Consider the following 72,089-nt stretch of genomic DNA (forward strand, 5'->3'; position numbering starts at 1 on the left):
AGCCTTTTGGAGGGGTGTCAAGAGTTCCTGGACCAAGGTTTGAGCACAGGGCACTTCAGCAAGGGGCAATGACAGTGCTGAGGAGCAAAATATGGGCTCTGCCCTTTGCTATTATTGAGTTATTTGGATGGTACAGGTCTTATGGGAACCCAAAATGCATTTCCCTTTTGGGGATCAGTGCAAACCCTTACAGTAGTACTGTAAGGCTGAAGTCCCATATAAGTCCCTAGAATAGAAAGTATATGTAACTCATTGGAATATAACAGGTTGATTCTCTAGAAACCCTTTGTTCATTTGCCTTGGGTGGGGGTTGGGGGTGGGGTGTAGAAGGGAGAGAATTCTAATACTTAGGATAGTATTATAAGGCTGGAAGAGAACTGGATAGGTTCCTGTGGCACATAGTGAGAGTCACCAGAGAAAAGAAAAAATACTTGTATTGTTATGGATCCCTATATTCTTCTAGGGAAATGAAACAAAGGCTGTCCTATAGTTGAGATTAGGAAGTGGGAACCTTTTAACCCACGTCATTGGAGACTTATGAAAAAAGCTAAATCTGAAAGTTCCCAAGGGAATCTGAATGGGATCCAGATGAGCAAGAAGGTAATTTTGAGGGGAGTCTGTGTAAGGCCAGAGCTTGAGGTTTGGGTGATGGGTTACATATATTTTCTCCTACTAAGTGAATAATCTTTTGTGATTTGAATTGAAGTTCCTTGATAAATAATGTTTTTCCTTAACTACTTATAAAATCCCCTCTACTAAGGAAACTGGAATTTGACAAAAATGTATCTGAGGGAATTATATCTTAGCAAATATCTCCTGAAGGGCATCAAGCAAATTTTATTCATCTGTATGTAGTTTACCTTTTTATTTTTACTACTTCTAGGAAATTTCTCCGATGATTTTTCTGGGAGAAAAAGGTATATCTCTTTTTTTGGGTAATCTGATGACTCAGATTATTTTTCTAATTCTGTCATCTCTTCTCATAATGTTTCCCAGGATTTTTGCAGTTGAATTGTTTTCTGTTCTTGTTTTCCTGCATGTTTTACATCTGTGGATTTGTGCTCCAGTCTGAAAATTGCAGAATCAGTTCCAGTAAGAGAGTGGGATTAGATGTGATCAAAAAGCCCAACTCCTCAATCAGCCCCTCAGCTCACACCTTAATGTGTGCGTGATTTTGCCAAGGTGGGTGTTCCCTCCAATAGTAAAGATTTTGTGATGCATCAGTGACTGTTCATCTTGTATAGCTCTTGTCTGTGATTTCCCACAAGCGCACTACAGCAATTTACCTGACATTCTGGGAAGGGACTTCCTCACTTTCTCTTCACATCTGGAGGGAAGCTACACTATCTGACCTAATTACACTACCTAGTCACCAGTATCTTCTGCCATGAATAGATGAAAATGTCCCAAAATAAGAAGGAGAGAAAAGAAAGGGAGCAATTTCAAAGTCCCAAAGGTGATTAAAGGAGGAAGGAAAAGCTACAACACAATGAACAAATACTGTTGATCAACAAGAGCATGAAAAGAAGGTACCAGGAGGGGAAAAATTAGCTTCAACAACACTCCAAAGTTACTAAATCAACAAATATTTATTACATGTTTACTATATGCCAATGGCACTGTGACAGTGCCAGGAACTATGGATACAAAGGCAAAAACAGTCCCTGCCCTCAAGGAGCTCTCATTCAAAAGAGGAGAAGACATGGAAATAACTAGATACATACAAGACATATATGGAGATTATGGAAGATATTCTCCGTAGGGAAGAACCATAAAAAAAATTTCAGACTGATGGGGTGCTTTCAGACTGATGGGAGGTTGGCCCATCCTTTTGCTGGTAAGCCTTAGAGGGACAAGGGGTACCACAGCGCCTATAGTCTACCAATCATCTCAAAGGTGTCCCGATGAGAGAGCAAAGATGCACTGATCCCCATGATGCACCCATTGTCCCTGGGAGATAGTGCCAGAGCCTGTCCAAGGCTCCCCAGCAAGCCTTCCTAGGTGCTTAAGGGGTGGTGAACCTGACCATAGGGCAAGGAGGGGGAAAGGACGTGGGAAGCTTAAGGGAAAGGGGAAGAGAGGGGAACCTTACCTTGACCTGAAGAATGCTTAAGATCTCAGACTGTGGCCCCACATTGGGTGCCAAAATATAATGAGGGCTGGAAAGAGGGTGTGAGACCCCTGCAAAGACTAGCGTGCCGAGGCAGGTCGTGTGGAGAAGAATTCACAAACTCAAGCATTGTTAAAGTCAAGGTAAAGATTTATTATGCTTTTCAGCAGGCAAAAGTTCTTAAGGAAGCTGCAACCTTAAAGGGGTACAGGGAAAGTGTATATAGGATAGTTCATAGTATCACTTGTACAAAATATGCTAGGTAGGTGTTTTGGGGTAGGATTAGGGAGTGGTTAAGGAGTGGTCAATTCTTAAAGGAACAAACACTTTTGGTTATCTACTGGCCAGGTATTTTACCCAGAATTCATCAGGAAATAGCCCAAGGGGAGGCTACCTGGAGTGTAGGCCTGAAACGTCATTAAGACAACTGGCGATCAGGGTTGACCAGGAAAAAAATCAGGCTTCTCTTGTCAATGTCTTGTTAGACAAGATTAATGTAAGAGAGTGTAGGTATGTCTAAGTCTAGGATACATATGATTGGTCAGTGAGTGGTAAATGTCATGACCCAGTACACAGCCAGTTCAGTCAGTATGCAGCTGGCTCTAAGTGATAAATTCTATAGGTGCAGCTGGCTACTGTGGCAGAGAGATAACAGTTCCTGCGGGGGCAGGCTGTCCTTGAGCTGGGGAGAAACTGCCTGGGATAGTGATTTGAGGCTAGGGAGAAATGTGATTGTTAGAATTCGGGCCCAAGTACATGCACGCAAGCACCCCATCAAGGCTACAATATAAATCAAAAGTAAAAAACATGCAGTAAAACAAGGTTAAAAAACCTGTAAAAAAACCAGTAACACATGAGAAAAGATGACAGAATTAAAGCTCAAGAGTTCTAACCCTAACACTAAATTATGCAAACTATTGGCACTACTTTAAAAATGAAAAATAGGACAGTGGGACAGACTAAACAAACAAGAAACAGAAACAATTGAAGTCAATAACCCAGTGTTTGATTAAACACAAGAACATAAGCTCTATAGGGAAGGACTCCCTATTTGATGAGAACTGCTAGGGAAACTGAAAAATTTTTTTAAAAAGTGTGGCAAAAACATAGGTTTAGATGTTGATATTATAGCATATACCACAAAAATTCCAAATCAACATGAAGCTTTTTAAATATAAAAGATCACATACAAAAAAAATTAAAAGAATTACTAGATGGATAGAAATATCTTTTACAACTATGACTGGGGGAAAATTCTTAGCTGACAAGGGATAAAGGATATCAGAAAATATAAAACATATTTGAATTGATGAAATTGAAAAGTTGTGGCATGAACAAAATAAATGTAACTAGATTAGAAGGGGGAGCTTGGTTGAGAAAATATCTTTGTATCAAATGTCATTGATAAGGGCCTGATATCCAAGATCTAGAAAGAACTAACAAAACTTTAGAAGACCATGTGCCATTTCCCATTGTGTAAGTGGTCAAAGAATATGAAAAAGTCCTTAAAAAATTAATTGATAACTATTAACAATAAGACCTCTCTAAATTATAATAATAAAAAGAAATTCAAATCAAAACATCTCTGAAGTTTTATCTCACACCCAACAAATTGGAAAAGACGGAGATAATACTGCAAAAAGAAAACTATTACATTGTTGGTGGAGCTGTGAATTGTTCCAACAGTTTTGAAGAACAATTGAACTTAAATTTTAAAAAAAGTTGCTAAAATGTCCATACCCTTTATCTGATTCTTCCTTCAGTTTAGGCATATTCAGAAGGAAATCAGATGGGAAGAAAGGGTTTCAATGTATCTCGAGAGTCATTGCAATACTTTTTGTTATGCGAAAAAAACTGGAAACAAAGTAGATCTCTATCCATTGGGGAATAGCTAAACAAATTATGGTACTTTAATGTGATAGACTATTACTTTGTTATAAGAAAAATAAATATGAAGAAATCATGGGAAAACTAATATGAAGTGATACAAACAGCAGCAAACAGAACCAAGTAAACATATATATATGTATATATATACATATATATATATACATACACACACACACACACACAAATATCTTTTTTTCAATGCATATGTCATTGCATTTACTGTCAGGTGCTGTCAGTGTGCTGATTCCCTCCCTCTCTGCCCTCCCCACACCCTTTTTAAAATCAACTCTCTAAGATTATATACTACAGAGAATGTGGTGCTGATCTGAGTTGGATGAGTCAGTTTCCTCATTAGGAATTCTCTATGCCAATGAGATTATAGGTTCAATTCCCATTTTTATGAGAAGTCCCTCTGGGTAAAGGAAGGAGAGGAGATATGGTAAGAAATGATTGTGTTGTTACAACAAAAAGGTGCGTATTCTTTTTAAAAAAATAACCAAACAAGGTCATTTACGAGGGTGTTTCCTAACCTCATGTTTAGTAGAATATAATTACTTTTATTAATTTTTTTTTGCAAAATGATTTGAGTGCTGCTTCTATCAGTAGCACTGCCTGCTTTCTGAATTTAAGCTGAAAGCAGGATATTACTGTTAAAGTGAATTAAATGATCTAAACACAGACCTCTATGCATTTTGAAGGTAAAGCATACCCAGGAGATACAAAATTGTATTGTCATCAAATTAATTTGTTTTCCAAGCTCCAAATTTAATTGGAAGCCTGTTTCATTTCATCAATAGATTCAATTGAAAAGGTTTTTTAAAAGAATTCTGTACAGAGAGAAACTGAAAACAGAAATAGCAAATGCCAGAGCAAATAATAATCTTTCCAGCTGATTCACATTCTGTTGCTTATGATGCTTCTTGAAAGTATTTTTCAACAACTCCTCATGGAATTGGCTCTTGAGAGTGTGAACCACACTCTGGTCTCTAGGCTTATACCCCTAGACTTTTCTTTGTCCTTCATGCCCCATAAACTAATCCATTCCCGGACCCTGCTGATTCTTTGACTTTAATGCTTCGCAGTGCTGCCCCTCAGTCACCCCAAGGGACACTACTCTAAGCCTAGATTATTGCTACTCTCTTGTAAATGGTCTTCCTGTCTCCAGTCCATCATATCTTCCTAAGATAATCTTCCTAAAACATTGCTTTCATGTTATTCCGTGGCTTGAAAACTTTCCATTTAGATAAGATCTAAATCATACAGCTAGCTGGGCCCTTGAAATGCTCCCGCTCCCCATATCTTCAGCCAAGTCAATGTACTCACTTTCCTCCGCACTGGACTTAATACATACGTACAATCTTGAAGTCTTTGCTTTAGGGAATACTCTCTGCCAAGCTAAGTCCATCGCCAAAACCTGTACTGGGACTCACTACCTTGAGGAAGCCTTTCCTGATTAGCGAAATGATGACCATTCAGCAAATACACTGCTTCGGAGCTTTTAATTCCATTAAGTGCTGAAAATGTAAATTGTTCAAATCTTATGAGAGAGGAAAAAAAGAAATTGGGCTTTGTATCTTTAAGAAATGACCCCCAAGAGAACCCCAATTCTTTTCCCCCCGTAAGACGTCAAAGCAACAGAGTAAAATGACTTTTTGTGACCTCTAGTGGGCGTTTTGCAATCTTACCAAATTCTAAGTAGGGGGGAATGCTGTCAGGGCCCTGTCCCAAGAGATTGTGAATGCATAACACCCAGTTCAATAAATTATTTGTTTTTCTACTTTTATGTTTTGCTCCTAAAACAGTTTAAGCACTGGGAGATCTTTCAGCCGCTGGTGTCACAGTGAAAAGCTAAGAATGTGGGAGGTAACTCAAAACAAGGGAATCCTGCAATCTTGGGCCCAGTCCAAAGTCCTTTGCAGAATACCTTAAGGACTCCTTACTTCTCTAAAGGCAAGCACCTTCCCTAGGTCTCCGGGTACCACAAGCTGCAATCCATCAATGTATACTCAGGAAACCGGGACATTATGAGGAAGCATAATAATGCAACTGGTTCACTTCAAGGTTTGCAGAGTATTTTCCTCATACACACACAAAAACATGCCAAGTATAATCACCCTATTTTGGAAACGAGTAAATTGAGGCTGAGATTAAGTGACTAGCCTGTGGGTATAGAGCTAGGCAGGGACAGGGGATTTGAAGACAGGTCTCCAGACTTCGAAAGCAGCCTTTTTCTCCCTGCTTGGGGATACAGAAAAAAAGAAAAAGAAAAGAAAAATGATCCTTTCCTTACTACCAAGTCCACGCCCTTTGGAGCTTTTATTGCATTCTAAAAGGGTCGGTAATGAGAAGGTCCTATTGCAGATCAGTGCCAATGTGCTCTCCCATTTTTTTAGGGTTCCGCGGAGGAGTGTGCTTGTGGAGGCGGGAGAACTGGTAGGGGCGGCTTCTCTTTAGGGGAAGGGAGGAAACTGAGGGAAGCAACGCGGGCAGTCGACACTGACGGATGGATGCTTTGATGTGTGCTTTCTCTCTACTGCACACATTACGTGGGTCTCTTCTGAGCGGGGGAGGGAACCGAAGAAAGTCGGCAGGAAAAGCTAAGACTGGGGTTTAGTCACCGAGAAATTTATCGGGGCCATTCCAAAACCAGAGCTTGGCTGAGGAGCACAATTTTCTAGAACAGGCACTTCAATCGCTGTTTGCCATCTCCCTCGGGAAGCCCACTCCCCAATCCCGCGCTGGGGTCTGAGCATCTACAGCTCTTCCCGGGAACCCCTGGCACCGGGAGTCTTTGGCGACTGCAGCGAAGCCAGGTTGTTCTGCTCTCGCGTCCGCTGCTGGAGCTCTGACGTGGGCATAGGGACGGACAGCTTCCCTCGACAGTCTCCAGTGCTCCAGAGGGTCGGGGGCCCCGTCTCATCCTCGGGAGCTCTAGGTTCAGGTCATCATGGCATCTACCTCTCGCTCCCTCACTGACCGGGTCTACCACGTCTCCCATCCCCAATTCTGGCACCAGCTGAAGGATTCCCCCTTCTCTTTCTCCCCGTCAGCAGCAGCCCCACACAATGCTAGTCCACACAGTCTCTTCCCCGCCCCCCAATCTCCTCCTCCACCAGCCGAGAGTTTCCCCGACCGTGTCTTCATACCCAGCAGGAGAGGGGGTCTGCCAGTCCGTGGAAGCCCCGGGACCTGCCTGGCTCAGGGACCTGCCACGGAGGGATGGGCTGACAGCGTGGGGAACCGGGAACCCGGGGAATCCCGGCTAGCAAGGAGGGGCAGGAGTAAGGTGGGGCCCAGAGGAGAGGGAGGGGCCGAGAGGGAAGGGGAGGCTGGGGAAGGGGAGGAGGAAGCCGAGCCGGGGGAAACGAGGGGCCCTGGGGCGGGGAGAGGAGGGAGGGCCGGGAGGGAGGCCCCGCCCCCGCCTCCTCGGTCCTCCCTCGGTGGAGCCGCCTCACCGACTCTGTACCTCTGCCTCTGCCTCAGGACAGCTGTTGGCAGCAACCCTAGGCTGAGGGAACAGCCCTGGGGGCGTCGAAGAGCGTCCCCCGACACCCGGCATTCTTCTGCCCGAGCCCCCTCATCCCCTCTGGGGCAGCAGCAGTGGGGCACGGCGCCGACGGCTCATCGGTCCGGGAGGGCGCAGCTCTGACCACCGAGGCAACATTCTCCTGCCAGTGAGCCGGGAATCACTGACATCGAAGGTGACCGCAGGCTCACCACCCCGGGGAGCTCAAGAACTCAGAAGAGGACATAAGGTTCCCGAGAGGCAGAGAATACTGGGGGAGGGGGGAAACAGCTGAAGACAGAACCTTACAGTCCACTGCCCCTGACTCCAGTGAGGTCAGAGGAGTTCCGACCTCACGCCATCCCTACTCTCCGCCTTGCAGGCTGCACTTTGCTGGGGAATTCCACAGTGAGTGCCCCGACCAGGCGGCCGTGGGTAGCGCTGGGGGTGGTTTCGGGGCGGCCAGACACGCTTTGCAGCCCCTGGGGGGGCCTTTGGGGACATCCAGCAACGCACACTCTTGCCCAGTGGCCGTTGGAAGGCTCAGTTAATCTCTTTGGGGTCCCCGACAGTACGTACGCCCCCTGACAGGCAGTTACACCGCGTACCTTGTTGTGTGCTGAGAGAAGCCAACTGGTGGGGAAGGAGGAGAGCCCTGAGCTGAAGGGCCAGGCCCGGGGCTGCCAGCCATGACCTTGGGCCGAGGAGGGATGGCTTCGGTGGTGCTGAACGTAGGCGGTGCCCGCTACTCTCTGTCCCGGGAACTGTTGAAGGACTTCCCACTGAGTCGGGTGAGCCGGCTCCACGGTTGCCGCTCCGAGCGGGATGTGCTCGAGGTGTGCGACGACTATGACCGTGAGCGCAATGAATATTTCTTCGACAGACACTCGGAGGCCTTCGGTTTCATCTTGCTCTACGTGCGCGGCCACGGCAAGCTGCGCTTCGCGCCGCGGATGTGTGAGCTCTCCTTCTACAACGAGATGGTTTATTGGGGTCTGGAGGGCGCACACCTCGAGTACTGCTGCCAGCGGCGCCTAGACGACCGCATGTCGGACACTTACACCTACTACTCGGCTGACGAGCTGGGTGCGCCAGGTCGCGAGGAGGCGCGGGCTGCCAGGGGGTCCGAGCCAGCAGCTGCCAAGAAGCGCTGGCTGGAACGGATGCGCAGGACCTTCGAGGAGCCCACCTCCTCGCTGGCCGCGCAAATTTTGGCCACCGTATCGGTGGTGTTCGTGATCGTATCCATGGTGGTACTGTGTGCCAGCACCCTGCCAGACTGGCGGGCTGCGGCTGTGGACAACCACAGCTTGGAGGAGCAGAGCAGGTACACCGCCGGCCCTGGGAGGGAGCCATCCGGGTAGGACGCACCGCTTCTTTGCCCCCCCTCCCAATGTCCAGTCCCGTCCAGTTCGTCTGTCCAGTTTTTCTGTTCTGTCTGCTTGCCAGACTTCAGGCCTCTGTTGTTGCCTGAGAGGGTCCAATCTAATGAGCTAAAAGGAAAATAGGGTCTTCTTTCTCCCCTCTTTCATTATTCCTGTACCTCTGGACCTGCCTAGGCTTAATAGAAACATAATAGAGGACAAGCTAGGACAGAATAGGGCTGATGAGTACGGTGAATAAGATTTTAAGAATTCCTTTTCAGTTCAACAGAGGAGTCATCAGTTATTTGGATAAAATTCTCCAAATCATCTTTTTCTGTAATTAAGCTTTTTTTTTTTGTAGGAAGCAACAGGCTAATTGGACTTCTAGACTCCTAGCTTCCTGATTTAACACCTTAGCTTTGAGCTAGGAGGACTTCGGTTTATTTGCCCATTTTAGTCAGTTTGCAAGGTTGCAGGCTTGTTAAGGTGAAATGTGGTGCATTGTTGAACAATCTATATGCTAAGCCTTGGGCTTGTGTGCTGAAATTGAATTTTGATATCATAGAAGAGGCTAACTCACCAATATTCCATAAATAATGTGTATCCTATCCCCCCACCTTAAAAAGTTTTATTGAGGCAATCTTGTTGCACTAGTCAATTCTCCAAGTACCATCCTAAAAAATCTTTTCTTCCCTCAACGTGCAAAGTATTTAGAGAACAAAGCAACTGTCCATACTGTGACATTAAAGGTTGACACTGGCCTTCAGTCACAATTACACAAAGGAAAAACACGACTGCAAAGAAGAACATTTAATCCTATCAAAACCCCCATTAACTGTGATGAAAGATCAACATTTCCATTTTCTCTAAAGCTTACCTTGCCCTTTTTTATGATGATACCATAATCCTGTGTTTAGGCAGTGCCTGAGCAAAGAAAAGCAGGGTATTTATTTCACATGTTTAATACCGGTACCTTAGTGCCAGGAATTAATGTAAAGTGCAGCTGTACCTTCTAGTAAAGAAAATGGATGTATGCATTTATTTATTTAGAATCATAGTTGGAAGTACAGGGACCCAAAAGTGACCTCTAAGACCACAGACTTTAGAAGTAGAAGGCACCTAGGATGCTCATGATGAAGAAACAGGCTTTGAGAGAAGTAGCTTGTCCTAGGTTTCAGAAGTAAGTGACAGCTGAGTTTAAACCTAGGTCTCCTTCACATCAAGTATGTTTTCTTACTTAACCGTAAGGTCTCATTCTAGTTTTACAGTTTTATTTTTACCAAGAGGACTGATACAAGTTCTCAAAAAATATGTTATGCTTAAACATCAAGGTTGTTAAAACTTAAAGGTTTCCCTCATCATCCATTAGTGTTAATCACAGAATTCATAGGACTTATGTAGTCTTTCTCTCATAGAGAAGTGCTGATTTGCCCTATTTTTTTTTTTTGGAGGAAAGGTTCTATATAAGTCTAAAAAATTGTCTGGTGTCAAAGGGATGCCCAAAGGGGTGAAATATAAGATACACACTGTGAGAAGAAATTCATTATTTTCTAATTTAGTTAGTCATCTAGTTGAGTGTTTTAAATATCTTATGTTTTCAATTTACATATAAGAATTATCTAGATAAATAAAAAATTGACTAAAAATTTACTTACTATGTGCTAGGAACACTGCTAATTGTTGAGAATACAAATGCATATAAGAAAACAACACAGTTCTTGTCCTCAAGGAGCTTCCAGCCTGATGGGGGAAGACAGTATATAAAAGGGTGGTGAAAATGGAGGGCAGACGGTATGGAGGTAGAAGAAGGCAAAAGAATGCTCATCTTTGAGAGTCAAAGGACACAGGTGGCAGAGTCCGATATCTATCTACTGCAGTAGACATTTTAACCTGCAGTAAAATTATCATATATATTCAAACATAAAAATTCTTGATTCTTTAAATGGGCAATATGAGAAATAAAGAGGAAACATCATAAGATAATTACTGGCCTGAAAATGATTTGACAGTATCATTAGAATTCCAGGGATATGTTTGGTTGCTCTATACTAGAAAAAATAAACTGGAGAATGGAGAGAGTTGTTGGTACAGATATGGAGAGGTCTAGCTAATGTCAGTATGTGATAAAGAATGATGACCCAAACTAAAAATATTCTTGGCAGGAAGAGAGTTACCTAGAATGTGAAATAGACTTCATTCAGCAGGGTCAGAAGATCTATACTGGAATGCCTTGAGGGCAGGGGGGACAAATGATGTATTGTCATTTGGTCATAAAGGAACAGAAGAGGTCAAGATACCGAGAAAGTAAGAAAAGGATTATAAGGTTAGTGTGTTTTTATAACATTGAGATGAAATTTTTTTTAAACTATCCAGATATTTCAGGCAAAAGTATCTTCTTCTTGATTTACCCTGATAATGGACCCTGTTCTATGATCTGCCTCCTTCTTTGCTTCTTGTATAAAGTACAAACTCCTCAATTTGGCATTTCAAATCCTCATAGTCTGGCTGTAGTCATTCTGCCTTCCAGCTAGTCTGAACTACTTGCTGTTCCCCTGACTCAGACCATCTCCCACCTTTGTAGCTTTGCACCAATGCTGCTGCGTCCCTGGAATGGCATCTCAATGACCTCTTTGTTTCCTCTATGGCTTAGCTCAGATGCCATCTCTAAAGGAGACCTCCTGTTCCTTTCTTGATCCCCCTAGTTTCTAATGTGCGCTCTCTCTCTCTCTCTCTCTCTCTCTCTCTCTCTCTCTCTCTCTCTCTCTCTCTCTCTCTCTCTTCAATTTGTATTTTCAATATATGTAAATATTTTATTTCTTCTAGTAAAATGTAAGCTTCTGGAGGGTATTAACTGTTTATCCTTGTTTTATGCCCATTATACCTACCCAGATAGACTAGCACAGTGCCTAAATGATTTTTATTTGTACAGTTGGGCTCCACTTAAAGACCAGATTTTTAGAGTGATAACTTGGACTGTGGAGGGATTCTTCACTTCATGAAAAAAAAATTCACTAGTTCTTTTAAAAAATATTTTCCTCTACCATTTTTTGTTGCTTTTTGGTCATCTCAGGGGCTACTCTTCATGATTCCTTAATTGGGGCTCCTATGATTTCACTGGCAAGCTGTTGTAATTACCTTCCATACTGACTCCATCTCTCTACTTTATCTCTACAACACTGCTAGATTTATCGTCTTTAAACCGCTTTGATCTTGCCCCTCCGCTGCTCAAATCTTTGCAGTTCCCTAATGTAAACCAGATTAAATAAATTCACATTTATAAAGTACTTTAAGGTTTACAAAACACTTTCCTCAAAATACCTCCTATGAAATAGTATAAGTAATGGGTACGTTAGTAGTGTAAGTAATAGATGAAGAAATTGGGCTTCAGTGAGAGTAAAGGACTTATCCAAGGTCACATTGTTTAGTAAATATTAGAACCAAGCTGTCAATCCAGATTTTACGTGACTCTAGGTCTAGTATTTTTTTCTACTATGCCATTCAGCCTCTCAAATAAATAAGAGAAATAAAATTTACTCCGGCCTTCAAAGTTCACTTCCATAGTGTGATTTCAAACCTCCTTTCTAACCTTTTCTCATTATCTTCAATATTGTGTAGTGGGCACTTTGCTAGATGCTAGAGTATACAGAGAAACAGTTAGTCCCTGCCTTAAAGGTATTTCAATCCGATAAGGGGATAAGTAGAGGATAATTTAAGGGAGGAGGGAACATTAACAATTAGGGGTATAAGGAAAGGCTTTCAAGTAGGAGATAACAGCAGAGTGACCTGGAGGATGTTGAGAGTTCCAAGTCTGGACTAGGGAGCTGTTAGTGGAATGGAAAGGAAAGGGCAGTATATGAGAGGGAGTAATCATTTCATAACAGCCTACTATGTTCAAGGCACCATTTGAGATGCTAGAGATAAAAAGAGAAATATTAACAAAATGACATTTCTTTTTTTTGCAGGGGGGTGGGGGGGGGGTTATAGGCATGCAGCCAATAAACAAATACAAAATAAACCAAAATTCCCATTTGAAATGGGAAAGAGCCTAATGACTTGGGTGGGGGGGGGACTTTAAGTAGGAATTGATGGCTGAGCGGACATATGAAAGAAGTTAGGGATTTGAAGAGGTACAGAAAGAGGATCGAAGGATTGAAGTGGAGGACTTGGGCTCAAGGTCTAATTCTGCTGTTTGTCACTGTTTCAGTTTCCTTGATTTGGTGATCAATATTCTAATTGTAAATCTTTGATAAAGTGACTTGATGGCAGATAGGAAGGAAGGAAGGAAGGAAGGAAGGAAGGAAGGAAGGAAGGAAGGAAGGAAGGAAGGAAGGAAGGAAGGAAGGATTAGTCATCTACTATGTGGCAGGAGCCTTACAAATGTTACTTCATTTGATCTCACAGTCACCCTGGGAAGTAATAACAATGATAGCTAACTTCCATATAGCACCTAAAGCAGACAGGTGGCTCAGTGGATAGAGTGTTGGGCCTGGAGTCAGGAAGACCTGAGTTCAAATTTGACCTCAGATACTTAGTAGCTGTGTGACCCTGGGCAAGTCACTTAACCCTTGTTTGCCTTAATCCAGTGGAATAGGAAATGGCAAACCACTCTAGTATCTTTGCCAAAAACAAAAAACAAAAACCCATGGACAACATTGGTGTACTATGGTCCACAGGATCATGAAGGGTTAGACACGAATGAACAACAACAAACAGTTACTTTGTGCCAATGCAAATATTAAATTCAATCTGATTTGATCATTACAACAACTCTGGGAAATAGGTGCTGTGATTATCCCCATTTTACTATTGAGGAAACTGAGGAAAACAAAGGTTAAGTGACTTGCCCAGGGTCACACAGCTTGTAAGTATCCAAGGCTGGATTTAAATTCAAGGCTTCCTGACTCTGAACCCAGTGCTCCATCCACTATACTACCTTGCTCTCTTAGTGAGTGTTTATTGACTGACTGTTAAAGCACTGGACCTGGAATGAGGAAGACATTGGTTTGAATCCCATTCAGATACTTACTAGTTATATGACTTTGGACAAGTCACCTCTGAATTTCAGTTTTCTCCTCTGTAAAATCATGGGGTTGAACTAGATTGACCTCTAACGTCCCTGTCAACTCTAAATTTATGATCTATGAGGATCCTCTTACATTTCCAACCTTATTACTCCCCTTCATTCACCCTGTTGTCCAGCCAACTGTTATCCAGCCAACTTGTCTTCTTGCTTTTCCTCATATGCAAAAACTTCAGTCTCCAGTCTCTTTGCAATATAAGTCCCCATGCCTAAAATGCACCCTCTCACCTTAATGCCTTAGAATCTCTGGTTTCCTTCAAAGCTCTACTTAAATACCTCCCGGTACCAGTCTTTTCCTAATACATTCCCTCCAAAATGATTTCCTTTGTATGTCTCATATCTTCTTGTATCTTGTATATATGTAAGACAGCTCCTTGAGAGTTTCTCTCTGCTTCATTTCTGCCCTTCTATCCCTAGTGTCTGCCTAGCACAGAATTCTAACTTCTGGAGGATAGGCTAAGTGAACTGTGAAGCAATGATATTTTTCTCCCTTTTGTTTTTTTCCTTCTACTTCCCATACTCTACTAATTTGAACCCCCTTATGGATTTAGTTTATTGTGCTTCTTTAAATTTTTTGCTATTTCCTACCTAATAAATCTTGCTTGTTTTCATTTAATGTTAAGGACATGTTCCTTAGAGCTCCCATATTGAAATTTTGATCTTAAATTTCAATTATATTGTTCTTTGGTTTTTGGCGTAAAGCCATAGCATTTTGTAAATGAAATAAAGTTATAAACCACTTTCGATGTAAAAGCATTATTTAAAATTGGGAATCTGTCATTCGACTTTTTATTTGAAAAAACATATCTCATACATACACATGTAATGTATTTTACACATACACACATGCACACATTTATCTGCCTTGCACAGCAAACTCAGTTCATTCTTTAATACATACATACACACACACACATATTTGTGATTAAAGTATGGCATCAGAGAATTTGCTGTGTTGGCAGCTAAGGTAGATAGATACTTATGTGATATCTTCATCTCATGGCAGTCATTGCAAGTCCACAGTCTGGTCCTCAGGAACTTGATTTTTTTTTCATCTCAGAGATGCTTGGGTCCTTGGTAAACAAGTTACGTTGCTGAAACTTATGTAAGATGGCTTTTATAAACCAGAATGAGCATTTGTTTATTTACATTAAGACATATAATTGCCAAAGCAGTGGGAGGACTTCCATTACCTGGAAGTTAGCATCGATATTCTCATTTTAGGAAAGTCTACTTAGAAAACAAAAGTATTAATAGATAATTGCATAGTGAATACAGAATCTGAGTAAAAGGAGGAAAGTGACCTTAAGGGATGGTTTGTTGTAGTGGATAGAGTGCTAGACCTGGAGCTAGGAAGTCCTGGATTCAAGTCCTGCTCCAAATACTTATCCTCTCTGTGACTATGTACAAATCACTTAACCTCTCTAGGTCTCACTTTTCTTATCTGCAAAATAAAGGTTAGACTCGGTGACCTCTGAGGTCCCTTCTAGTTTTAAATCTATGGTCCTATTTGCTAGCTCCCAAGCTAGTAGTGCCTTCCCTCTCAAATTACTTTGTCTTCAACTAGGATAATTAAGATAACATTTTTATTTTTTAGAATCAATCTCTTAGGTTGATAAGCTAAGTTTTGCTTAGCATTCACCAGATATATCTAGTATTATTTCATTGTGATAGATATGGGTTCATTTCTTGGGATGGAATCAAGGGAGGATATGGACAAAAGTCTCATAGAATAAGAAGCTGTGACTGGATTATGATCCATGCCAATGAGATTGTTGAAGTATGAAAGATAGATAGGCTATAATATAGCCTGTTTTACATTAGTTACATTTTAAGTTGATTCCTTTTTAAGAGAGACACCAAAGAGCTTTGCTAAGATGCAGGAAAGATCCCCACTCATTAGTGGGATGCTTGTAAACCATTTCCCAGGGTGAATTACTTTGGTAGCTGGGTAATCTTATTTGTTTTAAATTAATTCTTTTTGAAAAACTTTATTGCTGAAGCTTAAATACACAATAAGAAAAGAAAAAGAAACATTATAAACTTAAATATTGAAACTTAAATACAAAAAACAAAAGCATGTTACATCCACTACAAAATGTAAGCAAGGATTAAAAATATATAGCAATAAATTTCCATTTCAAGAAAGCCTATATAATAAATACTACACATTGTGTTGGGAGCTGTCCATGTTTGCTTCCTTGCTAGTTTTCTTTCGTTCTCTGGTGTATACTTTGACTTTGTTCTTTTTCTCCCCTTCTTCTCCTCCCTTCTCTATCCACCCCAGAAGGCTACAATATAGATATAAATGTATAGTTACATATTTGCATATATACATACATATATAGACATATACTTTCCCTAACAAATTCTACTTTTGATCTTTGTGCCTATCTCTTATTTCCTATCCCTCCTAACTCCTCTACTTTACTTCTACCTGCTACGTTACCTTCCTGTACTTAACCTACTCCCCCTTCAAAGATCCCTCCCTTGTCCCATTCCCATTAATCTAAACACTTCTATACCTCTTCTTTTACCTATTCCCTCACCCTCCACTCTAGAGATCCCTCTCCTCCTCCCTATCCCCTTAGAGTTTTATCTCTTTCTGAATTTAGACTTTTATACTCCCATATATATGCATATTTATGTATTTCCCTCTTGAACATAATTCCCTATGAAAGTAGGCTTCCAGAACTACCAGCTCTCCTCCCCCATCTAATTCCTTTCTGTCAGTTCTTTCTCTTGCACCTCATTTGTATAAAATAATTACTCTTTTTAGGTGATCCTGCACAGTTTTACTTTTTAAAATCATATCATACTCAGGTCTACTCCAGTCTTTCTGATGAACTACCCAATTATGAATAACAATTTTAGATATATATTTTACATTTTACATACATAAAAAGTAAACTGTCTGTCCTTATTGAGTCCCTTGTAATTAGTCTTTGGTATGTACCTTATATTTCTCTTGCCTCTTATATATCAAATCTTCTATTAAGTTCAGATTTTATTTTAAAATAAAGTTCTGAAAGTCTGGCAGTTCACTAAATGTCCATTTTTTTTTCCATTCAGGATTATGCTTAGCTTTTCTGGGTATGATATTTTCGGCCAGAATCCCAGTTCTTTTTCTCTTTGATGTATAGTGTTCCAAGACCTGCAGTCTTTTAGTGCCGTCTCTTCTAAGACTTATGATTCTAATTGTGACACCACCGTGTTTGAATTGTTTTTTTCTTGTTGCTTGTAATGTTTTCTCCTTGAGCTGGGAGTTTCAGAATTTAACTATGATATTCCTATAGGTTTTCCTCATAGGAGCGCTTTCAGGTGGTGTTTGGTGGATTTCTTCTATTTCTACTTTTCCCTTTCTTTTTCTGATCATAGCTAATTCTGTTTTCTCTTCTTGATCTGTTTTCCAGATAAGTTGATCTTTTTTTATGAGATCCTTCACATTCTCTTCTATTTTTTCATTTTGTATATTTTTTTTTGGTTATTTTTTGATCACTTATAACTTTCCTGGCTTCCCCTTGCTTAATTCTGATTTTCAAGGAGTCATTTTCTTCCTTGAGATTCTGTATCTCCTTTTCTAATTGGTTGACTTTCTTTTCATGATCTTCTTATTTTTCTTGTACTGTTATTATTTTAAAGTTTTTCCTTAGTCTCTCTCGTTTGACTTTTAGTCTTTTTTAAGTTCTTCTATGAATTTTTTGATCAGGTGTCCATTTGACATTACTCCATGGGGTAGAAGAGGATTTCTTTGCTTCAGTGTGCTCCTCTGAAGAACCCCAATCTTTTCTATTTCCATCTTAACTCTCTATGACTGTATTCTTTCTCATTTGCCTGTACATTTTTTTTTTTTACTAGCTTAGTTTTTATAATCACTTCTAGTCCTGCAGGATGGAGGATAGTGCCTCTGTCTTCAGATCCTCCTTCATTGCTCCTGTCTGGCCTAGAACTGGAACCAAGGCCTCTAGCCTCCTGTAAGTGCCCACAGTCAGCAGTGTTCCCATCCCCCTGCTTTTGCTCTCCCTGGGTATGTGCTGGTTCCTTCTCACCTCTGCTGTACCTCAGCAACACAGCTGGGTGGGGCAATCCTTGTCAGCAGAGGTTCCCTCAATCTTCTCTGGCTCAGATGCCCAATACCTCTCACTGTCTGGTGGCTAAAAGTTTCTATGGCTGGAGCCAAGGCAGCCTCCCAACTCAGCTAATCCCAGGGCTTGCCTATTATTTAAAGGGACCTAGGACCTAGCCTGGAGGTGTTTATTCTTCACAGGCACCATCTTCCAGGGACTTTTCTTCAGATTTTCTCCGTTGTCCCAGGAGCATTCCTGTTCTGTCCCTACTCTTAATTGTTGTTAGTGCTCTATATTTTCCCTGAGGTGCTATTTCATCTCTTTTGTGGGGGAAAATCTTGAGAGCTTGGAATTTTCTGACCTACTCCGCCATCTTCCCAGAATCCTCTCTATATATTAATTCTTAATGTGTTTCAGGGGGTAACTTTTAACCTTGCTCGAAAATGCCTACAGCCCCCAGTGCACTGATCATATTTTCAATATTCAAATAAACCAGATTATTTGAGACTTTAATCATATACTTGATCCATGATTATGATAGAATATAAAGCAGAGTTTTAGTGAAATTCTACAATAGTACAGTATTCAATGACAAGTAGGCAAAATCTTTTTTTCTGCCAATTTTAGAACTCACTGTAAACATTACTCATTTGTCAATTCCCTTACCCCAACCAAAGTGCTAAAAGTGCTCATTTCTTTTCTGAAAGCAAAACATTTTTAGTGTTATTCTTAAATATTTTAATACTATGTAAATGATAATTTTTATAACATACGGAAATTCCAAATCACTTCTAAGTAAGATATGATGTTTTGGTGGTATTATATAGAGTTGGGTTTTTTTACACTGCTAAAAGCCATATTTGATTATGAAAACGACCCAAATTGGCCTTTCAGCGACATATAGAGGTTTAATTTTTCTTTTTGCTTCTCTGAATTGCAGCTTTGCCTTGCTCTTGGCTGACAATAACTTGGCTGGTTATACCTTCTAAGATACATTTTGAACTCCCAAAATTAAAAAAAATTATTTCATTTTCCCATCTGAGGATTTGGCTTTTTTTTTCTTTTTTTTTTTTTTTTTTTACTAAATATAGGGGTTGAAGCAGTTATGCATATATGAATAATTTCTTAGCTTATGAACAGTCAGAACTTGTTAACATTTGAAATATACAGGCAAGGCAAATATGAAATTGAGACAATTATCTGAATATTTTAGATGAAAAAATATATTGGAGGAGGAAAAAACATTGCTTAACGTTATCCATAAATTGCTTAGTTTGTTAAGCTTATTGCCTTCTGGTATTTTATATACAACAACATAAGTCAACTGATGACTTAGGTTTCCTCTTATTTGGATTTTTCAATATAGCTTTAGACCCTTGAATAATAGTAACATTCAGGAAGCGCTTTACATGTATTATCCATTTTAGGTTCCCAACAATCGTGTTATTAACACGATTAATAACAGAAGTATTATCATAGCCATTTTGAGATGTCAGAGACAAGATTTGAATCTAGATTTCCTTCATTTCTATTCTAGGACTGTACACCATGTAGAGCAGATTCCAATACACAAACAGGTTGTGTTACCAAAGTTCATCTGATATTGTAGTACTCAGACCTGCTGTACTACTTAGAATATGCCATACTTTCAAATATTCAAATCTCATTGATTCAGAATTCACTCCAGTGATGTCAGTCAGAACCTATCCATATCTGCCTGTCCTCTTCAAGCCTTATACAAATCCACCCAACATCCTGGAATCCTTCCTCATTCTCTTCTGACATCACACGGATTTTCTTACCTGGCTGCTCTAATCTGGATTTATGCAGGAACCTTATCATCCTTCAAGATTAAATCAACCTCGGTACTCCCACTTTACCAATCAAAGAGCTCCTCCCTAAACCTCCATTTAAAGTAGGCCTCTAGGTGAGCTATCTCTTCATTTCCCACCTGGCTATACTACTTGGGAATGCTCCATCATGTTCCTACCTTTATCATCCTCCTTCCTCTGCCAGGTACCTTTTCTTCCCTGAATGCATCTTTTTTTTTTTTTATTGTTTCCTCTGCTAAGATTATAAACTCCTTAAACGCAAAGACTTTTTCTTTTTTATATAGTGGCTCCAGTACTTAACACAGTGCCTGGAACATATTAGGCACTCGATAAATATTTAATGACTGACTGAATGAGGCTACCAGTGGAAATCTCTGCCCATCCCCCATTCATCCTTGGTTCCCAATATGTGACTATCTCATCCTTTGTCATGTAGCTCTTTGATGACATCCTTTGCTCCCGTCTTTCAGAGGTTTTTGTCTCTTATGTTGTAGCCTGTTCACACCCACCATGTGCCTTTTCTTTACTCTCATCTGTAGTTCGTTGAGGCAGTGGTGTTCTGGGTCTTGCTTCCATTCAGCAATACTAGTAAAATGCTTGTATTGAAAAGATGAGCCTTAGCTGTTAGAGAAAAAAGTTTTTTTTTTTAATGGTTTGCAATTTCCTGGAAGTCATTTAGCTTGTTCTCCTTCTCCTTTTCACTCTGTTGTCTGTTCTAGATATACATTACTGTTGGACCAACTCTATGGGGTATTCATTCAGAAGCATGTTGAAACTTGGGCCATAGACATTCATCTGTTTGTTCTTTCCTGCATGGATGGACAGGCCAAACTCTTTTGAGTGATAATAGATCTTTTCCAGAGGTGTCTCTTCAGCGTCTTCGGACTCAGTGCAATCAACACAGTGTCATCTGCAAAAGAAACATCTGCAGAACTTCACTCTCCACTGAGAATTCCTTCTTGCTGGGGATTCTTCACTAGATTTCCTCCATCACACTGGCAAATAATGTTCGCTAGTATATATCTCCTTGTTTTGTTCTGTTTTGTTTTTATAAATTTGTTGTTTATTATTAGATTAGTGAATGAATTATTTCTATTATATCCTCTGAGAAATCTTAAATGATCTTGATACTTGAACAGATGAACCTTATGTAAAAGAGCTTATGAGGTGGTGCTTTGTTCTACTGAGTTAATTCTTTTTTTCAAAAAAAAAAGAAATAAGCATAATGGTATTTGTTGTTTTCTGCATCTTTCAGTAAATTTCAAGATGGTAAAGATGCCACTGAATATCATCTGTGAAAGTCTTTTTGTTCCCTCTTTTTTTTGGTAGATAATTATTTTATTTTTTTCAAATTACATATAAAGATAGTTTTTGACATTCAGTTTTGTAAGATTTTGAGCTCCAAATTTTTCTCCCTCCCAACCCCATTCCCCAAGATGGCAAACAATCTGATATGAGTTATAAATTTGCAATCATGTTAAACATATTTTCACATTAGTCATGTTATGAAAGAAGAAACCGAATAAAAGGGAAAAGCCACAAAAAAAGTGAAAATAGTGTACTTTGATCTGCATTCAGACTCCACATTTCTTTCTCTGGATGTGAATAACTTTTTCCATCTTGAGTTCTTTTCTTAGATGATTATATTGCTGAGAAGAGCAAAGTCAATCACAGTTAGTCATTGCACAGTGTTGCCTTTACTGTGTACAATGTCCTCCTGGTTCTGTTCACCTCACTCAGTATCAGTTGATTTAAAACTTTCCGGTTTTTCTGAAATCTGCCCATTCATCATTTCTTATAGAATAATAGTGTTCCATTACGTTCATATACTACTACTTGTTTAGCCATTCCCTAACTGGTGGGCATCCCCTCAATTTCTAATTCTTTGCCTTTGTTCCTCTTCTTACCCTCATTGAGGTAAAAATAATCATCTTAATGATTTTGTATAGATGAGAAGTTAAGCATATGTTAGTTTTTGATGTATTTCCAATCACCTTACTTTGATGTTATTAAGGTCCAATATTTTTTTGTACCCTGTTGGTACCTTCCCCTCCTTGAAATACCTTGAAAAATGGCCCTGAACGCCCTAAAAATTGTATCCCCTCCAGCACACTTTTTCTTAGTCTATGATCCAATTCAGTTCTTTAACATCTTTGGTTTTTTTTTTTTTTCCTTATGCCTTTTCTAGTTCTGTGAGCGCTTCAGGGACTGTGATGTTAGGGGAGCAAGTTTGGTGGTTCCATAATCATTAATGGATAAAATAGTTGTTGTAATAAATTTAAGAAACCTTTTCTATTGTTTTCTACTTGTGGTGATCTTTCCATTTTCATTTTTTTTTTTATATACTTGGGATGATTTTGTTTAGTTGGAGATGTTGCCAAACTTCCTTGGGACTGGTTTTACCCTCCGCCATTTCTGTCTGCTTCACGAGTTGATACTGTTCATAACCTCTTATCATCCTTCTTTGTAAGATTTTACAAACATATATTCTAACATAATTAAGTATTGGCTGACTTTCTGGGCTCTTTTGTTTTCTTGTTCTAGCAATTACTTTACATTGGTTTAATTTCTGGAAAACATTATTATGGTTGGTATCAATATCATTTTTGTTATTCATTTTTATACTCTTAAAAATTGTTTGATGATGTCATTTGTTTTTACTTCATCCAAATTCCCTCTCATCCTTTTTCCATCTTCATAGAAAACCATCCTTTATAACGACAAAAAATTTTTTTAAAAGAATAAAAATGTGAGAAAAATCACCCTAGCTGATTAATATGTTGAAAAGTCTGGCAATATATGCAATTTTTCATATTGGTAGACCTCCTGCCTCACCTCCACAAAGGAATGAGGGAAGATGTCTTCTCATGTCTCTTCTTTGGGATTAAGCTTGCTCTTTGTAATTTTGCAACATTCATTTTTTTATTGTTTTGTAGGATTTTTTTCCATTTTCATTGGAGTATTGTCATGTATATTCTTTTCTTGGCACAGCTTACTTCCTTTTGCATCAGATTATATTCTGTGGTGCTATGTATTCATCATATGTTGCTTCTTACATCATTCTAACATTCTATTAAATTAATGTAATGCTGCGTGTTTAGTTGTTCTCCAATCTATAGGTATCTATTTGCTTCTAGTTCTTTGCTACCAAAAAAATGCTGCTAAAAATATTTTAATATATTTTCAAGCTTTCTTTTTATCAATGACCTCTATTACTAAGAGAAGACTCTCTGAGTCAAAGAGTATGGGTATTTTAGCCACTTTGTTTTTATCATTTAAATTGCTTTTCAAAATGATTGTATTGATTCACAGCTCCACCAACAATGCCTTGGTGCTTCAACATTGGACTCCTTCTGGTTTTTTTGTCATATTTGCCAACTTTCTAGATGTTAGATGAAATCTTAAAATTGTTTTCTTTTTCATTTCTCTACCTTTTATTTTGATCATTCTTTCAGATTGTTAAATTCACCTTTCTGCTTGTTCATCTGGTCACTTATTCATTTGAGAATGGCTTCATTTTTCTTCTGTATATCTTGTTTAAATAATTCAGGGTCAAACCTTCTTAATTGTATGCCATATTTTTTCCTCACTTTTATTATTGTTTACTAAACATTCTGATATTAGATCCAACCATTTGATAGTCCAGCTATGCCTAGACAGCTTATTTGGAATGATTCTCACATTTGTATGAGTTTTCTCCTGTCTGTTAAAATGCAGTTTCATTTTTTAAAAATGCTATTTAGTACTTACCACATCCATTGCTATCAACTCTTTTTTATCCTTATCTTTATTTCATTTTAATTTCTAAAATTAAATTTCATTCAAGGATAATATGTCTGTTCTCCCTCCCAAACTTCCTGTTGAGTCCTCAATGAAAAAGAAAGAACAACAAAGCTCCCATTAAACAAACAAATATGTACAGTCCATCAATACAACTTCCTCCTGCTGGCCATGTCCAAAAAACAAGAACAAAAACGAATGTGTCGCTACACTGAGTCCTCACCTCTTTATCAAGAAGCGGGTAGCGTATTTCACCTTGATTACCCTTGAACTGTAGTTGGGCAATCCATTTCTAGAATCTTTCACTGTTTGTCTTTATGATGATTGTTATGTTGCGTGTTATATATATTGCATATTATAGCAGCTAGCATTTACATCGTGCTTTAAGGTTTGCAGCTTTAAAAATATTATCTCATTTTATCCTCATAAGAACTCTAGACTATAGATACAATTCTTATCCCCATTGTACAAGTGGAGAAACAGAAATTAAGCAACATGCTCAGGGTCACACAGCTAGTAAGTATCTGAGAACAGATCTGAACTCAGGTCTTTCTGATTCCAGGTCCATTGTGCCACTTTACCGCCTAACTTGTTCTTCTGATTCTGCTCACTTCACTCTGAATCAGTTCATATAAGTCTTCCTAGGTTTCTATGAAACCTTCCCCTTTTTCATTTCTTATAGCACAATAGCAGTCTATCACATTAATTGTTCACGTTCCCAACTAATGGGCATTTCCTCAGTTTCCAGTTTTGTGTTATTACAAAAAGATTTTTTATAAATATTTTTGTACATATGAGTCCTTTTCTTCCTTCATCTCTTTGTGGTATAGAACCAATAGTGGCATCCTTGCGTCAAAAGGAATGCACAGTTTAATACATTTGAGGACGCTAGATTGCTTTCCAGAATAGCTGGACCAGCTCATAGTTCCACAGTGCTTTACAGTTCCAAATGTGCTTTAATGTACTTGTTTTCCTGTAGTCCATACAGCATTTGTCATTTTATCTTTTGTCAACTTTTCCAATCTTCCAAATTCTTTTTTTTTAAATAAAATGTTCATGATAATAGAAGTGTGACATTCCTGTTAATCAACAAATCTTTGAGGTTTTTCCTCAATGTGAGTTCTTTAGAGTAATAACAATCAAGTTAAATTATTGACTATCAAAAAACTATTATTCTCAGCCCATTCTGTCTAGGTGCAATTTGGGGCACACTTGATGATGCTATTATCCTTAAAGCATCTGTAAATGTAGTGAGGATGTAGGAGGTAGTATGCCTCATTCGGAAGTCTAGTGGGGAGGGTGAAAATGTTTTGTCAGTTGGTTTATCCTGCCCTATCACTCACCGGCTATGAGAAGAGCCTGGCCATGTTATTCTTTCCATCCAGTCTAGAAGCCTAATGTGACAGCAGGCAGTGTTTGTCCTGATCCCCCTTCACTGGCTGAGAGTAGGGCCAAGGTATCTTGATCTGGAAGTAAGACTGCAAGAGGTGGCCTCACCAGCTGAGGATAAATTTGAAAATCCAAATATAATTCATGTTTATTTATCCCTTGGAGCCTAATTCCTTATGGAAAGAGAATAATGCCTCCTGTCCCCTTAAAGTAGGAGTTTTTAACACCATTTTGTGTCATGGACCCCTTTGGCAGCCTGAAGACGTTACAACCTTCCTTCTCAGAATAGGGTTTTTGCCATTCTGGAGAGCAATTTGGAACTATGCCCAAGGCTATAAAACTGTGTGTACCCTTTGATCTAGCAATACCACTTCTAGGGCTGTATCCCAAAGAGATAATAAACAATGGAAAAGGACCCACATGTACAAAAATATTTATAGCAGCTCTTCCTGTGATGGCCAAGAACTGGAAATTGAGGGTGTATGTGGTATATGAATATAATGGAATGTTATTATACTATAAGAAATGATGAACAGGCAGACTGCAGAAAATCCTGGAAAGACTTTTATGAACTGATGTTGAGTGAAGTGAGCAGAACCAACAGAACATTGATCACAGAAACAGCCACAGTATGATATAACTGATTTTGATAGACTTAGCCCTTCTCAGAAATGTAAGGACCTAAAACAATTCCAAAAGACTCATTATGGTAAATGCCATCTACATCCGGAGAAAGAGCTATAGAGTCAGAACGCAGAATGAGGCAGTCTATTTTCTTTTTGTTGTGTTTTCTTTTTTCCCTTTCTCATGATCTCTTCCATTCATTATAATTCTCCTGTATAATATTACTAATGTAAAAATGTGTTTAATAGGAATGTATGTGTATGCCATCTTGGGGAGAGAGGGGTTAGTGATGAGAGGGGTTAAAACTTATGGAAGTGAATGTTGAAAACTAAAAATAAATTAATAATTTTTTTAAAAAGCAGGAGTTTTTAACACCATTTTGTGTCAGGGATCCCTTTGGCAGCCTGGTGAAGTCACAAACTTCCTTCTCAGAAGGAGGTTTTTACCATTCTAGACAGCAATTTGGAACTATGGCCGAAGGGCTATAAAACTGTGCATACTCTTTGATCCAGCAATACTACTACTAGGTCTGTATTGCAGAGATCATAAAAAAAATGGAAAAAGACCCACATATATGCAAATATTTATAGCAATTCTTCTTGTAGTGGCAAAGAATTGGAAATTGAGGAGATGCCCATCAATTGGGGAATGGCTGAAGAAGTTGTACTATATGAATGTAATGGAATACTATTGTGGTGTAAGAAATGATGAGGAGGCAGATTTCAGAAAAAACTGGAAAGACATACATGAACTGATGCTGAGTGAAATGACCAGAACCAGGAGAACACTGTACATAATAGTAACAATATTGTTCAATAATTACTGTTAATAGACTTAGCTATTCTCAGCAATAGTGATCTAAGACAATTCCAAAAGACTCATAATGGAAATGCTGTCCACATCCAAAGAAAGAACTATGGAGTCTGAATGCAGATTGAAGCAAACTATTTTCCATTTTCTTTCTTATCGTTTTACCTTTTTGTTCTGATTCTTCTTTCACAGTATGACTAATGTGGAAATATGTTTAATGTGATTGTACATGTATAGCCTGTATCAGATTGCTTGCCATCTTGGAGAGAGGGGAGCAGAAGAAGGGAGAAAAAAATTTGGAACTCAAAATCTTATAAAAGTGAACGTTAAAAAAAATTGGTGTAATAAAAAAAGACTAAGGTTTTTATTTTTGAAAAATTCCTAATTGAAGGAAATTATAAGTTTCAATTAGAATCAGTGAAAATAAAGATGTACCTTTTTCTCATCCAAGATCATAGCCCCCGCCATATGTATCCAAATACTCCATGTTCCGAGTTAAAAATTCCTACCTTAAAGAATCAAAACCTCTTCCCAGAATAATATCCACATTGACATTAATCACATAAACAAGGATATAGACTTCAGTCTGATTTTTTTTTTGCATTTGAAAGACATGTAGACATATATAGAATGCAAAAGGAGGTACAGTCAAGAAGTAAGCATTTTTAGTAAGCATATTTGCTTTTGACTAGCAGCCAAGAAGGACAAACCTCGATCTGTTTCTCCTTCTGTGTCTTCTTCCCCTAACTGAGCAGGAAGTAGAGTGGGAAATGATCATCCCAGAGTTTCAGCTAATGTCGTATTACAAGAGAAACCCACCAAAGTTCCAGAGGAAGATGAGGAAGTAAGCTGGCACACAGGGATCATGCTCAACCCTGCCCTTCATTCTCTTTTGCTTGGTGTATAAGATGGAAGATCTTTGAGCTTTTCTTTCTCTAAATTCCTAAAACTAATTTTAAAAAAAAGTCACCATATTAGTGAACTGACCTATTTGGCCAGTCTGAAGTTTCTATGTCAGTGCTTTTAGCAGCCCAAGAACCAAAGGCTTTCATTCCTCCCTAGGACCAGAAATGTCAAAGTCCATTGCAAAAATCAGCCAGGGTATAGTTGCCATTTGTGATTGTGTCACACAAGTGTTAGAAAGCATAACAACACTTTAAAATAACAAGGGGATTATCCCAGAGGCTCAGGTAATCATTCCCTTAATATTTAAAGCAAATTGCCTTAACTATGCATACAATAGATATACCTCTTATAGGGCATTACCTGGGAGGGTGCTTCAGTGTTGAAATGTATCAATTACCTTCAGGACATAGAATATGCATGTCCTAAGACTACAGGATAATAAACAGGAAAAGACAAAGCTAGCTTACTATAAAAAATCAATAGACCTGTAAAAAGCAAACAGTATAATCATTAGCATATATGCAAATAAACAATGAGCAAAATCGTGAATAGCTGAGACAGATGTTGCTATACTACAAACATAACAGATGTGTATAAGCAAATAAATCTAATCATAGAATAAGAAGATATAAACATAAGTATACAGTAATTCTTATTTTATCAATAAGCCTGCAATTACATGCAAGGCAGACCTTACATGTGCAAGTCCTAGTGTTGTCCCTTGCCTACAAGGGACCAGAAACTACTTTTGGCTCATTTGTAACAGTATAAATTGATCTAGTCATAAATGGAACAGCATGTTTGGATTCAGTCAAAGGGACACACTTGAGGACTTAGAGGGGCACATGTGATGCTTGAACTCTTTAGTAATCTGAGGACCTCTTTGGTCCTATACTTGAGGTGGTTGATGGTATGGGTTATCATCATCATTGTCCTTACTATAGGCTTTGTTGTTGTTTACAGTTGTGTCTAACTCTTTGTGACCCCATTTTTGGGTGAGTTCCTTGGTAAAAAAAATGCTGGAATGGTTTGCCATTTCTTTTTCCAGTTTATATTACAGAAGAGGAAACTGAGGCAAAAACAAGTAAGTGACTTGCCTAAGGTCGCACAGCTAGTGTTTGAGGCTAGATTTGCATTCAGGTCTTCCTGACTTTAAGTCTGGCACTCTATCTGCTATGCCACCTAGCTGCCCATAACTATAGGCATGCTTCCTTAAAGTTGAACTTGTTTGAAGGGCCAATATTTCTATCCTCAATAGGCTGTACTACACCTTAAGAGTCTCAGTAACTGGAGTTCTAGGCAAGAAAGAAATTGCTTTTGAGTTCAGTCTTCTCCCTCTGTATGAACTGGATTCCCCTCAGATCTGGGCAGTTGTTAATGGAATGCAACATTTCCTCCATTGTAAATGTTACTCAAAGCCAGTATCTGATTCAGACAGTTTAATTGGTGGAAGGTCTCTTTTTTTCAGAGTTCACTGATGTTGCATCCACTACTTCCCTCTACTTGCTCATCAGAACGTCCATCTAACTCTCTTATGAACAGTAATTGCTGTAATGAATTGTCTTTATAGGCACCGTACTACTTTCTGAGGCTGTTCTCCAAGCAAGTAAGTTGCCTGATATCTCAACAGCTTTGTCTGGGATAGCTTCTGTTACTCTGGTAATTAATATGTGTACCTTGAACACCAAAGTTTCTCCTAGATCATTTCAAAGCATTCTGAGAAGGGATCAATGGGCTTCCAAAGGAGCCTGTGACATAAGAAAGGGAAAGGACCCCTGCATTAGGACATCATATCATTATTTCTTTCTGCAAGAACTCTTTTTAAGTTAATTTTTTTCAATTAGCCAAGCATCTGTCTTCTCTCTGTCCCTTCCTCCCCCGACCCTATGAATAATTAAAAAAAGAAAGAAAAGCCAAACCCTTTAAACAAAGAGGCATAGTCAAGCAAACCAGATTCTTGCACTGGCCTTGTCCAATGTGTCTCATTCTGCACATCTGACTCATGTCCTCTCTGTCAGGAGGTGGGCAGCACTCTGCATCATTGGTCCTTTGGAATCATGGTTGATTGCCGTGTTCATCAGAATTCTTTAGGCTTTTCGAGTTGTTCATTTTTATTGTGTAGTTGCTGTTGTATAAATTGTTCTCCTGATTTTGCTCATTTCACTCAGTTTCATGCAAGCCTTCTATGTTTCTCTGAAACTGTCTTTTTCACTGCACAATAGTATTCTGTTCCATTCATTTAACATAATGTGCTCAGCTATTCCTGAACTGATAGACATCCCCTCAGTCTCCAGTTCCTTGCCATCACAAAAAAAGATGCTTCAAATAGATGTTTGTACGTATAGCACTTTTACCTTTTTCTTTGATTTGTCAGGGTTCTTCAAAGCTGAACTCATAGTTAATAGGTATTTTCAGCCAAGAGGAAAAGATCATATATGTGCACAAATTATGCTTTATGAATATAATGAAATACTATTATTTTATAAGAAATGCTGCTCTTTGGTTTCCTGTTGGCTTTATGAATTTCAGAGCAATATGGCATTTCTTGTTCTTTTGTTTTTGGGTTTCTTTAAACATATATGAATGAATGAGGTCATTCAATGATATAGCCATAGACGCACAGTTCTTAGCAAATTTGTGATAATAATTACCAAATCCTAGAACGGTCCTTTGACCCTGAAGATTTTGTGGATTTGGCCAGTTCAATAGTGCCTCTATCTTTCCTGGATCAGTGCTCAAACACTTTATTGAGACCCATAAACTTAGTAGAAGCTCTGCAAAACTCTCACATGTTAATTGACAGCTTCAGAACAACTTTCCCTATCTGATCCAAAACTTTAATTAGTCTCAGTGTTCTTCCAGTTTTTCCATGGACAGTGAGGTCATCTAGCTATACCAGATTTTCCAGATCATACATGTCTTCAATGGTTTGCTCAACCAGTTGTTGGAAAGTGCTTCTGAGATGCCTGAGACATATGTTCAAAGTGATGAGATTCTGCCCAGCAAATGAAAGAAACCTTCTCTTTGTCCTCCTTAGCAATAGGAATGTGATGGTATCCTTTGTGTAAATCCAAGAATGAGAACCACCGGCTAAGTAGCGACAGTTAAGGATATCTTAACTTGTTGGTACTTAACTTGTTGTGTTTGAAGTTCAGTAGGCTACACATATTCCTTCGTTTCTGTTTATCTTTTGTACCCTTACCATAGATGATGTATAAGGGCTATTAGACTCTATGATGACACTAGACTCACTGACCAGCAGTTCCGTGAGATGCTTTCTGAAATCTGACATTACAGAAAAAGGAATCTTTCTAGATTGTTCTCAGAACAATCAGGAGTCAATAAGTTTGATTTTGTAGGTTGCTCCAGGGCACATCTCATATCCCACTAATGAGGGAAGAACATGCTTATCCTTCTGCTGAGCTTCTGCCTTATCTGTTCCTTTCTGTCTTCTGGTACTTGGGAGTCATCAAAGTCCAAAAGCTTAGGATATACTTCTACATTTGAAGACCCAGTGCTCACATGATGTTCATTGTTACCACTTGTTTCTAGTTCCCTGTAGGCTTCTGCATAGACTGAGTTTATTGTCAAATATGTGTGTCTTTGCTCCAGTTTATTGGTTGCAGTCCCTTGTTAGTATTTTGAATAGGGTAGAACTGGTTCCATTGAGTGATGATACTTGAGTACAAAGTGATAGATCTAAATATACCAAAATCATAGAGTTTACCTTCCTGTTAGCACTAATAACTTTCATGAGAAGAGAAGGGAATAAGCATTTACATAGCACTTACTATGAGCCATACTTTTCCAAATATTTTCTCATGTCATTCTCACAACACCTGTGCGAGATAGGTGCTGTTATTATCCCTATTTTATAGTTGAGGAAACTGAGGCAGATAGAGGTTGAATGATTTATCCAGGGTCACACAGCTAATAAAATTCAGATTGGATTTGAACTTAGGCCTTCCTGTCTCCAGTCCCAATGTGCTCTCCACTGTGCCACCTAGCTGCCTCAAGAAAGACAAGAAACCTGCCTTCCTTGGGGAACATAAAGCTAATCTTGTTACGTCCCAAATATGGGTAGTGTTTGCCACAGTCCTCTAGATGTAGGTCCTTTCGTAGACTATAAAGGTACTTTCCTCAAATGTATCATATATTATGATTGGAATTTAATAGACACTTGGGATCCACTGTGCAGGACAGAAGTGCAGTTCATATCCTCAGTCTTTAATTTCTGCGAAGGGTCCTCAGAGTCCAAATGGAATAGCTTCATAAGAAATTGATGAAGGGCTGATTTTCCCTACTCTTGTGGTATGAGGTGACTTCCTCCACTCATTCTACCTTCTTTCCCCAGTACATAGCAGTCAATCCTTCCCCCATCACCTCTGGATTTTTTCTTGGGTGAAGGCATCAATTGTATTACCTTCTAGACCACAATAATAGCAAAGGATAGATCTGCTTCCCTAACTGTCTTACGCTGATATTCTCTTTTTCCTGCCTTTTCCTGGAAGACTCATTTTATCCACTCTTCCATATCTCATCTAAACCTTTGTAGACTTCAGCCTTTGATTCCATATTTACAGTGTGGCTCAATCCCTTTGTGTCTGTGGTTCACGTATGAGATGATACTAGGCCAGCCAAAGTTAAGTCCTTCTTTGCCAAGGCACTCTTTATCTTCATCACAGTTAGTGGCTGTCTCTACTTTGGAAGCTGTGGCCATGTAGATGTGTCTCAAGGCTAATGAGGGCTAAGTGCAGCACATGTACCATTCGTACTCCTACATATCAGTTGAAGTCAGACCATGTTGGCTTCCTCAGGTGGCTTTCTCTTCTCTGTAACAAAGAATCTACTCATACATAAAGTTATAAGGCTTTTCACCTCTGTGCTGAATAATGGAATTGAAAAATGTAATCCATGCTTCCCCTGGAATCTCATCCCCATTGTACTATATGTTTAGTTACCACACACGTACTTGTCTTCTAACTTGAGGTCATGTGGCCTATGGATTTTGCACAAATCCAAGAGCTATCTGTCCAAGACTCTCTATCAGTCTACTTCCTTTTGCCGATTCTGTTATTTGCTCATGTATCTGACATTGGGCAAATTCAAGCTTCCCATGATTATTCTCTTGGGAGAGGGAGATGGAGTGGCAGACAGTGGTTCCTGTACTGAAAAGATCCTGTAGTGTCTCTGGGGAAAGTCCCATTGGAGACAAAACTAAATATGGAAAAAACAAAAAATTAAAATAAGATTTTAAATGCCAGCAGGGAAGAGGAGGGGAAGGAATCAGTGAATTAGCACAAAGATATTTGAGACAAGAAAGAATAAATGAAACACAATATCTTCCAGACAGCATCAACAAAAGGTGGAATCAGTATGTATCTCTAGTTTATCTTGTCTTCTCTGTGGGGTTGAGACAAAATTCAGGTTACTGGAAGTGCTTGGGTAGAGAAGCAGCATTGTGTGCTACCATGTTTGTTTGTAGAGAGGCATTGAGAGGGGAAGTTGGGGAAAGAGCAGACTTTTCATAGAATTTTCCTCAGACCTTAAGGAGGTGGTATCAGCCTGAGTTTTCTGCCCTGAGATGCCTGTAGGTTTGATAATCCTCCTTAGTATCTCCCTTTCCTGCCACAGATTAGTCCTATTTTTTTCTGCTTTTGATCATCACCCCTGGGCTACTGGTTCTTTCTGGTCAAGTTCTGAATGTCCTCACTCCTCCCCTCTCACTACCAGACCCTCAAAATCTCTCTGGACTTCAAATCCCTATCATCTCATTTTGTACTGGTTTCTTATTGTATAGAAGGACCACAGGGCGTATGGTAGTTTCTTTAGTCCATCTGAATGGTCGATCTTCCTGTCAATTTAATTCTAGTTCACTTTTTCAGGATTTTTCACACAGAAAAATCTTTTCACACAATAAAGTCTTCACATAGACTTTCAAGTCCTTGATGGATTGGTTAACTGAGACTTACTCCTACCTTGTTAAGGAATAAGCATCTTATTACTACTTTAAAACTGAGTAAGTCAACTTGATTAATTCGGTCCATCAATACCTGACCCTTACACTTTTATGTTTTCTTATTTATGGAAAACTTGTGTTTGGTCAGGACATATGGGTAAAATGCTCTTGCTTATGAGAAATCCAAATAGAATCCATGTCTACTATACTCCAGGAACTTTAGCTTTCACTGAAAGTTTGTTATCTCCTGTCACTTTAAAGGGTCAAAATAAATTCCTAGATCACTTTATATACTAGCATTAATTATACAAACAAAGGTGTCAGCATTTACCCAAACTTTTTTGTTTTCGCATTTATCAGACATATAGACATACCTTGAATGTGAAGGGGGCAGTCAGGAAATTATGTGAGTAAGGTATGTCAATCGGGGGAAAAGAAGTGGAGAAACAGAGTTCTAGGTGTCATTCTGTCTCAGTTTCTTCCCTCACCTTAACTGAAGGAGGATTTTGTGAATTTCAGAGGATTTCTCATGCTCCCATTCCCATTCTAGCAATGTACCTAGATCAACTTTCCAAAGTGTTAGCTTTTGGAACCAAGATGTCTAGATAGAGCATTCATTAAACATTTAACTCTGTGCAAGGCACTGTGCTAAGCACTATGAATACAAATGAAAAATATAGTGCTTACCCTCAAGGAGCTTATATTCTAAAGACAACACATAAAAGGAAGCTGAAAAGGGATCCCTGAATGGGATAAAGAAGAGTTGGAAAAATTTGGAGAGTTAGAAGTAGAGCTAAAAGAGAAGTGAGCATGGGTGGTCTGGGCACTTCATGAAATGGTAGTCCTGAGCAGATATTCATCAGAGTAGAGGATTGTAAGCAGAGACATTTCTGGGGTGAGAAGGCTGCTGGTAAGGACGTTGAAAAGTCTGGAAAATTAGGAGTAGGCCATGGAGAGAAGTGAAGATGGGATAACGATTCAATGCTTCACAAAGAGTCCCCTAGAAAAGCTATACCATTCCCGAAGGGGGCATCTTGAGGACATTTACCAAAATGACTTCCAGGAACTGAGTTACCCCTTTAAGACTAAAGTCACTTTTCTCTAGACTCTGTAAGTATTTGTGGGAGAGTGTAACACAGACTTTTCAGGGGTGTACTTTACCAACTATTTTTACTCTACCACATTAGAAAATACCCCTTTCTAAAAGCTATTTTAGACTGACTGATTAATGGATATCAACTGTAATCATAGAAGGAAACACACTGGTGGGGGCTTTTAAGCTATATAACATTAGAAAGATACCTTCTTAACCCCTTGGGGTTAATTTTAGAATCCTAAGGGAATGTAGTAGTCTGACTTGGGGGACCCAACTAGTCAGTCAGTAATAGGAGGATTTTGGATAGTCACCTCAAAGAATGTGCTACACTGGCATCCAAAGATCAAACAATATCTTTTACCTTGCTCTTTATTCTCCCTCTTGTAAAGTTGGCAAGATGCTTCTTTTTCCTACAAATTAGAAGGCCAAAAAAAAAAAAAAAAACAAAAACCCATCACCAAACTAGTGAGGTCTGGGACAGAACTGGCCATTTATAAAGTCAGATGTCTCTTATGGCAGTGCTCTACACGGTAGATGAGAAGCTGAAGAGTTGCATAGAAAGTAAAAGAATTGCCTTGCTGTGGTAATGACCCAATTGAGATGAGATGATATAATCTTGTAGTGGACCCATTGACCTCAGTTGTATAGTTTCCTCTAGCTTTATTAAGCAGTACCAAAGTAGAAGGTGAAGAGATGGATGGTAGGATTGATGGCAGGGTTGTCATTTACCAAAGTGTGCATGTGGATAGGACAAGGGGGCAAAGGGATTTGAATATAGAGGATAGCATAATTTGAACTGGTTTACCAGATAGTCAAGATTAGGAAGGGAGGAAAATATAGTTAGAAGAGGAGTAATGACTTAGGAGAATCCTTAAGAGATGTTAGAATTGGAGATCCTGATGAGATTGTGGAGTGGTGGAATGATAGATAGAATAATGGATGCCTTCCACAGAAATGGCAAACTTAGAGAACAGAGGTGTAATTTGGGGGAAAGAAAGTGACTTCTGTGTTGGGCATGCTGAGATGACTATGAGATATATAGATGGAAATATATTGGAGAGGGATTATCTAATTTATGCCTTTTGGAGAAGGTTTAATCTTCTATTACTATAGTAAAGTAATGAGTTCCATCTCAGTGGTACTAGTGATGGGGTATTTATGTCTCTGGGTACCCATTATTAATATACTCTTTGCATTGGGATATACTGAGGTCATTAATATCATTACAGAAAATGATGCATAAAGTAGTGTGTTTGAATAAAAATATACCCTTTGGACAAATGTTTTAATGCATAAAATTGATGGAAGGAACACTGGAATAGAAATTAAGTAATGTGTTTTTGTTTCTCTTCTGCCACCAATTAGCTTTGTGACAATGGGCCTGTTCTATATCCTCTTTTTCAAAGTGCTTTGCCTATATTTTTGATTAAAGGGGCAATCCAGTTACTTAAAGAGGCCTATTCACTGAATGGGCATTATCTCCTTCAAAGTAAGAACCTGAAAAGACTTTAGCTGAAAAGGACCTGGGTCTCTCTCCCATGGTATCCTAGGCCATCTCCAGTAGTCCTGAAGAATATCTGGCCACTGGACCCAGATGGCCCTGGAGGAGAAACTGAGGCTGGTGACCTTGCACAGCCCTCCCTCCATCAAAGCAAAATTAACTGCAAGTCATGTCGTCACTTCCCTCGTCATAGTCTTTTTTGAGAACAAAAGACAAACGCAGCAACAACCTACATTATCTCGTTATGCTTATATGCGTATATATGTTATACCATCAAGGTAGGCAATACAAATGTTATTATTTCCATTTTACAGATTAAGAAACTGAGATTCAGAAATATATTGAGTAATTTTCCCAGAATTATATAGCTGGTAAGTGGATGAAGCAGTATTGGAATCCAGGTCTTCCTTATTCTAGATTCCTAACCTTTCCATCACACTATATAAACTTCTTTCTAGCTCCTAATTCTCTTCAATTCCTACGTGCCTGATAAGCCTTTTGACCAAGAAGCTAGAAGCAATGCTTTGCTCCTCTGTGTTTAAAACCTAACAGGGCTTTCTGTAATAGAAGACTTAGTACATCTTTGATAGTTTAAGAAACGTTGTAATTTCACTTTTTAGCTTTTCTTCTATGTTCGCATTTTAGCAGGATAAGAACACAATTTAAGGCAATTTCCTCTTTTAAAAGGTTGGAACCATTTGCATAAATACTATTAATGTTATTTACAAGTACAGTTACAATTCAATTACAACTGAAATTTTTCTTAAAACTTGGGACGCTCCTGACTAACAAGCAGCGGTTGTTTAAATCTAAGTTCATATTTGGATTCAGACACTTCCTAGGTGTGCGACCCTGGGCAAGTTACTCTGTGTCTTAGTTTCTTCATTTGCACATTAGGGATGAGGATAGCACCTACCTCCCAGGGTTATTGTGAGAATAAAATGAGATTAATTCTTGTAATATTTCTTAAAGCCTTGGAGTGTCATGTAAGTACTACCTATTATTATTACACAGCTAATTTAATAATTAATATTAGAAATATCAAATTTTTCTTTTTGAGGGAAAATGTGCTGTAGTTCTTAGAGATGTGTTTTCAATAATCTAGAGCTAGGTTTTTAGCTCTGTAGATTATGTACTTTGTTGTCATGGAAAACTGACTTCAGTTATGGTTGTTTTTTTCTTAGGGTCCAACAGACAGATTTTTGTAAATATTCTGATAATTGAAGTTGACATATAGACATGGTGCTAAAGCTGTTCTGACTTAAAAGTGGGTTGTATTTCAGCAATGAGTTAAAGCTTCTTTATTTCTAGTTTCCCTGATGTTTTTGCCACTAGAGGGATTTGTTTTGGTGAACCATAGGCACCAATGGGTTTCATTAACTTGGTTGTGTCCAGGTGTAAGCCTAGTCATTTTCAGTGCTTTCTTTCAGAATGTATAGTTCTTAGCCTCCAAACAACAAAAATTCCCTCATGTTTTGTGGTTAACTGGTTGAAGACATTATATTTGATATATCGGATAGAAAACCTTGGGCTCCTAATTGATTTTTCACAATAGCCGAAGGAAAGTAGAGAATGCAGTTTTATAGGGAATTTGATCTATAGTAATCTGAAGAGAGCAGGACGAAATAAATTGCATTTATTATGTAATGAGTTATTACATTACTATAGCTTATTATAGCTACATATGTAAAATCAAGAGGAGAGTTAATGCAATTCTTTAAATAATTCAGGCCCATAAATTTGTTATTGAGGAAATAAAGGGAATGATACATATTAGTTGTCTATATTGATCAAATTCACTGAGTAATTATTTTATTCTCCATTATGCCTAAACAGTGATCACCTTGGTATGCTTTATGCATAGCTCTTGTGGCTGCTGAAATTGCAGGAAAATTCATGGAATTAATATTTATTTGGATGGCAAATTTGGTTTCCTTACTGTTTGGCCTATGGAACCAATGAAGGACTTCCTTGCTAGGCATTAACGTGTTCTTCTAGGTAACCTACGCCTTTGGTTACTGCTCTCTATATGGAGATATTTACATTTTCTACACATTTATCAACTACAGTAGAGCTAAGCTGTGATTGAAATCTCAGACTAAAGATTTTGAATTTTCCCATTTTCTTTTCTCGTTATCAGAGAGGATAGGCAGAGAAAGGGCATTAAAAAAAAATCCAACATGATTTGTATTTCTCAAATAATTCCTCAGCCCCTTTGAACTTCCATGTAATCATCTTTAAAATAAGATCATTGCATTAGATGATGTCTAAGGTTCCTCACCAATCCAACTTTATATGATCGTCTGAACCCATGGTGTTATTATTAGGGTCTTGAGATTTTTCTGCCAACTCACAGCAATTGAGCCATTAAGCATCCTTGCTGAGTGACTCTGCCATGGCTTATGTATTATATATTTATATAATAATAAATAATATTATTTCTGAGAAGTATTTATTTGAGCAGGGTCCCAATGCATATGCACATTTTCTGCTATAGTCCTTTATTAATTCTTTCTGTTGTTATATCACATTCATTTCTGGATATGCTGCCTTCTACCACCAGATGAGATCAGATGTTGTATCACTTGGTTATCCTCAACAGCACATGTGTCATACTACTCCCATCCTTTCTCCATTGTATACTCCAACAGAGTAGGTGCTTCCATGCTTCTTCTGTGGGTCCAAGATTGGCCATGACAATGACTAGTTGGCATTTGAAATTTTTTTGCAGCTACCTCCCAGAGTCATTTTAAAGATCAAATGAGGTAACAATTTTAATGCACTTAGCACAGTGATATATATAAATGTTAGCTATTATTATTATTAAGCATTTTGTGTTATTTTTATTCAAATTATTGTGGTTAGTAAAAAAAGTATTTATTAAGTACTGTGCGCCAAATATAGTGCCACGTGCACTACAAAGAAAAACAAAAAAGCAATCCCTCCTCTCAAGGAGCTTATATCCTAACGGGGAAGACAATTTGTAAGCAGCTAGGTATATAAAAGGGGCATATAGAAAAAAGGAAGGTCATCTGAAAGGGGAAGGTATTATCAGCAGCTGGGGAGAGGGGAGAAGGGCAGGATTGGAAAAGGCTTTAATACAATACAGTAAACATTTATTAAGCACTTACTATGTGTGATCACTATGCCAAGAGCTGGAAATACACATAAGAAACAGATAATGCTTGACCTCAAGGAGTTTACAATCTAATGGGGGAAAACTTCACACAAAAGGAAGATGGCAATTTTGGGGGGGCGGGGTGGACAGAGGGAGTTGGAGTTGAAATCAAGCAGAACTGCAGATGGAAAGTGGAGTGAGCTGGAAGTCCAAATCCTGCCCTCAATCAAGTAAAGCTTTGGGAGAAGTTTCATGTTCCACCTTCTTGCAGAAGTTGGGGCTTGAGTTGCACCTAAATGAATCCAGGGAAACTAAAAAGTGGAGCATCCCAGGGTCAGGGTCAGGACATCCCAGACATGGGGAGCAGTCAGATGAAAGGATGCCTTTGTTCTGGCTCTCCCCTATGCCTGGAAGGTTCTCCCTGTTCATCTATATTTCTTCGAATTTCCGATTTCCTATAAGACTCAGCTCCAATGCCACTAAGAAAATTCTTACCACCAAATTTTCAAATAAATAACTATTATTTATTATTATACAATTATATACTGTATAAGCCACAGCCAAGTGACTCAGTAGGGACACTTAACTGCTCAAATGCTGTGATTTGGAAGAAAAATTTCAATACCCTTTGCCCTAAAAGCACAGAGATAGGAGATGAATCACCGTTTGAAGAACTAACTACAAGTAGGCCAGTATAATTGGATCATAAAGTAAAGGAAAGGAAATAAAGTGTGAGAAGGCTGGAAAGAGGGCCAACTAGGTGGTATAGTAGATAGAGAACTGGCCCCGAAGTTAGGAGGACCTGAGTTTAATCCGCCCTCAGACACTTACTAGCTGTGTGACCTTAGGCAAATCATTTACCCCTGATTGCCTCAAAAAAAAAAAAAAAGGACAAAAAAGAAGGCTTGAAAGATAGGAAGGAATTACATTATGAAGAAATCCAAACAAAGGATTTTATATTTGTTCCTGGAAGTGATGGAGAGCCAGCGGAGCTGGGGGCTGAGGTAGAATGTGACATGGTCTGACTTGTTTTAAAAATCACCTTGTTAGATGAGTGGAGGATGGACTGGAGTAGAAGTACTAAAAGAATGTTGGAAGTCATTAAAAATAAGAGAAATAAAATCAAAACATTTCTGAGGTTTGACCTAACACCCAATAAATTTACAAAGATGACAAAAGACCAGAGTAGTTGCTATTGAAGAGGTTGTGGAAAGATGGGCATACTAATGCATTATTAGTAGAGCTGCGAATAAATATAACTGCTCTAGAAAGCATTTTGAAAGTATACAAATAAAAGTACCCATACCCTGTGACTTAGAGATTCCACTGCTAAGAATGTAACCCAAGGAGGTTGTTGATAAAAAGAAAGCCTGAGAATACCCCAAAATATGTATGGCAGCAGTTTTTGTGATAGCAAAGAACTAGTAACACAGGCGATACCCAGCAATTACAGAATGGCTAAAACAATTGTGGTACACGAATGTGAAGGAAATATTACCATTCTGTAAGAAGCAACAAAAATGATGAAGACATAGAATCATGGAAAGGCTTACATGAACTGAAACAAAGTTAAGGAAATGGTACCAAGAAAACAATGTACATGACGACTGCAACAATATGAATGTGAAGAAGAATCATAGGTCAATAGAAAATGAATGCCTCAAAATTACAAAGAACAAGCTTATCCCCAAAGAAAAGATATGGGAAGACACCTACCCCTTACTCCTTTGCATCGGTGGGGATCTATCCAGTGAGAATATTGTGTATTGACACAATTTTTCATTGTAATGATGTTTTGTTGATTTTTTTTCTTCCTCTTCCCTCTTTTTTCTTTCAAAAAGGTCTTTGCTATATGGGATGACTTTGTACAAAGGGGAGTAGGGGAATTTATGTGAAGTGAAAATAAAACGTATCAGTAATTTTTTAAAAGACTATTTTAGCAATGCAGGCAAGAAATGATGAGGGCCTAAAATAAGGGGAATTTCTGATTCAAGAGAAGGGAAGAAATGTGAGAGATGTTGTGAAAGTAGAAATGAAAAGATTTGGTGAGAATGCTGGGAGAATGCCTGGCACATGGTAGGCACCAGATGTGACTTGAGTGGGAGTGAGGGCATTCAGGTTCTGAACCTGAATGACTGGAAAGATGGAGGTTCTCTCCAACGTGATAGGGAAGTTTGGGATGGGGAAAGATTTGGGAGGAAAGATAATGGGTTCTGTTTTAGACATTTGAGTGATAGGATAAAATCAATTTGAGATGTCAAAGAAGCAGTTGGAGATGCATTACTGGAGAGATTGGCCTAGATATATTGGAAATTATCTGCATAGAAAAGATAAATCAACTCATAGGACCTGAAGAGATCACCAAGTCAGAGCAAAAAGGGAAGAGGGGCCCAGGACAAGAGAGCACCCCAATTAGAGGGCATGTCATGGGTGAAGAATCGACAACAGCACTGAGGAAAAGTGATTAGACAGATAGGCAGGAGAGAGCAGTGCAATAAATTTCTGTTGTCGTTTTATTTGCCCTCTGTTCTCAAAGAGGAGCTTGACGTCAGGAAGGTGATGCCATGACTTGCAAGTGAATTGGATTTAAGTGCAACGTCACCAGCCTCCCTTTCTCCTCCAGAGCCATCTGGGTCCAGTGGCCAGACACAGATCAGGATGACTGGAGACAGCCCTGGATGCAGAGTGCTAAGAAAATGTAGAGATGAAAGGATGTGTTAGCGCTGACTTTCCCCTAAGCCTGGAAGGTTTTCCCTGTTCTTCATTTCTTGGAATTTCTGATTTTCTTTGAGACTCAGCTCAAATACCACCGAAGCTTTTGGCATTACAAAATAGTTCAGCAGTGGAAACTGCTAGGATTTTATCAGTGGATATAATGATAACGAAGGGATATTACCATCTATCTTGTTACTGTGCCCTAAGAATTATGAGATTCTTCCCAACCAACTTGGAAGTGAAGCCTTCCATGTGTTGTCTTCCCCATTAGAATGGGGAAAGACTGTCTTCCCATGAATATTGCCAGGGCTTGTCGTAGTACTTTACAGACTGTAAGCACTTAATAGATGCCTCATTCATATGTTTACATTCTAGAGACGACTTTGGATTCACACTCTTTCACCAGGTGTGGAAGCCTTCTTCTGGAAAGGTTACTTTCTAGCTACTCCATATGTATCTTATTTGTATCTATTTAGTTACATGTTTCCCATGCTAGGATAGGCTCCTTAAGGATGGGCTATTTTTGCCTCTTTTTGACAAGTTTCTTACTGGCTTCCAAATGGAGAGGTTGCATCAGCTGAGCAAGCTGGGCATAACACTCGCCCCCTCCAAACCCCTGTGAAAAAACTGCTGTCATTGGCAAATAGGCAGTGGTACATTTTGAACGCACTGTCCATGTCCCCCATCTGGAACAGTCAGCCCTCTGGGGTTTCTCTGGAGACATAAACATTATCCTTTTCACTTGCTTCCCCAGAGCCATACAGGAAAAGGGCTAAAAACAGTGTGTGTGTGTGTGTGTGTGTGTGTGTGTGTGTGTGTGTGTGTGTATGAGGATCTTGTATGGTCCCACATGGACAGGTGAAAATCACAACTGTACCCAAATACAGAGTTGTGCAGAGTCAACAAATAAGGAACATGTTACAAAGTTTATCAAAGATGACAGCTTGCTTAGTTCCTAGCAAATGACTGAAGTGGTGTTGAATGGGAGGAGGGGGAGAGAAAACGCAAAGAAAAGACTTCCTAATTTAGAAGGAAAGCGAATTGATTCAGAGCTTCCCAGACCATGTGGGACCTTGCCCTAAGGGAATTAGGACCTGGCATTGACTGAGCGTTAACCCCCTTGCTGTCAATTGAGAAACTAGGCTTGGTACCTACAAACTGCTCTCCATCCTAGGATTTAGGGTATTTCATTGTCTCCCCATTCTGCAGTTTGGCACTGTGAATCACCATCTCCTTGAGAGTAGTGAGTCTTGTTTGCTTGAATTATTATTTCTAGCACTTGGCACAGAGTCTGGCCCTTAGTAAGAGCTTAATAAATGCTCTATTTCTCTGTCTCTTTTCCCAAGTAAATATAATTTTACTTTGTTCTGGTAAAGAAAGCTATCTCAGCCATTTCTCTAAGTTTATTTCGTGAAAGATAAGAGAATTGAGAAGTAAATTTATGACTCTTTTAGAGGAAACAGTTTTATCAGATGTATTAAAGAGTTTGTTAGATTCTTTCCCTATAAATAGGGAAATAGGTTTCTAAAAAAAGACTAATTATTTTGTGTGGTTTATAGAGACTGGTGTCCTTACTTTATGGTCATGAAGAGTTAGAGATCTGTTTGGAAATTACCCATGTCGTTAGGAGTAAGGAGGATTTAGCTTTCCCTCTTTTAACAGTACTGTAATGATCCTCTTCAGTCCATGCTGGCTACTGACCATACTCTTCTAGGAAGCATTGTTTGAGAGGAGAGTAAGAAAAAGTTGGGGTTAGAGAACCCTCCTTTGTCCATCTGTGCTCAGATGTGTACCTAACTAGTGTCCTTTTGTGTTGAGAGGAAAAGGAGCTTGACTAATGTTAGATCATCCAAAATGAAGAAAATGTGACTTTTGTTTTGGGAAGGAAATGTAAATAATCCGCTAAATATCTTGATTATTTATAACCGCATATTCTTTGTACATTTCTGCGTGTCTCAAAGGAACACGAAGCTCTGAGGGCCTCTGCCAAATGCTATAAATTGGAATCTTAAATGTCTACAGCGTTTTAAAGATAATCTAAGTGATAGACAAAATGATTTGTGTTTCACAGATTCATAGGCTCATCAGACCAGAAATGACCCTAATTGACCATTCAGTCCATTTCCCTGCTTCTAAGAAAAGCAGTATTTCAATCACCCACTGGAAAGGTAGACTGGTTTGTTTATTTAAAATAACCATGGGAGGGAATTCTGTCCCCTTTGTCACCAAGTGTGATACAGTGAATTCATAAGCCTTATAATCAAGGGATTCTTCTGATATATAGCCTAAGGTGCTTCTGCTTCACTTTAAATACCTTTCATTCTATTTTATATTTGGTCCACTCATCCAAAGATTAAAAATGATCTGTCCCAGTGTTCATTTGTGTTTTTAAGTAATGCTTATATCCATGTTTGAAGGTTATTTTCGTGTTCCCAAACTAGTCTGACAGATGTTGAGAATGGCATCCCGTGATTTCCACATTCTACACTCTTACTTACATACTATGATATGAGACAGGATGGGGACCAGACCTGTGATTTCATTGGCATAGAGAACTTGTGGGTGAGAAAACTCCCTGTGCTAATGCAGGTCTGCACTTTCTCTCTAATTTATGTGCTTGGAGAGTTGCCCTTGCATTTCTAAGCACAGATGGGCAAAGCCTACAACTGTGACCCTTTCATATTTTCTCTTCAAACAGTACTGGAAAAATGAAATCCTCCTTACTCTCAGGCTCAGACCAGACAAGTGATTTCCAAACAGATTTCATCTAACTTATTGTTAGCTCTGAGAGGTTAAGTGATTAACATAGGGTCATCCACTCAGTAGGTTTCAGAGGTGGGACCTGAACCAGGTCTACCTGACTTTGAGGCTGGTTCCCTATACATTATGCCATTCTGCCTCTTTTTGTCACAGATAATATTATACCTGTTTTTTAATTATATCAGGAAATATGACACATGCAGGACGATCAGATTTACACACTCTCATTTTACAGGTGAAGAAACAGAGGATCAGAGAGATTAAATGATTTACTAAATGTCACAGAGGTAATAAACAGTAGAGCCTGAAACTGAATCCAGTTCTTCCATTTACTTTGTGGTCCATTCTGACCACAAGATACTCTTCAGTCCTGTGTCATTTTATATTTATTCAGTTCAGTTTTCCCTCTTTTCAGTGGCATTATATTAAACCTTGTCCTGTTTAAATCTTTCCATTTTTCAACTTATCATAGGATTTAGAGCTGGAAGAAAAGATATTTCAGTCCAGCACCTTCATTCTACAGATGAAGAAAATGAGGCTGAGATAGGTTGTAACTTCCTAAACTTTACATAGTTTTTAATTAAAAAACTAACATTTTAAACCTTGGTCTACCACAAAAATTTTGGATTTTAATCAGGTTCTCCATAACAGGCAGTTATAGTAAAACAGTTATTTTCAGGTTCCTGCCAGCTTTAAAGTTTCTACTTTTCTGGGTGGCATGATTTTCAACCACTTTTTTTGGTGGCGCACACCTTTCTGTTCACCGTACCCCTGATTCCATCTTAGATTCTCTGCTGGTTCTAGAGTCTTTGCAGCCCTCAGAAATACTTCTGAACAGGGAGTAAGTACAAGATAACTACCCTGATGAAATTTGGGCCAGTCTCAGAGGGCAGAGGGAAACTCCATCTACCTCTGTTCCCGATGCTAGGAAGCTTTTTTGACCTTCACTTGAGTGGAATAATTGAAGAGATTGTGTATAATAGATGATGATGAATTTGTAATGATGAAGCAAATGTGGAAATGCCCGATTGTATATCATGGTTAAGTCAAGTCAACAGCATTTATTAAGTGCATGCCTTCTGGTTCATCTCTTTCTATAAGCCCTTCATAGATCTACTCAACACATTGGAGAGCTTCCTCTGGGTCTTTTAATATTTAATGAATTCCAGTATAATACTTTAGTTGCCCATCTGTTCTCCTTTGCTATTGCTACGTGACACATCTTTCTTAACACCCTTGCTTTCACACGTACTCTTGTAAGAAGATTGCTGACTTTGACCTCCATGTCTCTATGTTTGGTAAGATCATCAATTAGTTTCTGGGTAGATCTTTCGACATCCTTGTTGTGACAAATTGTTTTACATTGCTGACCCTTCTCTATGACATTGAAGCGAACAGAATCAGTATCTTTACTTTTTAATTTTCTATTTTTGAAGCTGGTATAATTGAAATTTTCTATAAGCCATGAAAGTAATAAGTTCTCCATGTGCCTCAGGTTGTTAAAAAAAAATCCAACAGAACCAAAATATATTTATCTGTCTAACATCTCTTTTTATTTCTTTTTCTATTTGATCTAAAGACCAATAGTGGTTATATTTTCCACAGATGGAATCTTTTAAATTTTTTAGGTAGATCTTTTAGGCAGAAGAAAGAAGAATACTAAAAGTCATGGCTCTATCAAGAGAGGTTGAGTGTTGTTGAATACAGTGGGTGAGTCCAGTACCAGATATCCCAGCCAGATGTAATTCTTGCAGGTTCATTGATATTTGGAACTTAGGTATTGTCATGGATCCTGTATTACACATACTATCCTAAAAGTCTTACTACAGTTTTAAGTTTTAATAGCTTAAAAGTACAGTAAAAGTTTAGAACACCCTGTATAGTACTAGGAGGTTTAATAAGGAGCTTATTTCAGAGTTAATCTTATTTGACTTAGCATATTTCTAGGTATAAGTAATACTCGACTATCTTATTCTCATAGACTCTCCTATAGTATGCAATTCAAGATAAGGTTATCACCACCTTGGACTCTATTATCAGAAGTACCTAAAGGACTTCTTCCTAACCTTATGTCCCCATTGTGAGATCTCATTTAGCAATTTTGTGTCATCCACATTTCCCTCTTTCAGTCTTTCTACTCTGATTATCATTTTGGCTGCTGGTAGAAATAATTAAGCAAAAAATGTTCTGGCACTGGCTCTTTCACAAACATTCCTGTTGAATTCAATTCATTTCATAGAATCTTTGAGCTAGTAGAAGCTTTAGTGATCAAGGTCCCTCCTTTTACTTCCTAAGAGGGAAATAATATGCCCAAGGTTACACCAGAACTCAGGCTCCTGCCCTCCAGTTCAGTGCGCTATCCATTATGCTATTTTTAGCTGTTGAAGCAGCATGGTATTTTATGTTGTGAGATATGCAAATCCAACAGAACCATGTTGAACACCAGTATATGTGCCCAACCCTGTACTAGGTACACAAGAATGAGGAGAAAGAACTGGCCCAAAGCTTTGGATTTAGAAGCACTTGCTGTGGGATTCCATGATTCCTGACTTAGTGGCACCTCCTTCCCCTTACACTTTCCCCCAACCCCCCGCCCCATTGCATTCACCGTGGAGAAACAATGACTCAGTGTTATTTTTGTTAGAACCTTATGTTAGGAAGAAGACAGCTTGCTATACTTCAGGTTTCATGAATTTCTCATTATAGGAGCCTTGCAGGGCACAGAGCCTCAAATGGTCACATTTTTATTCATAGTCTCCACAGTCTGGTGAGGGTGGAATCTGGCAGGTGGACAAGCAGAGCTGGTGTCATCCCCAATTTCTTCACTACTATTTCCCCCTTTAGATTTTCTTTGCTACTAATTTGCAAGGTGATGGGGTGATGCAGGCTGTATAGTGGAGAAATTGTGAGTGGCAGGACACTTTTTCTTCTGGTTGAGGGTTTCACCAGGTTGAAGGCTATATATACCCTTATAGTTAGTAGCTCTCATCACCTTGATAGCCCAGGCTTTAAATTCTTTGGTAGTAAGAGATATCTTCACCATGGTCAGTGGCCTGTGCAAGTAGGTGAAGACCTCAGATGCTGAGTCTGACTCTCTGGCCCCTCATTGGTCAGGATCTGAAGGAGGAGCTATCTTGCTTTCCAGTGTTGTAGTTTTCTCCTTGGGAAGATCCCTGGAGTTGGAGAGAAGGGGATCTGTTGAATCTGAAGGGTTTAGTTCTGATAGAAGATTCCTCTACCCTTTTAGGGGCAGAGACAGCATTATGGGAAAGGCAAGGGCCATTTTGGAGGAGCCCACCTGGAATCTGGATGCATGGCTTGCAAGTTGAAACTAGATGGTATATACCAGTCAGGATATCTTTCAGGGTTACCCCAAAACAGTGCTCTCTAATATTGCTTCCTTGAAGAGGCCATACCATGAAGCCATCATCAGAAAGACATGCCATAGGAGGGCTTTTTTTCCAAGTCAAAAGGATGGGTTATGCCTATGACAAATGGCATGTATTTGTGGGATGATTGGCTCACACGAGGAATTTGTTTAGAGGTAACTAGGTCACGTGGACCTGAAGCTTCATTGTGCATAGTAAAGCCATGCTTTTAGGCAGATAGGTGGCACAGTAGATAGAGTGCCAGGTCTGGAATCAGTAAGATTCATCTTCATGAGTTCAAATCTCATTTCAGATATGTACTCGCTCTGTGACTTTGGGCAAGTCACTTAACCCTGTTTACCTCAGCTTCCTTATTGTGAAATGAGCTGGAGAAGGAAACAACAAATCACTCCAGTATCTTTGCCAAGAAAACCCCAAAATGGGGTCATGAAAAGTTGGACATGACTGAAAAACAACTGACCAACAAAAATACATGCTTTAACTAGCTGGGTTTACCAGCCCAGACTTAAAAAACAAAACCAAAAAACAACAATGATTTTTAATACTATTTCTTGGCATAGATTTCTGTTGACTTATCATTTCACTTTGCTTTGGCTCTAAATCTCTTCCTTATTGTATATCTGATGGAATCTTAGTCAATGATGATCAGTAATTCAGAGAATCTAGAGTTTTTAGCGGTAGAAGGGATCTCAATGGCCACACTCAGTATAACATTCATGACAAATGGTCATCCAGATTCTGCTTAAAGACCTCCAATGAGGCAGAGCCTCTACCCCCTAACGGCAGCCTGTACCACATTTGGATAGGCCTAATTTTCAGGAGTTTTTCCTACTATCAACACTAAATTTGACCCTTTGTAACTTCTACCTAGTGTGTCTCTTTCCACCCTCTGGGGCCAAAAAAAAAAAAAAAACAAAGAGGAATGATAGCCCTTCAAATATGTCTTCAGCTATGATGCCCTCCTTGAGTTTTCTCTTCTGTGGACCAAACATTCTTAGTTCCTTCAACTAATCATCACATGATGTGAAGCCCTTTACTCTCCTGTTTGCTGCCCTCCGGATGCTCTCTAGCCTTCAATGTTATTCTTATTCTGCGGCACTCAGACCTGACCACAAATGTGGTCTGACCAGAGTACAGAGGGCCTATCACTTCCTTATTACTGGCACTTGTGCTTCTCTAAATGCAACCCAAGGTGGCACTGGATAAGGAGTAAAGAACAGAAAAATCAGTGATTTCAATTTGAAAAAATTTTAATTTGTTTACAAGAAGTTGTAGTTTAGGTAAAATATAGCTTTATATAAAGCTTAGACCCTAGCTTCATGCAAAAACAGAGCCTAATGTATTGTATTGTTTATATGTTGCTCCAAGTTAATTGCGTATTGTTAAATAAGATCTTGCTTTTCAGAAATTATGGTACTGGCATCTAATTAACTTTAGTGGAAACGTTAAATTTTGTAAATAAATAAGGACTTAGTCACACTTAATGAATTCACATTTGTACTCTTTGTTTTGTCAGTTATTAAATTGTGGTGGATCTGATAAGGTTAGGGTTGTCTCTGTTTTTCGTGTTCTCTGGAAAAGTAAATGAATTAGCGTCGATGTTGTGCTATCTGAAAAAAAATCTGAATGTTATTAAAATGCTTAAAAATAAAATGATCAATTCTTTTTTGTGTTCTCTTGACAGGATAATTGAAGCCATCTGTATAGGGTGGTTCACTGCAGAGTGCATTGTGAGGTTCATCGTGTCCAAAAACAAGTGTGAGTTTGTCAAGAGACCCCTGAACATCATTGATTTACTGGCAATCACTCCCTATTACATCTCAGTGTTAATGACAGTCTTTACAGGAGAAAACTCTCAACTTCAGAGAGCCGGAGTCACCTTGAGAGTACTTAGGATGATGAGGATTTTTTGGGTAATTAAGCTTGCCCGTCATTTCATTGGCCTTCAGACACTTGGTTTGACTCTTAAACGTTGTTATAGAGAAATGGTTATGTTACTTGTCTTTATTTGTGTTGCCATGGCAATCTTTAGTGCACTTTCTCAGCTTCTTGAACATGGGCTGGACCTGGAAACATCTAACAAAGATTATGCCAGCATCCCTGCTGCCTGCTGGTGGGTGATTATCTCTATGACTACGGTTGGCTATGGCGATATGTATCCTATCACAGTGCCTGGAAGAATCCTTGGAGGAGTTTGTGTAGTGAGTGGAATTGTTCTGTTGGCATTACCCATAACTTTTATCTACCACAGCTTTGTGCAGTGTTACCATGAGCTCAAGTTTAGATCTGCTAGATATAGTAGGAGCCTCTCCACTGAATTCCTGAATTGACGTGTCGCTGCTCTCCTTCTGCCACTGCTTGCTACACGTTCGCTGATCGAAGAAACCATCAAGTCCTCCACAAGAGCCTCTTGCAGGATGATCTCTAGAAGACTGTCATCAGCATTGTCGGGTAATTGTAATACTGCCCAGCTGAGAAGGAGAATATTTCATTTATTAAGAAAGAAGTAGGATGGAACTTAAGGAAGAACAGTCATAGTGACTCTTAGAATGATGAGAGGAAGATTTCAGGACATTATTTAGACTTTATCCTCTTTGCCTTGAATAACTACAGATTTCAAAAAGCACATATTATTTAAATATTTAAAGGTCCTATTTTCCAAATGTGTTTCAATGCTTGTACTCAGAAAAAAAGTTTGGAATTTATAGTATTCTGGTTAGTGGAAAAAAAGCATTTCTATTTCCTGATGGTGTACAGTTTTTTTTGTTTTTTTTTTTTACATCATTGTCAGGAGTATCCCAGAAATATATACCGCATGCTAGAATGGCTCAATGCATACTAAAGAGATTTGGCTAAAAATTTTAAGCTGTTGAATGAGGCTATAAGCAAATAGGGATCATTTTTAACTCTTCAGCATCTGTCTCAATTTACTAGTTACATTTTGTTCTTATAATAATGCTCACTGTATATTATAGCTTTATTGAATTTGAATATTATATTCCTTTATTGTCCAGATGGAGTTTTCTTTTAATTGTTTCCTGATATATCTGTCCACATAAGTTATTTAAGGGCAAAACGAGCTTCCTGGATTACCCTCTCATTAGATCATATCCTAAAAAGTTGATAATATCAAAGGGTTTTTGCCCTAGTGGATATTGTAGCCCAGTGAAAAGAGTGCTGGAGCTGGAGTTAGGAGACCTGGGTTCTCATCCTGCCTTAGGCACTTATTAGTTGAGTGTTCATAGCTGGATCATCTGGGCTCTTGAAGCTTGAGTTTCCTCATCACTAAAATGGAGAGAATGACACATGTACCATTTAGCTTACAGGGTTGTTGTGAGGAAAGCACTTTGGAAATCTTCAAGCATCATAATGAGTTTTTAGATGTCTGCATAAGGCTTCGGTTCCAACACTGTAAATTCAATAGAGTTTGATCAGCAGTGAAAATGCAGTGGTACATTATTAGTAGGTACTCAGCTCTAGTTAAATACACATGTGCGCTTGCACACATACCCACACACGCACCCTATTGTGCTATTTTAGAAAATAACTTTCCAAACTTTATAATGAATGTAATTTCACATGAAGTGACATTAGCAGGTAGCCCTGAAGGCCAGTTAAGTAAGATGATGTTTCTGTACTGCCAAAATTTAAAATTTTTCTAGTCAGAACTTTTTATTCAGTTGTCTTAATGATTGATTTCTGTGTAATCCATTGAACTGCCTGTGAAATATGACTGATTCATTTAAGCAGCTGAAAAGTATCATTCTGTTCTTTTTATTTGATATTTTAAATGTATAAATAGGCACAAACATGTTGACTTCTGTCTGGTGAAAGATACTGATAAATATACTCATTGGCTTCACTAGTTTTTAGACCTAAGAAAGTAAAACTGAATATTGCTAAGTTAGTGATAAGTTTCTGTGCCTCAGTACAATAATACAGCTCTAAATCACTAGTTTGTTTTCCTAGTCATCACTCCCATCAAGAATCTTGGACTACAAATCACTAACAGTTAAACTAATGGAGACATTATTAATTTAAATGTGTGATAAGTAATATTAATTTTTTTGAAGTAGACAAAATAACTGACTCAGAATAATGACTTGGACATGAGGGTTTCACAGTAATTAAAGGGCACAGTAATTAAAAGTTACCAGTACTGTCCAGGGTGAAGGGATAGTTCCTGATTTTCTCTCACTACCCCTAACTGTAGCTTATCCCTAAAGCTATCTTTGAATCTAGAGAAAAGTCCTCAGACTAGTTCTATAGGAGTCATGTGATTTTTTTAACCCTGTCATCATCAATCCAATCTTTCTAGAATTACCACTGGTATGTTACACTTCTACCTCCAATCAAATATTCTGATTTGTTCCAGTTACTTTTATTTTGACTATACTTGGAGTAAGGTGCAAGAATTCATTTTGTCTTCTCTACTTGGAATGAAGACTTTAGGAATTTACATGTAAATTGATGGAAACTAAGCTAATTACAGCAAACCCTTATCAACTGGGGGAAAAAATCTGATCACCCTAAATTTAATTGGCACTAGAAACTTTTCATGTATGCATGTTATCTCTCCAGTAGGACTGTGAACTTCTTGGGGGCAAGGACATAATATCTGTCACATCTTGACCTCAAAAGTAATCTAGTCTTCTCTCCCTTCCTTTTACTGGTGAGAAAACTGAGGAAGGTTAAGTTACTTGCCAAGGTTGTCCAGGTAGGATTTGAGCCTTGATGTTGTGACTCTGGAGACAGTGTTCTTTCCACATTTCCACTGCCTTTCCTTTATTATCTTGCACAGAATTGTGCACAACTGATTGATCAAAAGAATTGTAAACAGACTAACACACTAACACATAAGTGCACAGTCCAGAGAGCAAGTGCTATCTGTAAACAAATCCCTCTTTCATCCCTTCGGCGAAGACAAACTTTACATCTGGCGCAATACCAGTTTAGATCAAAGTGCTCTGGAAAATTCAAGCAGCCGTTAATGAGAACCAAGATGCGAATTTGTTCATGTGCTTTCAGAACAGGTGCCCCAAAGTCTGCTCACATGAGCGCTGTAGCCTTTCAGTACAAAAGCTGATAGTTGCTTCTCCCAGGGAAGTACTTTCACTAAATGAAGTTCTCTCCCATTCAGCTAATTAAGGTTTAAAAACTTCTTTCTTAGTTGATCTTAAAGATGTTTATTCACCCTTTTTTTAAGGATGGAAAGAAATGTCTATGTAATATCTGTAGAGATACTAATGAGTCAGATGCTATACTAAATTAAAGAAGTGTGGCCCAATGGAAAGATTCTTGGGTTGTATCTATGTGTCAGGAAACCTGGGATCTAATTATCTTTAACCACTCACACACTTGGGTCACTGTTTACTCATCTGAAAAATGGGAATAAATTTTTAGGAAATTTCTTTTCCAATTCCATGTAAAAAATTAATATTCCTTTTAAAAAAAGATTGAGTTCCAAATTCACTTCCTCCCTGAGACAGCAAGTAATTTGATATAGGTTATATGTGTACAGTCATGCAAAACATATTTCCATATTAGTCATGTTATAAAAGAAAACACAGACCGAAAAAAAGGAAACCAAGAAAAATAAAGAAAGTTAAAAAAAACAAAGGTATGCTTCAAACTACATTCGGATTCCTTCAGTTCTTTCTCTGGGGATGGATAGAAGTTTTCATCATAAGTCCTTCAGAATTGTTTTAGATTATTGTTTTCATGTGAATACCAAGTCATTCGCAGTTGATCATTGTATGGTATTGTTGTACAATTGTACATATTGCTGTATGTTCTCCTGCTTCTGCTCACTTCACTTTGCATCAGTTCATGTAAGTCTTTCCAGGTTTTTCTAAAATCACACCTCTAATCATTTCTTATAGTGCAATAGTATTCCATCACAATCACATTCTACAACTTGTTCAGCCATTCCCCAATTGATGAATGTCCCCTCCATTCTAATTCTTTGCCACCACAAAAAACTGCCCAAAATATTTTTGTACATATAGGTTCTTTTTCTCTCCTTTTTTTCTCTTTTCCTTTTTTTCCTTTTTCCATTAGTGGTGCTAATGTTGGTCAAAGGGTATTCACAATTTTAAAGCCTTTTGGGCATAATTCCAAATTGCTCTCCAGAATGGTTAGATGAAGTCACAATTCCACAAACAACAATGGATTAGTATTCCAATTTTTCCATATCCTCTACAACATTTGTCATTTTTCTTTTCTATCCTATTAGTCAATCTGATAGGAGTGAAGTGGTACCACAGAGTTGCTTTAATTTGCATTTCTCTAATCAATAGTGATTTAGAACATTTTTTTCATATGACTATATATAGCTTTGATTTCTACATCTGAAAACTGCTTATTCATATTCTTTGACCATTTATCAATGAGAGAATGACATATTCTTATAAATTTGTCTCATTTCTCTATATTTCTGAGAAAGGAAACCTTTATCAGAGAAACTTGCTATAAAAATTTCCCCAAAGTTTTCTACTTTGCTTTAAATCTTGGCTGCATTGGTTTTGTTTGTGCAAAAACTTTTAAATTTGATGTAATCAAAATTATACATTTTATATCCGGTAATGCTCTCTGGCTCTTATTTGATCATAAATTCTTCCCTTATCCATAAATCAAGTAAACTATTCCATGCTTCCCTAATTTGCTTATGATATCATCCTTTATGTCTAAATCATGTGCCCATTTTGACCTTATCTTGGTATATGATGTGAGATGTTGATCTATACCTTATTTCTGCCAAATTTCTTTCCAGTTTTCCCAGCATTTTTTGTCATCTAATGAGTTCTTGTCTTAAAAGTTTGGATCTTTGGGTTCCAAAGATCTAAAAAACTAGATTACTATGGCCATTTATTACTGTGTATTGTGTAACTAATCTGTTCCAATGATCTATCACTCTGTTTCTTAGCCAGTACCAGGAAATATTTTAAAAGTAGATGTGAAAGTTCTATAAAACCTCGGTTAAAAGGATTCTAATTACGCTACTATAATTATACTACACTTTGCTAGAAGCTCTAACAGTCTCTTGTCTACATCCATAAACTCCTTTGCTTCTACAAAGGTAGAAATACTTTCCATTTCTTAGTAGCAGGAATAGCATTCTAAGCTTGTCACCCAGGTATCCTGCCAAGATTGTCTGCCATTCGTTGGTCTGCTGAAGCCGAGGAGTCAAAAAATAGAAAACAAATAAAGAAAACAAACAAACAAAACTAGGGCACTATTTCCATGATGTTGAGAAGCATAAAACAGATGGAAACATCAGGAACATCTTTGTACACTTCTGTCCCCCAAGGTGTTGAAGGAGGGAAGGAGACGATAAAAGGGAGGAATGAAGGAAGTCATGGAACACTGCACGCTGTAAGGCATAGATGAACTTCAGAGACAGGTTGGCTCAGCAGGAGGACCAGGTTTGCTTTCATTAAACACAGTAAGAAAGAAAGGGTTTCCTATGAGTAAATCAATAAACATTTAAGTACCTAGTATATGCCAAGCACCGTGCTAAGCACTTGGGCTACAAAAAGAGGCAAAAGACAATTCCTGCTCTCAAGGAGCTTACAAATCTAATGAGGAAGACAACATAAAAAGAAATATATCCAAAGCTGGTTTACATACAGGATAAAGAGGAAATAATTAACAGAGGGAAGGCTCTAGAATGGAGGGGGTGGGCAAGGCATTTGTTCAGCATTAGGATTCAGATCTTTAATTGACATGATATGGGGATGATGGTGCCATTTACATTCTGAGGTAAGCATAGGTACATTTTGAGGAAAAGTTTAGATTTCCCAATCTTATAGCAGTCATAAAGCACATATAGTCAATTAATACAAATCATGCCCAAGTTACCAGACACCTTCTTAGTCTCCACAAACATTACATTTACATAAACTATGCATTTTACCCAAGAATCATTGAAGTAGCCCTAATTTTGAATTTTGTAACAACAGAATGGAAAAGGGAACCTTTTGTGAAGTATTTTCTTTAGAATTTAAGCAGGGTTGGGGAGCCTGCAGCCTGAAGGCAACATATGGTCTTCTACGGCCTGAAGTTCAGCCTTTTGACTGAATTCAAATCCAAACAAATCCAGGATTTGTTCTTTAAATTTGAATTCAGTCAAAAGGTCACACTAAGGGATCTAGAAGGCCACAGGTTCCCCACCCCAATTTAAGGCCTCAGAATTAAACCTTATACAATCATGCACATTTTAAGGACATTTGATTTTAACATATGCAGCAGTATTTTCTTCTTCTCGTTTTCTCCTGTTAAGAAGTTTTCTAATTAAGATGAACATGTGGGCTTTTAGCTACATGCAATAAATGCCTTGTAACAGTTGGAAGTTCTAGGGAGCATTTGTGGGATATTCAGCCACATCTGTCAGTCAGCTCTAATTCTTTGCCAGCAGTCAAATTGCAATTAAACAGAAGCCAAATTTACAAAATATTTGCAAAGCCAAATAGAACAGATTCATTTATCATTCCATCTTTCACTCCTTTTTTCCTCCCTCTTATCTCGTTTCCTTTGGTCTTCTCCCTTGTCTTTTATCTTTTTTTTAACTTGCTTATCTTTCCCCTCCTAAGCTTTTATTTTCCCCCAGTCATCTCCAACTTCACTCATCATTTCCAGGATCCCTCTCACCTTTATTCTGGCTTTTTCCCCTTTTCCCAGCTTACACTGGACCATATTTAAAACATAGTCACTTTAGATATACCTGAGGTGAGAAATCTCATGAATTCATTATTAGTTGACACTAATTAGAGAAGTAGATTAGCCCTTCAAAGCAAAGCCATCTGTTTAGGTGGTCCTTTTTGGTACATTTGGTACTCCAATGGTATTAAGCTGTAGTGATGGGTGCGTCACTTGAACTAGTTGAACTGCTCTGTTGAAGTGGCTGTGCCAAGGTAAAGCTATCTGTAACTTTTCAGGTGTATCCATTCTTTTTAAGAATGGTAATCAAATACATATGGTGGTAGAGACCAGCATTGGGAATATGGAAGGAAGTTTGAGAGTCAGGTTGATTCTCTCTCACTGATGAATGCAGAGTGTGAAAGAGAAAGAGAGAACGTGACCATGAGTCAGTGCTTCTTGAATGAGGAAATGACCCTAGGGAGCAGGGCAGAGCAAGAGGGAGAGAAAGATGCTTCTGTTGTATGAATACTAAATGTTTTATTCCGTTACTCTATAAAAAGCCTGAGTTATTTACCTAGATCAGAAAACTCAAAGTATATGTTCACAGAGTCTCAGAGTTGAAAGGAAGGAAGGAAACATTTATTAAGCAAGTAATATGTGCCAGGCAGGCAGCTAGGTGGCACAACGGATAGAATGTTGGGCCTGGAGTCTGGAACATTCATCTTTGTGAGTTCAAATCTGACTTCAGATACTTACTGACTGTGTGATCCTGAGCAAGTCACTTAACCATGTTTGCCTCAGTTTCCTCATCTGTAAAATGGAGTGGGAAAGGAAATGGCAAACCACTCCAGTATCTTTGTCAAGAAAACCCCACATGGTGTCACAGAGTCAGACATGCCTGGAAAGACTGAACCACAGCAGCAGCATGTGCCAGGTACTGTACTAACTGCTTAGAAATATTTTTTTATTCTCACAACAATCTTAGTAGAAGGTAAGTGCAATTATGATCCCCATTTTACAGTTGAGGAAACTGAGGCAGGCAGAGGTTAAATGACTTGCCCAAGGCCACACAACCAGTAAATGTCTGAAGCTGGATTTGAACTCAGATCTTCCTGACAATAGGTCCAGCTTTATCTACTGTGCCACCTAGCTGCCTCTAAGTAAGGGACTTTAGCATACCCGTTCTTCCTTTCTCCAAAAAACATGAAGATTTTTGAATAGATTCATTAAAAAAAAAGTTAAATTTGACTCATTATTTACTTGGCAGTCTTCCAAGGACTAAAACAATAATATATCTCAACATGAGGCATGTATCTTTTCAATATGGCATTCACGATGAAACTGAACCTTGATACACACAGTAAGTGGCTACTTTGAATGGTATAACCACTTTTCTCAACAGAACCGTACTTACATAGAGAGTCACCACTTTGGCCCAGGGCAGGAGTTCCAGAGCTTAGTGAATTAACTCCTTGAGATCTGAGTGCATTTTTTCTGGGTGTCCAGTCCAAAGATACTTTTGGTCAATTTACTATAGAGGATACCCAAAGTGTTGTAGCCTTCCTCTTAAAGAACCTAGACCTAACTAAGTTTTGCGGTCCTCCACAACTGCCCTGAAGATAGCTGGAGTCTCTTGTCTTGCTTTTTTAAAATATAGTTAATTTATTTATTTTATTTTTCAACATTCATTTCCATAAATTTTAAATTTTCTCCCCCTCCTTTCCCTCCCCCCTCCCCAAGACAACATGCAATCTGACATAGGCTCTACATATACATTCCTATTAAACATATTTTCACATTAGTCATGTTGTATAGCAGAATTAGAACAAATGTGAGGAACCATGAGAAAGAAAAAAAACAAAACAAAACAAGAAAAGAAAATAGTGTGCTTCGCTCTGTATTCAGACTCCATATTTCTTTCTCTGGATGTGGATGGCATTTTCCATCATGAGTTCTTTGGAATTGTTTTAGGTCCTTGTATTGCTGAAAAGGGCTAAGTCTATCAAGGTCAGTCATTGCACATGCCTCCTGTCCTCCATGAAAGTCTGCTTACCTATCTCTGCTTCTCCCTTCGTTTCCCTCCCCTCCACTTCCCTCCCCTCCCCTCCCCTTCCCTTCCTCTTAAATCTACTGCCCTCTGAAGCCCGTAGATTGTACAGTACAAAACCTCTGCCCAAGCTCCACTTAAAGACTGTTTTCTGGGCCCTCCTTGCTTAACAGTGATTATCAATATTAACTGTTGCTGTTTCCCTCCCAGCTTGATTTAGTTACTCTTCTTTGCTTCATTAAAGGGGCCATCCCCTGACTACTTCTTAAACAGACCTGTTCACTGAATGGGCATTGCCTCATCCTAAGTGAGTACCTGAATAGACCTTGGCCTAAAGGGGCCAAGGTCTCCCATTGCATCCTGGGCCATCTCCAGTCATCTTGATGAATATCTGGTCAGGGAATTCAGATGGCTCTGGAGGAGAAGTGAGGCTGCTGACCTTGCACAGCCCTCCCTCACTCAAAAGAAGGTCAAGTGCAAGTCATGTCATCATTTCTCTGATGGCATGGTCTTCTTCAGCAACAAAGGACGAACACAACAATAACAACCTATCTCTGCTAGGGCTCTAGATCTGAGTCTGTGGCTAGGTGCAAAAAATTTCTCTCACTGCCTTATCATGGAGTAGACATTTGGGTTGCTGGTCACTGTTCAAGCTGGCATTCCCTCGTTTGGCTGATGACTTCGCTACTTTGATTCTGCCAACTGCTGAGTTTTCTATAGCACTGTGTCTGAATTGTTGCTGTCTCTATGTCCTGTAGGTACCAATGACTTCCTCCTGGACTGCTTCAGGAGAGGCAAGCCAGAGTCTTGGTAAGCATAGTCGACAAGTTCTGCTGTGGTAAGGGAAGAGCCAGGGACCTCCCTGTAGGATTAACTAATGAATGGCCACCTGGTGGTTTTCAGCCAACTCTTTCCCCCCACAAAAGCTACTTTTCTTGCTAACTTGTAGGTTGCTTGTGGTTGGAGAACCCTGGAGGTTTCTGGAACAGAGCTTGCACCCTCTTGGATGGCCAGACTTGGTACTTGCTGAAATAGGAGTTTCTCTGGGAAAGAGGAGCCAAATACCCTGACAGGGTATTTCTCCACTGATGAAGAAGCACTTCCACATAATGTGATCATAAAGGAGGCTCAGTTGAATAAAACATCTTATTCATCCTAATATTACAGAGAAAAGTAGAGAATGTGGGGCTTTTCCATAGCATTATGAAAGATGCTATATGATTTTTTGTAATTTATATGGAAATTCCTAAAATTTATAGGCTTTTATAAAGAACATTTTCAAAATAATAGAACAAATTTCCCCACATTTAAGGTTTCTGTTATTAAAATTAAAAGAATAACTTGCATTTGTGCCCCTTTTAAAAGTAATGAGATACTATTATATAGTTATCATTCTGGGCCTATGTGTGCCACAGTATATAACTAACTGTATTGTCTTTAGAAGAAAGGAATTTTATAAGCAAATGAGCTATAATTTTCAAGGTATTCTTCACTTTATGCAATAGAGGTAGTCATAAAAATTTTATATAAATTTAGATTTCATATTTAATAATACATTATGTACCAGGACCTTATTATTTCAAGGAGTCCTACAGTTTGTTCCTTTTTTGAAAGACAAATAATTCTTTTTTTTGGCGATCAGGATGACTTTCCCAGGGTCACATAGCTAATAAGTGTCTGAGGCTAGAGGTGAACTCAGGTCCTCCTGACTCCAGGGCTGGTGCTCTATCCACTGAGCCACCTAGCCACCCCTGGGTCAATATATTTATGTTGAAAGAGACCTTAGCAGAGGTCATCCTGTTCAGTTTGTGACTGATTAAGAATCCCCCTATTCAACATACATGAAGACTGCTAGTCATCCCACCTTTGTCTGAAAAACTCATAACCATGATTGCTCCCTCTCACTCTTGCCCATTTCACTCTTTAATAACAATGCTAGAAGTTTTTCCTTCTGTCAAGGTGAAATCTGCCCATGGGTAACTTGGACCCACTGATGCTAGCTCTGGCTCCTCCCTGGGGCCAGGTAAAACAAACCTGTTTTGGAGACAGGTTATCATCTTTCCCTTCTTTCCTCCCCCACCTTCCCAACTCCTCAGCCTTCTCTTCTCCACCCAGGGTTCCTCTTGAAGAGGCAAGAGCCAGCTCTTCATGGAAATACTGCTAGCTGTATTTTGAAGTCCTCCATGACTTGAACTGACCACAATACTACAGACATGATCAGTCTCAGGTAGAGAGGGGAGGGAAGGAATGAGGGACAAATTTTTGTTACATCGAATGATGTATGTTCTCTTTACCTGCCCAGAGTGGGAATTTTGTTAAATTGAGTGTATACAGTATCTGGAAGATAGTAACCAAAAAAGAAAAATCACTGGGACTTCATGACAGTCCCACAATTGATGTGATCTGCAATGTTTTCAAGGCACATTATTACTATGATTTTCTTTTTAAAAACTACACTGAGCTAACTTTAATTTTGGCTTATGGGTCTAAAGGTGAGGGAACAGATTGGTTGAGCTTCCTCAAGGTGTTGGGTTTTTTTCGATTATTGTTTGGCGCTCTCATCTGCACAACCATGAATAAGTTCAGTGACTCATTTCTTTTGCAGGAAGATTTAGTTTCATGGCATTGAGTCTTGGTGGTAGTGAGTAAGTACCTTATCCTTATATAATGGCAAAATACAACATAAGAATTGGGTTGGAGGAAGGGAGAAAAAGACATCAACGAGACAAATGTTTCCAAAACAAATCAATCTTAAGAAAGCGAATGGATTTGGTTTACCTTTGGTAGGGGGACCTTCATCACCAAGTTCCCCCCATCAATGAAATCACAGGTCCAGACTGTATCTCAGTTCTTATTTCTATCTCCTCAAAAGTTCTTAAGTAATGAAAAATCCAACCCATTCCCACAGTGTGGACACCTCACTACATAAGTTTGCTTTGGGTTTTTTTTTTTTACCACCATGCTAATCCTGGAATTTTACATTTAGTGAACATAATCTTATCAAAATTTCTCTAGGAAATATAAATGAAACACTTGGGTCAGAAATCCAATAACATATGTAAACTAAGCTGAATCTAGAGTTTGGAAGAATACCTATGAGATATGTTTTTCAAACCTGATAAACTCTGACGGAGAGAACCTTCCTGTGGTATTTTTTAATGAGCAATATCATTAGTGTGGTATTTGACTGAATTCTTACATTTTTGCACATGTGCCCTGGAGGCCTTTGCTTAGTGGGTACATTGAAAATAAATCCAATAAATGAATGTGCCAGCCAAATGTGAATAATCTTCGACCATGCAAATATGAGATCAAAATTAATAGGGTTATGCTCTGCAGGTTCTGACACCACATTCATAACGTCACCCATTTACTAAATAGCATGAGAAAAAACTTCCATTGGGAGTGGTGCAGTACTGGGACCATGAACTGAACGTAAACAATATGCAATGGCTACTGATGGCAATGATTGATGTTTTTGTGAATACGTGGGTCCCACGTTATTATTCATTGAACGATGGTGACTTAATGAGTGGCGAGTGAATGAGTAAATGAATTATTGGTACTTCAAATATTTGACCAAAAATTACTCTAACATTTAAATTTAACAAGTAATATAGAAACATGTTTTCCCAGTATTATAGTATTTGTTTAGGTCTTTCATAAACATTTTTTAAAAAGTGTTCCAGATGGGGAAATCAATGTCTCTCTGGGGAGAACGAGAATTTTTTTGGAAAAAAGAAATGACCTGGTTGGTAGTGTTGGTGCGACTTAGTACCTCCAAGGAGCGTCTTTCTGGTTCGTGTTAAATTATTTCTTCTAAGAGCTAAGTTGCTACTTCATTTAGTTACAGAGTCAGAGCAAATCATTGTATGTGTAGGGGATGATTTTAGCTTGTGGCTGTGCGTAGGTGGGTAGCTAGCTTTTGTTTTCCATCGGTGTCACAGCTATACAAAGTAAGTAGATTCCCTCCATCATTCATGTAAAATGGCTGCGTAAGTGACACTTGGACACAGAGAGAAGGCAAAAGCAGGACTTTTCTATTTTGCCCATGTAGACCCTTTACCAGATGGGTGACCGAGGGAAAAATGTAGACTTCTACTCATTTTAACTACTCATTTTAAGTGAATTCAGCCTTAGAAATTTCTTCCAGCACTCTCCCTATAAGCCTTGTTGGGACCATATCCCACCCCCATTATGATCTAAGGGGTAGTTTTCTTGACTGGTGCATCTAAAGGGAACTATTTGGGGAGTAGCTTTGCTATGGTTTTCATGGCTCCCAAGGGTACCCTAAGTGTTGGAGTGGTATAACTTCTGATTTTTCGCTTTGTAGATTGTCAGCTCAGCTATCTCCGTGGGAAGCATCACATATGTAGAGGAAACCTAAGTCTTCTTGAGTTTTCCTACAACAACGTTAAGAAAGGATTTGCCTACTTTTTTTTTTGGTTGTCTTGTATATAATTATTGTTGCTGAATTTATTGCAATTTGGGATTTTTATAACTGATCAGATCGGAAATCTTTATATTCACTCACCCTAATAAAACTTTATAATTCAGTATCTTTTAGTTTTTTAGTTTTATGTAGAGATTTTTAAAGACAATTTCTTGTCTCTTTCCATTTCCTTAACTTTTCCAAGCTAACTGAGAAGCAGAATAACATAGAGGATAGAGAGTCACTCTTGAAACCAGGCAAAACTAGTTCATACCTGCTGGCTGTGGGAGTCTGGGCAAGTCATGTCTCAATGCTCATGCAGCTGCCTAAGACTGTAAGTTGCTGTGAAAGTACTGATTTGTATTGCTAAAAGAATTTCCCTCTCCTGGGAGTTCCTCTACTGCTAAAATCATAGGACCAGTCGTAATCCTTATCCCAACTTTTCCAAAGAATTGAATTGAATTAGTAGATGAAAATTACTAGCTGTGTCTCCCTCGACGATTGTTTTGATATTGTGTTAGCAAAAACAAGTGAGTTCATTGTCAAATGTTTGAAAAGAGTGCCATGCCTTTAGTCTATAGGTTGTATTTAAATGTAATTGGTGTCATTTATTTTCATTTTAAGGGAAAGAATTTGTGAAAATGAGTAGGATTTATTGTCCTCAGAGTTTTCTGTGGAATTAGAATTTGTAATTGTTAACATTTGTGTTGTTCATTTGCTTAAAGAACATGAAGGGGAGGTTTAAATCAGGAAAATAATTTGAGCAGGCTATATTTGGGAATTAGTGTCCCAAACTGAAGTTTAACGAACAAATACATCAGATTTCCTGAGGGCAGTTTTACTAATGATAATCATTTAATATCATTCTTGAAATCTTTCATTTTGTCAACCTACCTATATATTCACTCTCTTCAAAGAAGAATGTAGAATATTTTTGACCCCATTAAAAAAAATTAGTTTTGTGAGGATAAAAGAATACAGATTTTTAAAAATGTAAATGAATGCCAGGTTATGTAAAGGTATGTTTGTGGTACAACGAGGGTTACTAATTCCCTTGCATATCCTAAAATTTTACATTACTCTCATTTTATTTTATATCACAAAATATAACATTGAGAAATTCATATTTGACATATTCTTAATTTGCTTTGAATATAAATTTAATTTTGATAATTAAATTCACCAACTTTTTTCCTTAATTTATGTGAGCGCATACATTTTATGTTTAGCACATACTTCTGCTATTTTTAGAAACCAAGTCAAAGTAGCCTTATATCAAGGAGAGCCTTACAACAGAGAGCCTTATTGCAATTTTAGGATGTTTAATTTTCTAACATTATTTTCTAAATTACAAAATCTAGAATATTTCTGATATAGATGTTTTGAGAAACATTCTATAAATATTCATTTATGCATAAAACATATTGATAATATCTAGCTAACATCACAGTTCTAATGAATATATACTTTAGTATATATTATTTCAGTTTTATACAAGTTCTTGCTAGCAGTTTCTCAATAGTTTAAGCTTTTTGTGTACATCCAACACAGATATTTGCCTTAAATGAGAAAATGTCTGCCCTATAAACATGCCTGTCTGGCTATATGCTTAACTGGAGGTGACTTGAAGACAAAGCTGATGAGATGTGTAGAGGTGAGAAAAAAGAATAAAAGCATGTTCCTTGTTAATAATGTTCTAAAGAGTCAATGAAGTTTATTGTCAGTATTCTAAGGTTTGCTGGAGGAGGGATATATGTTTTTCCTTAGCTTTATTTGTTAAAGAGAATTGGATTCAAACAAATTGAATGTGGTTATATCCATTATTTTCATTGACCACATAATCAATGAAAGTATCTTCAATTCTTAAAAATGCATGTGTTATAAGTTTGACTTTTTTCCTGAAATATACATAAAGCCTCTGCCAGTTATCTTAATGGTCACTGTGTACATTACAGATATATGCAGATCATTTCCCAAGGACCAAATCTAACACAAACAAATTAAAAAGAAAAAAGTGGAGTTGTAATGATTGCAGTACAGCTTACACTTCAAGAGGAACATTTTATAGTTTCGTAAATACATAGAAGTGTTAAAATGGGCTCTGATTTTATCTTCTAACAAAAATTCTTAAAACCAGCGCATTTTATGAAGATTCTGCTGCTGAGTTTGGGGCACAGTCACTAAGGTGCATGATGGTGCTGAAGATTTCCATTCTCTTCATCCCTCATCGTGACTTCTGTGCATATACTGTCTCCATAAGTACATAAATGTGTATTCAATATTTTCTCAGCTCCAAAAAAACAATAATGGTGGTGGTTGCAGCTTTTCAAATTTTTAGTTCTTTACTAAATAGTTTATAGTTTTTTATAGAATGTTGATTTTATATATTGTTTGCAGACTTGTAAAATATTCTGTATAGCTTTGAGAATTGAATATGGAAATAATAAATTTTGGCTTCTAGAACAAACTATTTTGTTGGTATTTTGTATGTTATCTTTCATGTTGACTTAGTTCATAACTTATTCATAGTTTTTTTCTCTCTCCCTGTTTCTCTGATAGGAAACCTAACTTTAAATGAGCCAAATTCTGGCAAAAACACAAAATTTGTATTCTAGTTGTGAGGACCATGCAACTGATTTGTGTGTACAGCCTTGAATCAGCTATTCAGCCTGTCTTTGTCTCACTTCTCACATGATTTCTTTCCCTTTCTTTTAACCAGCTAGACACACATATAGACATATACATAATTCTTTTAACTACGTGCATAGATAGATTTGTGTAGGGAGTAAGAATAATGTTCTGGGTAGTAAATTTTAAGTAAGTGTTCTAGTGAAATCTGGATGGGATTTCCACCTAGTGGATATTCATGTTGTTTGCTAAGTTCATGAGTTATAGCTAAACGCAGTGACCACCCACAATTTTAGAGATCTCATGATAAAGCATTGAGTATGCAGATCAAGACGTTTCTATCTGTCTGTCTCTATCTGTCTGTCTGTCTCTGTCAAATCTATTAATTCTTATTTAATTTAATTTATTTTTATTCATTTGTTCATTTATTTTTGGGCATGGCTGATATGGAAATGTGGTTTACTTAACTATATGTGACGGTTAACAGAGATTTTGCTGTTCTTGGAGTAAGTGGTAGGAGAAGAAATAGCTGAGAGAATTCTGACCTGAACACAAAGTAAAATTGAATTAAGAAAAGAAGAGTGACCATTAAAATGGATTTAGTTTTATTTGTAGCAGGGAATTGATCAGTGAATCCTTGATGAATTGAACTCTCTATGTAACAGAGATCCTGAGATGTTAACGTTTTGCCCCTTTTACACTTGGAGTGGTTGCATTCATAGCCTGTAAAGACTGTGAAATTTTGAGTGGCTCACTCTCTGAGTGACCTGTTCCTAAATTATAAAGCCTGTGAAAGTGAGAGGTGCTCCATTGTACCCTGTAAGGAAACTCCTTTCAGGTTTTGATGGAAAGTGAAAATTTTACACTTCTAGTGAAAAGAAAGTATAAAGAAAACTTTTTGTCTCTACTCAGTTAGAAGGTGTGAACAAGTATTGTTGGAATTTCCTGACTTAACTCCTCTTCACTTCTCATCTGAACTATTCTAATAGCCTCCTAATTGATCTTGCCTCAAGTCTCTTCCTGATCCAATCCATTCAACACAGTTGCAAAATTTATAGTCCTAAAGTTTAGACCTGACAATGCCACTCATCAGTTAAGAAACTTCTGTAGCTCCCTGTTACCTCTAGAATAAAATATCAAGTCCTATGTTTGGCATTTAAAGTCTTTTACAGTGGTTCTGAATTATCTTTCTAGATTAATTTCACTTTACTTCCCAATACAAACACTATATTCTAGTCAAACCGGCTTGTTTATTTCTTCCTGTTTATAACATGCCACCTTCCATTTCCATGCTTTTGTACAGTCTTCTCCTTAACTCCTTGAATATACTCCCTCCTCACCTCTACCTCTTGGAACCCTTCTCCCTCAGGTACCACCCCCATTATGAGACCTATCCTGATTTCTCCAATTCTTAGGGATTTCCCCATACCTCAAATCCCACCCAAATTGCTCTGTATTAACTTTGTAAATCCTTTGTTATTGTTCAGTCAGGTTCTTCATTACCCTATTTGAGATGGTGGCAAAGATAGTGGAGTGCTTTGCCATTTCCTTCTCCAGCTCATTTTACAGCTGAAGAACTGAGGGAGACAGAGTTAAGTGACCCCCTAGTAAGTGTCTGAGGTCAGATTGGAACTCATAAAGATGAGTTTTCCTGCCTCTAGGCTGGATACTCTATCCACACTGGACCACCTAACTATCCCTAAATGCTTTGTACTTACATGCACTTTTGTTTCCTCCTGTAAGCTCCTTGAAGGTACAGACTGGTTTGTTTTTGTCTTTGCATCCCCAGTATCTAGACTCTCTAGAACATCGTAGGCACTTAATTCGTCCTTGACTTCACTGAAGTGAATTGCTCCATAGCACCAATACTGGACATATCTTATCTGAAAGAACCAAGGAGTGAGAAAGCATTAGTTGAGCCAAAAATGCTTAATTCCCCACCTCACCCTCACCCCCTTCTCTTAATGGGATTACTGGACAAGAGGCCATAACAGGAAGTAGGTTTGGGTTTTGTTGTTGTTCAGTTGTGCCCTACCCTTCATCTTTTGGAGTTTTCTTGGCAAAGATACTACAATGATTTGCCATTCCCTTCTCCAGCTCATTTTACAGATGAGGAAACTGAGGCAAGCAGTATTAAGTGACTTGCCCAGGGTCCCAAAGCTAGTAAGTGTCTAAGGCCAGATTTGAACTCTGGCACTCTAGTCACTGCACCACCTATCTGTCCCTGGGTTTGGGGCTATTGCCCAAGTATTTTAGCACAAGATGCTGTGCTCATCCAAGGCATAGGCTTTACCGAAGTACCAAACTAAAATGTGGCTCCTGATATATAATTACTCTTACCTTATTGCTATTTTCTTAATAATAGGTACAAAAGACAATAAAAAAGACATATGTGTCAGTTTAAAATTAGGATTTTAAAGCAAATTCTAGCATTTGAGATCAAAACACTGAGGAATCATAAGAATATGAGACAATCATAAATAAGCATTGAGTTAGATAACATTTGTATATAGTTAACCAAAATAACGAGTTATCAGTGGCAAGTTCTGCTTCTCAAAACTGAATTTTTGACCCCAGGTTCTCTCCTTTAAAAAAAAAGGATGTCTAAAACTGAACTATAAGAATAATAAACGCAACAATAACTAACATTTATATAGCACTTTACATATATTATCTCACTTTATCCTCCAAACAACTATGGGAGCTAGTATTATCCCCATTTTACACATGAAGAAACAGAGGCAGTCAGCCCAGGATTATAACAGCTACTGAGAATGTAAAGCTGAATTGAAAAGCAGGTCTTTCTGACTGTCCCCTACTCTGCCCCCTGCTGGCTGGCTGCCAGGGAAAATACCCTAACCTCACACAACATTTTTTTAACACAAATTTGATAAGACTACCAATGAATGTAAGCAGTTGAAATGCTTTTACTTTTGTACATACTCTGAACTAGCAGAACGGAAACAGTTGAGTGAAAACTATGACAATAAAACATAGAAATAGAGACAATTCCCTTCTATCTGTCTAATCAATATTTTAGAATTCAACTCGCGTCCATCCTCTTTTTGACTCATTATTTTAAAAATATTTTGACACTTCCTTTTTTGTTTTTGTTTTTTCTTGTCTCCTTTTTTCATGAAGCTTTTCCTGACAACATTAATTTTTATTAATTTTGCTCTTTTTTGAATTTATCAGGGCATATCATATAAATCATACGATCTCACACATATATTGTTGTTTAATTACTTCTGGTTTTTAAGTCTTATCTTGCCAACTAGATCATAAGCTGCTTGAGAGAAGAACGAATGGAACATTCTCTTCTTTTTGTATCCCCCACTAGTTCATAGACACGTAGCTAACACCAAACCATTACTAGTTGATGGATATTAATTTTTGAGGTGAAAAAAAGTTATCCTTCTTATAACTATTACCTTCCCCCAGTAGGATGTTTTCTGTGATTCATTTTTACAGTAGCAGGTGGTACAATTATTCAACCTTGCTTTCTCTTTTTTTTCCTCTTATGACTCATGTAGCATGAGGCATGCCCCTACTACATGGAACTACTAGATAAGACCATAATGAATATTGATTAAGGATATAAGAACTTGAGCTAATAGGAAAGCAGTAGGGAAGGAAGGATGAAGATTTGAGATAATAGGAGGACTGAGGTTGCAATTTGATGGACAAAATAGGAGGGATTGGATCAAATGCACATGTAATGGGAGAAGAGGCCTTGGCAATGGGAAGAATTCTGACTTGAGGGAAAGGAGGAGAGAGCAGGAGATGATGTTAAGAGATTTTGAGATGAGGAGAATGGGAAAAGAGGGAGCTCTTGTTAAATAAATTTAAATTTTACTAATGATAATCATATAATATCATTCTTGAATCCCAATAAAGGTCAGAGTTTGAACTAATCAATCAGAAGAAGAGCCTGGACCCAACAGCTTCTTTGGTCTCTAGCTTAAACTCAGAGAGTATCTCTTCCTATGTCAACAAGGCCAGATGGGACTGACTTAAGAGCATTTTCCTGTTCATGGCCATTAAGAATGAGACTCTTAAACAGACACTATCTTGAATAATGGGATTTTTTCTTATCTTAATCTTTTTTATGGACATATACTATGTTATGGCATGTTAATGGTAAAGAAAACACAGATTGTAATTTCAACTGACATTTTGTTAACTCTGCTATCTTATTGTACTTACCCTATTTCAATTAAGAAAATTCTTTTCTCATAATATGCTTAAACATATATGGAGATCATAAATTTGAGTGACACAGAGACCCTGAGTTGCAATTCTTCTAAAACATATTGAAGCCTGGTCATTCTTGTATCAGACAGTCAGAACTTATGTTTTGGCTCTGTGCAGCATGTATCTGCTAGCTTACAGGGAGTAAACAATATGAATTTATAATCACCCAGCCTGTTTACCTCTTTTAACCAAACTTTCAGGTCAACGCTAGTAAGGTAACATAAAAATTCCTTAACTGAGAGAGTGGGTAGGAGGAAATATGGCAGGTTTGAAGAAGAAAGAGAAGGTTTAGAACAGTTGCTGTGGGGAATAAGACTAAGAATCAATTTGTTGTTGTCATTCAGTCATTTTCAGTCACTCTGCATGACCCCATTTGTGGTTTTCTTGGCAAAGATAGTGGAGTGGTTTGCCATTTCCTTCTCTGGCTCATTTTACCCATGAGGAAACTGAGACAAACAGGGTGAAGTGACTTGCTCAGGGTCACACAGCTAGGAAGTGTCTGTAGCTGGATTTGAATTCTGAAAGATGAGTCTTCCTGACTTCAGACCCAGCACTCTACTCATTGTGCCATCTACCTGCCCAATTAGTAAAGAATAAAAGGCCTACTTGAGATTGGATAACATGAATTTTTTTAATGTATTCAGTTAACACACTTAAGAAAAAGTTGTGAAAGAAGAGGAGGCACAAGACAGAGTCTTGGGGGACAAAATGAATAATGATACTGTGAGGATGACTGAGACGAATCAATGAGATGGAGAAGTTTGAGTGAAATGACAAGGTGTTAATTCTCTCTGGTAACTGTGGAGACAGAAAGAGTTCCCAAGTCCCAAGGGATGGGGGAGGAGATCTTATCTCTTAGACAAGAGCCCTACGCCTCCATCAGAGAGAAAGGAAGAAGGAGAGAGAGGAGGTGGTTCTAAAAGGCTAAGTTTTGCTTCTATCCAGCCCCAGTGGGAGGTGGAGGTAGGCATGGTCTGGGAGGATCCTTTCCCTGGAGAGGAGGGTGTGAGGAATGAGTATGAGTCATTCATATTTCTCTGCACAGTGACATCTGCGGGTTACACATGCTTTTGTTACTTTATAAGTCAGGCTGAGGGGATATGATTTGTACCCTTGCCCTTAAATTATATGTTTTTCTTATATATTTCTTATATTAGGGTAAGGATTTTCTAAGTTTTACCTGTAACTGGTAGGAAATAAGGCAGTAGATGATTCAATTTAAGTCAGTAGACATTCATTAACTACCTGCTGTCTGTGAGGTATTATTGTCGGCAGGGAGCTTGTAGTCCAAGAGGGGTGGAAAGAAAAAGAAAGCAGAGAGGTACACAGTATGAGACAACCACACACTCTTATAGCCATAAAGGACCTCAGAGATCATCATGAGGCGTTACAGCATGCAGTATGGATGTTGTGCTGGTTCAAATCCCGCCTTCACTACTTAGCTACGTGATCCTGGTCAACCAACTCACATAAGTCCTTTGAGCCTCAGTTTCCTCATCTGTGAAGTGAGAAGAGTAATAGCCCCTATATCAGTAGATTTTTGTGAGGACCAACTGAGACAATATATATCAAGTGCCTCTCTAATTGTAAAGTGCCATATTGTAAATAGTGATACTACTAGACTTGTGATTTTATTGGCATTTAACTGGCTCCCAGGTGAGGAACCTTCCATATCAGTGTCTTCACCTATCTCCCTAGAGAGTGGCCTGGAACACTGCAAGGTTAAGTGATTTCACAGCTACTATTTGTGAGAGGAAGGACTTGAACTCAGATCTTCTTAGCTTCAAGTCTGATTCTCTAAAAAGGAGGTTCCACTGTAGATCAAAATCTGAAACCCAGAAGGAACTTGTGTTCTTGTTTTTCCTAGGAACTGAGCTAGGCCTGGAGGTAGAAACAAAGGCAACACAACAGAGAATAATCTAAAATCAAAGAAATTCATAGGGTTTTCTCCTAAATTAACAAGACTGGATTCTACAGCTATATTGAGTATATGGGATTTGCTGATCACTGTAGTAAAATAGTTACTTGAATTCTAAAATGTCAGGCCAAGTAGCTAAGTATAAGAAGGAGAAATGGGAAAGAATAAAGACTGTATGGTGTATGGACTAAGGAAGGGGCAGCTAGATGGCACAGTGAACAACTGGCCCTGGAATCAGGAAGACTCATCTTTCTGAGTTCAAATCTGACCTTGGA

General features: G+C 38.4%; 1 protein-coding gene across 2 annotated transcripts; it reads left to right on the forward strand.

The window, feature by feature from the left end:
* The first annotated feature begins 7,428 nt into the window (after positions 1-7,428).
* On the forward strand, positions 7,429-54,747 carry KCNG3 (potassium voltage-gated channel modifier subfamily G member 3). Of its 2 annotated transcripts, none has more exons than XM_072635759.1 (2): positions 7,429-8,865; positions 49,580-54,747. In XM_072635759.1, the coding sequence occupies exons 1-2, from the start codon at positions 8,195-8,197 to the stop codon at positions 50,223-50,225; spliced, it is 1,317 nt and encodes a 438-aa protein (XP_072491860.1). In that variant the 5' UTR covers positions 7,429-8,194; the 3' UTR covers positions 50,226-54,747. The 2 variants fall into 2 exon arrangements, with proteins under 2 accessions (XP_072491860.1, XP_072491861.1); XM_072635760.1 differs by having other exon boundaries at positions 7,429-8,832.
* Positions 54,748-72,089: the final 17,342 nt, after the last annotated feature.

This window comes from Notamacropus eugenii, chromosome 1 (genome assembly GCF_028372415.1).
Source record: "Notamacropus eugenii isolate mMacEug1 chromosome 1, mMacEug1.pri_v2, whole genome shotgun sequence".
Taxonomy (NCBI): domain Eukaryota; kingdom Metazoa; phylum Chordata; class Mammalia; order Diprotodontia; family Macropodidae; genus Notamacropus; species Notamacropus eugenii.

Excerpts from the sequence above, each read along its gene's own strand:
- KCNG3 (XM_072635759.1), top strand. The coding sequence starts at position 8,195 with ATGACCTTGGGCCGAGGAGGGATGGCTTCGGTGGTGCTGAACGTAGGC. Across the intron at positions 8,866-49,579 it reads CCTGGGAGGGAGCCATCCGG|GATAATTGAAGCCATCTGTA; the intron begins GTAGGACGCACC and ends TTCTCTTGACAG.